Below are 60,747 nucleotides of genomic sequence, written 5' to 3'. Positions count from 1 at the left end.
TCAACACATGCGAAAAAAGATAGACCTACGGGTTGGTTGAGAACAAAAATAGATGTAATTATGATGATCAAAAGAAAGGAGATAACTAATACACCAAAGTATTGTAAAATACCACGATGAAATGCACAGTATCAATCAGTGGTTGTCCATTTAACGTATGAATTGTACAAGTTTCTCGTCCGCATATCAATAATGAAAAATAAGAAGCCACTTGCGTGGTAGTATGCGAGAACATCGTACTAGGCGGAGTTGCTACACTTGAGGTCACGCCTCTCGATACAACAGAGGGAACCAGATCCGGGCAAGTAGAAGTGTCCCTGTTTAGAAGCTGCACACCAACACGACGCTTATTTTCACTTCTGAGAATCCTGTTGTGTTGCGAATGGAACCGTTAACGATGCAGTCCATACGGACAGTCTCAATGTTTGAAAGCACTGGCTAGTAGGCCTGCGAAGCAACCAACATTTTTGTTTGGGTTGTTGAAACCCATCAGCTGAGGAACTACGGAATAAGCTTTTCGAACAGGAGACAAGTTTATTAATTAACTCCTGCTGATATTGAATCCCATCTTTTTGCTCTGTTATGCACCAATTTCTTGATTTCTTGAACTACTGACAAGTGCTGCTATCGCACGTTTGTTCGCGTCATGCCTAGTTTCGTGTTCTAAAGTCTTCACATTCGGAGAGTCAGACTGATCATTTTTGTAGGCCGCTTGTAACATTTTGGAGCCGTTTGTGGGACATAATTTTCTGTAGCTTGTAAGATTGTGCTTGATAAGAAATTGTGACGTCATAGTTTTGCTAGTCTGTTATTAAACACTGTCAATCGATTCAATCATAACTTGCAACCCGAAAACAACACAGCCTGATTCCAGGTACCAAAAGTGTATTGACAGTCTACAGACAATCAGCCCAAATATGTTGTTTTCATAATAATTATGACATTTGCACAACAGGCGTTCAATTTTCAGGTTTTCAATGCAAAATTTTCAAAATACCAAACCAATGCAGTATGACACCGAAATGTCCGAGGTCCAAGTTATGAAAAAATAATTCCAAATTTCGGGCAAAACAAGTTTGTACGGAACACACTGAAATTCTTGATATCCGATATAACAACTAGATACTTTCGTTTCCTCCTATAACAGAAATTTCAGTGGGCGTTCACATTAAGTTGTGGTTGGGATTCATTGTCGAGTTGCTTTAAATTATCCTTTCACACCGATCCTTCCAGTCATCACAAATTTCAACTTCTGTTGTCGGAGTGCTGTTTTTGTTTACTTTTCCTGATAACATCAAAGATTATGATAATAAGATAGCTTGTTCCCAGAGGAGCCTTAATTGAGAGTTTGTCAATTACAAATTATTCGTCGGTGAATATTCAATATAAGCGTGATTGTGCTTGACTATATTTTTGCCAAGATGCTAACTTGTAATTATCCTAATTCTTCAATGAGGTTGAAGAACCAAGTTTCAGTAAACTTCTAATTTTTATTGCACTTGTGTCTAGCGAAGTTGATTTTCGGAATTTTGAAGTCTCTCGAGATAACGATGTGAGTGTAGCAAAGATGAACAGAGCGGAATAATTCCTTCATCATACTATTGAGTCAGTCAGTATCTGCACTGGCCCTTCTTTGGATTACTCCAACTTAAGCTGTTTGATAATCCTGCTGAGTATCATAGAGATACATCAAGACTGATAAACTCACGAGTGTAAAGCTTGTGTACTACTAGGTAGGATCGTCGATCCAGAGCAACTCCACCTAACATTCGCCCCTTTCAGTCATTGCGAAACAAAGACATACTGGTTACTGCCAGCTCCTGATCTATGGTTTAAAGTGAATCCTGTCAGATGAATATTATTAGCTTTATTAGTCCCCACGATTCATCCAGTTTGTTCGGTAAACTCACAGCGTTAGTGCATGAGTAATTGATCCTTTGGATTTCAAATGTACTAGCGTCCTCGTCCTGTTTATTTGAATGAGCCTGTAGATCACCAACGTAGATGATCTATGTCGAAATGATTGGAGGCCTACTCGAGTTAGACGTGAATAGTTTGACGAACCAACTAACGTCGAAGTCACACCTCGTGGTCAGCACCTTACGTGGACTACCCCCATTGACGTAACAAGGTACTATAGATGCTTTGAGGACTGTACAACACAAAGGACGTCATTACAGAAATATATTAGTTAAAGTAGATACAAGCGAAAGTAAGACCACTGCCGCATGGGCCAGTCCATGGCATACCATTAACTAATGCGCGTTTGTTGTACATGACCTTGGCAGGGAGCGACGATCTGTTCGACACTCAGTGATCTAACTGCCGGATGATTTGACTAGGGCTCAGTGACATTTCACTGGCCCTACAATACTCCCCCACCAGATTCAGCGGCCGTTTGAATCGGTGCCAAACATGTTGGGAGCAGTCGCGCACCGGAGAGTGCCAAACGAATATTATAAATTCTCCAGGTATTGCTTATCTGTAAAACAAATGGAAAGGAGGCGGCAGAAACTGGTCGGGAAACAGCGAGTCATAATATGTTAGTAGGACGTTGCTTAAACGTAAATTGATTAACCATAGAAATGATGAAAAGAACAAAACGTTTTATTGTTCTATCAAGTCGCGCTGAAATATATAGCCTTGACAAGTAATTCAGTTCCTCCGTTGACAAACGTTAAGTCTGCCGCAAGAGTAATGATGCTATAGCGATAGTAGGATAAGTGTATTATCAATCGATGTCCATATTTGTACTGTCATTAGTTTAAAGTTGTAAGTCGGACAGTGTCGTTGACAGCTATTAATTAGTGTCGAATTCTAGTTATATCTATATCTAACAGACTAACCGTAAGTACAGAAGTATAACAGTGAAGAGTGGTCGTGATTTCGTTGTGCGAAGCTATTGACCAACTTGTAGTCAGAGTTTGAAAAGTCGATGACTGCTGTTACAGTCAGTAAGGGTTGAAGACTACAAATCGACAGCAAAGGTGGCACGATGAAGTCTCTAAAAGATGATAAACGGTGAATGCTGCGTGTTTGTTCGGTTAGTGAACAGAAAAACATCGAAAAGAACATAAGAAACCAAGAGTGTCACTCTGGAATCATGTCAATGATACCCGTGAAAAACGCTGTCAGTGTTGGGATAGAGGCGACAATGTCGTTTTAAGTTTGCAGGAGGTTCGCTCGACTGCATAAACTGATGATTCGCGCGAATGATAATGTCGTCAAACCACCAATTGAACTGGACAGGTTGTAAATCGTCGAGTAGTTGAACAACCGATTGATGTACCGAAATCATCGGTGAGATAACAGCCACGAGGAAACAATACTTCATAAAATAAAGTACGACGTCGAAGTAGAATAACTACAATAGTTCTGATGTATTATAAAGTCAAATTTAAATAACATCGTTCTTACGTATACTAACGATTGCACTGAACGGTCGTTTAGGTATTATTAGCGTAACAGTTGGATGTGTGAATAAAAACATATACGAAAACTATGGTTGGGTTCGTGGAGAATTTTCGAGGACGTTTAGATATTTTCCAAACCCGTATTGTATACAAATATACCGAAAATGGAATTGGAATGACTGTCGTGTAATAAAAAATTGAGCCATGACTTACCGTGTGAAATAATGGCAAATACAAGGGGTATAGTAAACATTAATTAAAATGGTAACCACCAATGTCACTAAGGTTTTGAGGATCCAGGTAACGTGGCCATTCCGTAAAAGGCTGATACAAAGAGCTTATTACCTAGCGTTAAGTGACATATTAAGTACGACAACGTGTGTACTTGGGACATGGACTAAGCGTGCTCGTGTACATGCAATATGTTTTACCACAGTATATCGACTAACGAGTCATAAATGTACATGATTTCGACTAAAACTTGACGGCAGTGACAGAATATATAACTACTTTACGTGAAAGCAACTACGAAATGTTATCACGCATCATAAATATAGTACGAAATAATCTAATGAAATTATGAAACTCGCCTGGGTTACTCTTGCCTCTAAGTAATGAAGATATGAAGTAGGCAGTAGTTTGAATCTGGATTATGTACGAGGTACAGTTGATTAAATTTTTCGATTAACACAGCGTTGTAGACTGAATTTATATAAGTCCAGAATTAATGTAAGCTGAATACATAGCATTACCTAAGAACAGTCTAAACGAGATCTAAGATCGCAGGAAATTTATAGTTCAAACTCACCGTAAATTTCTAGCATTCGTATCCTCTGTTTGGCCATGGAACTCAGCAATTGGAAATTAGACAGGCGGTGGTCAAAAAGAAAGTAAAACAGTCTAGTGGATAGTGGTTAAGCAGAATGATGAATTTATAGTCGACAGTTAATCTTGTCTCGCTTATACCAGTGGATAAGTTACAGAGATATGCGTCCGTGTTGCCTTGTGGCTATACTCACGAGTGGTTGATATTTTAACAGACATATTACACAGGAGCATTTACATGCTCCTAATGCTTGTTAAAGAACCACGATAGCCGATTATAATCGTAGTTGATTGGTTAGTTCTGTCGATTGAACGAATTATCTAGGTTTAAATGCTAATCAACATTGACATGAAGCAACGAAAGTTCACAGTAACAGATTAACATAGACGATGATAAAAATGAAAAAGAATAAGTATAGAATACGATAATAAAGATCATAGTGATAGGTTGCGTTATTCGAAGTCTTGGTCACCAGTGTAAATCACCAACGTAGATGATCTATGTCGAAATGATTGGAGGCCTACTCGAGTTAGACGTGAATAGTTTGACGAACCAACTAACGTCGAAGTCACACCTCGTGGTCAGCACCTTACGTGGACTACCCCCATTGACGTAACAAGGTACTATAGATGCTTTGAGGACTGTACAACACAAAGGACGTCATTACAGAAATATATTAGTTAAAGTAGATACAAGCGAAAGTAAGACCACTGCCGCATGGGCCAGTCCATGGCATACCATTAACTAATGCGCGTTTGTTGTACATGACCTTGGCAGGGAGCGACGACCTGTTCGACATTCAGTGATCTAACTGCCGGATGATTTGACTAGGGCTCAGTGACATTTCACTGGCCCTACAAGCCTTATATGAATGGACATACAACTTGTCTACACAGGGTTATCCAAGCAGGTCGTCGCGTCCCTTTAACACTTTAGTCTTACGCTTGATAGTTCACAGATGGAAAAGTTGGTAACAGTTTGCTTTGTACTTAATTCTTTCATCATTTGGACTGTTTGGATGCAGATAGGATACAGTTAGTAATTAGCGTCTGTTTGGAAGAGACCACTAAAGTATGGCAGCCACATTTGTGAAGAAAAGAAGGCTGACTTTATTAACTGAGTTCTCGAATCCCAGTCTTTCACAACTAATTGTGCCACTTTTTCAGTGAATATATTACGCGATGAATGAAAAAACAAGTCTCTGATGCAGTAAGATTCGAGGGTAGAGCAAGGGTTTGTTCAGAAGCAGTTTGGAGTGATGCGATGAAGATTTCTATTAGCTGCAACGAATAATAATCAAATATTACTTTCTATGGGTAATATATCCGTGATGAAAATTAAATGAATTCGAAAAGTTAATTTATTTAAATGTAATGCAGGACATTTTGTTTTTTAATCCTAAACTTTGAATGTTTAGAAGTAAACGTTTCGTGGATGGAAAAGAGAGAGAAAAGAAAAGGACAACTGATGCACCAAATGACTGACCATAATAACGAGAGTACATTGACTATTGACATCTTGCGTAAAACATCAACTTTAAGTGCACTTGAGTGAAAATAATGTGAATTTATATAATGGGACTTAAAGCAAAACGTGATATTAGTATAAACGTTTGTGCAGTAATGATTAAGAATGGTGTGATCAAACAGTACCCACACGTCTCATTCTGACTTCGTCAGGTGACTGACATGCACAACATCCTCTCTGTCGGCAGCGATAGTAACCGTTACATAGTCTTGAACGATTTGGATGTTTTATGTGCTTCCTCCAGGTATGTCATATGACCGTTAGCGGTTCTGTTTTTGAGAGTTTTAGTTTCCTGTTTAAATCCATAAAGCATCCTGTTGTTTCTGTTTCGTGAAGTGAGATAAAAAATCAGAGCGGTCTTTGAGGCTCTTGATCATTAAGGAATCATCACAAACTTCAATCTGTTCCCCAGGTTTTTGGAAACTCCAAGGTTGGGTATTTTCCGGCGGGTGAATTGTAGTTCGAGTTCCCGTGGTTGCTACTAATTGGTCAAATAATCTTAGGAGTAGATTGTACGCCCGGTGTATTAATGGTTTTATTTTCCAAGACCTAGGCTGTTAAGTATTTTGGAATTTTGATTATTTTTAACCCTTTAAATAACAGTGCTTCTTTGTTTCCCAGTCTGTTTCGGGACCGCTTTTTACAGAGTTTCTGATAATTGTTTGGCAAACCTGTCAGAAGACTGATGATGTTGCTCAAAATACCTTCAATATTGCTCTTCGATGTGACTGATATCCACTTGAGAATTTTCTTACTGAGTCTGTGTCAAGTATTTGCTGTAAGGTCCGTGCATGATTTGTGAAACTACCCTTTACACTTGTCGCACCACATACTAGAGGTGACGGCAAAACAGCAGCCAGGTCACTGATATATGTTACTAGTGAACATAGTGAGAGTTAATTTTTTGAACAAATTAGGACAGACGTTTGAGAACATGAGGAAAGAATTAATGTACTCTTAACGGATAAAAGAAGGGGGAATATGAACACCTGAAATATGGTGAAATTAGCCTCCTAACGTGAAAACCTGTAAGAATTAGAAAGTAAGCTAATGCAATCAATTCGCATTAAACTTAAAAAGAAAATTGATCTACCAAACGTTAACCTCAGGATGGATTCTTTGGATCAAAAATGGTATTTTGTTGGGTATGGACACAGCAGATGTTTGCGAGATACAAATCACGTTAAAATAATGCTTCTCGTTTGTAAACCAGTTTCAAAACTTACGTTGGCTATTCGATTCTTTTAAAAAGATGATTATATTAAGTGGTTTTCAGTACATGAGAACCGTGTTTTATTCAGAAAATAAGCTGAGATCACATGGTTTAAAATGCAGACCTCTTCATACTTTACATAGTGTGTTTATGCTTCCGAGCGATCTCCAACTTGTTACTCTTCATATATGTACAAATTGGCTGTTCTCTCTGGATCGTTGCCTAATTATTATGATACTGGTGGCAGTTATTCTAAGCTTCAAACTTGTTGTTCGAGTAACTGGGTAATAATTTGCAGAAAATGAATGAACCTCGTAGGTTATAAAATAAGTTTGTCTTGTCTGACGATCTTATTATGTCTAACTTTTCCATTCTTAGAATAAAAAAGTAAGTGATATACTGAGTTTCTACAACAAAAGTTTTGTGACCCTTAATTAAACTTACACACAAACTGTTTAGTTCTAGCAACCCAGTGAAACAGACCATGTTTTGCCTCAATCCCAAAGGCTATACCCCCTTCATTCATTAATTCTTGTAATTTTCTTTAAAGTTAAAGAAGTATTAAGCATCGTATTTTCTATTATTTTCCAAAGTTTATTCTTAAATGTTTCTGCAAGATATCAATTATATCTAGTTACTGAAAATTTTCAGCGACCAACTTCCGGCTGCATAGTATTTCAATCGTTACTTCTTATTGGGTTATCTTCATTGAATTCAGTTAGATTTTATAGATCTTTTAATGTGAGAGTTTTTTGAATATTTCGTGTGAATGCCGTAAAAACGTTTCTGCATATTTCCGATCATTTATTAGAGTATTCCGTTAAATTTGGGCGCCGGATAAAATTGTTATGATCAAGTTTGCCAAGGTTTCTTGTTTTCTTAGTGTGTCTTCTTGTCGGTAGTTTGTAGTGGACTGTGTTTACTTTGTTTTGACTGCACTCTAAGTTTTGTGGGTGCCACACTACTTCTTTAGTTTTGAATCGTTGCTGTTTGAATTGATTGAATCAAATTACCTCATAACGGTAATACACTCCTCTTAAAATGCTAAAACTATACTTTTCGGAATGACGAGTAACTTATTCGTACTCAATAATAGATAATTAGATAATTAGCACTAGCTGCTAAAATGTTGAACAAGTTTTAGATACTGTGAAGTCTGTACATAAGGCCATTGCTGTAAATGGAGAGGAGTAACAGAACTTGATCACTATAGTTAGTATTACCATAACGTTAATAATTCACGACTAAATGAATTCTAACAGGAATCAAATCTATTTGTCTAACAACAGCATGTAACGTTAAAGATATCCGGAAAACAGATCGTCCTGCAAGTGGTCGACACTGACGCTGACCTCATTAATTTTGATGGACACACCCTAACTTGATGCTCTCGGTTAAGCATCTGCTCCAGATCACCTTTAGGTGCTACACGTCCCTCGCAACAACTAGTTGTCTTAACTCATATATTACACGACGGATCGATTATCTTCCAAATATACCTGCAAACTTCTTCATTTCTGACATTTGATTTGACTGCGTTTGGGATCGTCCGTTTCAGAGGCGTTGTGAATAAAAATGCTTTCAAGTTTTGAATACACGTAATATCTTTGGCTCCGAAAACAGCGTTATATCTAGAATTAGATGGGTAAGGTTTGAAATACAATACAGAAAGGTTTATATTACATCTAAAAATTGTGTTTGTTGCGTACTCTGCACGAATATCCACATCGATCATTGCAGATTAATATCTTTGCAGAGGATGAGCAATCGCTGCTACATAAACGGAATCAAGTGCAATTAAACTGATGATGTCACAGGTATTCAGTGTTTGACAACGCTTCTACCAGTAACACCTTCTAATATATTTCGTTCCCACCCAGAGAAATCAAAAGACAGAGTCGAGGAGATCGGAAGAGTGTATTTGGCGATAACCAATATATCGGAATTCTCTGATCTAATCTGGCTAGCGATTGCGGTTGATGTTGAGCACGGCGTTACCACACGTGATCTGGTGCGGATGCCTGACCGAGCGCCTTCAGCTAGATGAGTCCACTAAAACATATGGTCAGCATCCAATGTCGAAAACTTACAGAGCTATTTATTTTGGGGATTTATTTACCGCTACAAAACATTCAAATTCATTTGCGGTACCAACAAAGGATGAAGGTCAACAATGTTTATCTGTATTCCACTGTTATGTGGACAGTGTATCATCAATAATGTTGGTCGTATGACTAGTTTTTTTACAAAGCATAAAGTGTTCTACTTTGTTTTCCATTCTGAGTTCATTATCATATGTGGTTTAAGTTTAGTGACTGATAAGGAGTCAAGCTCTAATTTCCAAAGTTAGTTTTGCTTGTCTTGGTAACAAACGGTGTTTTCATCCCAAATTTCCGTTTAGTTCTTTCTCTCAACTGATGACATTCTGAATTATTTTCTGGACTCGCTCTTCAATCAGTGGTTTTGTTTTAACTGATCTATACCCATTCTATGCTTACGTATTATTAGCGTTTATTTCCTACCTCACAATTGATTTCTAACTAGTTATTCTTTTATGACTATCAACATTATTATGCAGTCTCTTAAATTTATTTAAATCTTGGCTACGCTATGCTATATTGATATGTGTTCAAAACAGACTAGAAATAAACTCATTCATATGACCATTTCCAATCTGTTTTGTAATTGTTGTTTTTAAGTATTATGAGTTGTGAGTAGCTGGTGAGACCTCAGCGAATTTCTGTTATTCTGTTCAGATTTCTGTTCTCGCTCTCTACAAGATGATAAAGGGAAATACGTTGATGAGGCTCTTGTTTTTAGTTAGTCTCAGATATCCTGAGAGACCGTATTTGACTTTTGATTGCTAAGACATAGTATTTAACAAAATGACAACTATTAAACTATATGATTCGTAAACTTTAAACGACATTAGGAAAATGATCAAATACATTGTACCGATTGGGTGGGCAGAAAAGAAAAGTATCAAGTAGATTTATTAAAAAAATATATGGTGAATCGATTATCTTAAGACTGCAGTTAGGTTCTTACGAAAATCGCCAACTTAGAATGAATTCAAGTTAAGTGCTTTCTGGTGATTTCCTAGAATACAGTAACCATGACAGCTAATTAATAAATGACGTTGTCATTTCCTAATAGATGGCTAGTACCCATGGTTTACTAATCAGGATAATTTACTCCTAAGTATAGTTCTCTTGTGTTATATAATCGAGTGAAACCCTAATGAGTAACACTATCTTCTTATTAAAATTAGTAGTGGCATTGATGCATCTTGAATATAACAATTATCATCATAGACCTAATCAAAACTAAAGGAAATTCATAAAAATATGTAAATTTGAGCCAGAATATCAGGACAAATTTTACTTATAAAGTTGTTCTAAGCATTTACACAAGAATTAATCTCAAATGTGTTTATTCACATGAAGTAAAACTGTGCATCTATTGGTAGGTATTCATTCATTCTGATTATATTTTTTTATTGTAAAGTTCTTTCAAATGACCGTTGATATTACTAATTGAGTGCACTCCATGTTAATCACATAATGATCTTATACTAACAACAAAGTAACCCGACCGTTTTTGCTACCTTGACGTGGTGGTCAAGCTTGCATATCGTGATAAAGCAACCGATCTATACTGTCTGGAACAACCGTTCTTCAAGGACCTACCATGCCAGACAGGTTGGTTCAAGAGCGGTAAGAATAAAAGCAACAAACCCAAGGTCCGAATGTGAAGTCGTACTGCTGACTGTTCAGAGGTGTGACGGAAGTGAGTTGTTTCCCTCAAACAACAAGCATGACAGCGACGCTGCCTTCCCACAAGGAGGGGTGGGGTAAGAAAAGGTCTACCCTAAAAATGCACACCTCGCCTTATCCCACGGATATCCGTCTCCGGCGGTAAGGTCTCAACAAGTATGGAGCTAACAAGAAAATTACTCATAAAAAGGTCGTGTGTGACCGACCTCAAGCAGTTGTCCCTTGGGCACTGCGATCAGGCTCTCAGGTCACTAAGACCACCTTTAATTCAATTTCCTTTTCAGGTAACTCCAGAACAACCCTTCCACGGTGTGGGCAACCGGGAAGTGATAACCGCCCTCATACCTCTAACAGCATACAAGACCACTGAACAACGAAATAAAAGAAAACAACATAAAATCAAAATTTATTCAATTATCATAAAGACTTCCAACTACTCATATTTCTTGATAAATTCAATATGGAAGTATGAAATTTAAATGAAGATCAAACTAATGATAAAAATATTTTTCACATAGTCTCATTGTTATTATTACGACGGTACAGTCCAATCAGTTCGATTATTCCATGAAACGTAATCTTTATACATCAACTACGTTTTCCTCTTCATAGAAAAAAAACAAAACAAAAACAAGCAACAACCGAATACTCACTCAGTTTTATTATACAAGACGATTTTTGACGATGAGACCATAATTCGATTTATCGAATATTTCAGATACAGTTGACTCAAATAGAAATTAACTATGTGAACGAAAATCAATAAAGTTAGTATAAATCAATGCACAATCTACAAATATAGAGAATGTATTTTATCGAAAAATATGTTTGTAGGTAGTTTTCGTCATTGATTCGTATCAGTAATATTGTAGTGAACAGAACACGGGTGTGAACAATCGAATGTATTTAACACAAAATTACAGGACTTGTTAATAAAATCTAACAATCATAAAGTAAATGCTTAATTTGTAAAATGTCCATCAATTGTCTCAAAATGACACACTTCATTGTTCTTGCATTTTTATACGAACTGCATCCTGTTTCCATTCTTTACTGTTCGATTCGCTTGTCTCCCTGCTGCCAGACCTTCTGTTCACGACTAACATCATATACTACTTGTGTCAGTATACGTAGCACACACCACAACATCACTATTAAAAACTTAACATTACTAGAAAGCTGTTTTTCTCAAGTTTAGACAGTGTATATCTGCTACTTTTTAATGTACCGAACTCTGAATATTTAAATCTGTTTGCTAGTGAATAACCGTTTTAGTTAGAATTCAGTAGTCTGCATATATACACCATGAAATAACGTATTATACCATCTCTGACAACTTTTTTCAACTATCACTACTTCTCAATAGAACTTCTAAAATTCATAAACAAACAAATCGATACAAAGACGGAAAATGACTTTTCTTAAAGCGTATGTTATGAAACTACTTAATTTTAATATATGATAATTCATTCCAGTAAAATAACAAAAGTAACTTTATTGATGTTGCCTTTGAGAAAACAATGTAGTCATAGTTGTTCTAACAACTACTGAATAACGAAAACGTTTGACAACAATTTTTTAAAGTCTAATTCAGTCTTTCCCTTATTGCTTTTACATTTCTTAATCATTTAAGAGATTAAAACTTACCATAATAATACAAAGGATTTACGGATGATCTTAAGAATGATTGACTTGTATTTCAATATGAGTTTAATTACAAATGGTCAGTGGTCAAATTCTAATTTTGTAGCATATTAGTTATATGTCCGTAATAAAACACAATTTTTTAAAATTCTGACCAGAAAATTGATCAGTGATGGTACTCGTTGAAGTCAGTGAAATAAAGATGAAACTACGATTCATTATAAATGAAAAAATATTTACGAAATTTCTATTAGTTTCTTCTTATTGGTTTTAAGTGAGAAACAGTGACCGGTGGAATTCAGTTGAGTCTGATGTGAGATAGTACCTCACTGATGACAATGGTGGAAGGCGGGTCGACTTCGTGGGTTGATTGAAGTTAGACATTAACACTGTTGGATGCCGTTTCAGTAGTCTAGAGGTTAAGCGTTCGCGCGCGAGGCTGATAGGTCATGGGTTCAAATCTCGTGAGGCGGAATCGTTGGTGCGAACTGCTTAGGAGTCCCACAAGAGAATGAAATGGCCGTTCAGTGCTTCCAGGTTTTCCATGGTGGCATAGCTTCAATTAACTTATGAAATCAACGATAAAATTACTAAAATCTCCACAAAATAAATTAAAAGTTATAAATCATTAAAAATAATATTTTATTCCCGCTTAAAATGAAAATAATTCAACAAGAAAACCATAAAATGTTCCTTTTTCTGATGATAGGAGAGTGACAATGAAATTAATGATTGTTTTTGTAGCAGACTGACATTAATTAAACGTTGAATAATAAGAAAATGTAATTGACTTATGGACTCATGACTGTGATCTATTCTCGCTTGATTAAAATCTTTTCTTCTTATTTAGTCGGATTCTTTTTTCATTCACTTGTATAGAGGATATTTTACTTCTCTAATATTAAGTAATAAGTTAAAATTTAATGAAAGATTTTCGTTTGAGTATAAAGAGTGACTGGCGATCGAATTGCAAGTCATATGGTTAATTTGTTTCTTTGTTTTGTGTATAAACTAAAAGAATTCTCAAGAAAAATCGAGGTATTCGAATTTCAACACATATGACTGACAACGTTCGTTGTCAAACTTGGCTATACTAAGTTGTTATTGACCGTTAAGGTGTCTTTGTCAGAAAATCTATTGTGATTATCTTTCTTCTTGACCTGATTGGTGATCCTACATTTGTCTATGATTTTTCTTATTGATCGATAAATTGGATAGATTTCTGAGTCTCGATGATTGCTGATTGCCCCACTTCCCGGACTTAGAAGATTTTTTTGGTCGTCTTTGTATTACCTTTATCCAAGATTTCAATATTTTCTTAGTCGAACGTGTGTCCACGTGCATTTCTATAAGCCTAGGTACATCATGGTGTTTTATAGCCAGTTGGTTTTCACAATGATGAAAATGACGAGAGTCTTCAAGTTGTCCAGTGTAGTGTTTTTCGCACTCGGAAAAGTTTATTTTGTTGATAATGTTTGACTTTTCTTCTTTTGTAATTTTACTCTTCATTTTTCATAAGATTGACTGAAGTAATTTTGCTATCTGAGGCTAACACCCACACAGCATCATCAGAAAATGTAAATTAAAATCATCAACAAAAACGTAATCAAATGTGGAAATCAACAAACGGATTATCCCAATATATATATATATATATATATATACCAGAGATTACAACAAGAATATTGAGACCATATCTAATTTGTGTAGCACATAAATTAGCTTAGTTACTAAGATTAATAATAATTTTATAACCTGCTAAGTTTCACTCTTTACTTTAGAAACGTTTTGACCTGTTATTTGAATAATCTGTATGTAATAAGTCATCAATTCCAGTCAGAGATAATAGAGCAACGATAACTGCAAAAAAGCACTTACTTAGTATACAAACTGTTTGAGACATAGATCTCTAATGGTCAGTGTTACTGTAACCACATTGTAAAACGTCATAAATATTTGGTTCTCTTCATAATCTTTTTGTCGGTCTAATAAACGGTTCTCATTGATGTAAAAACTTGGAGATCTGTTATCGAATTATCTAGAAATAAGTTTTTGTTAACGTTCTCTCTAGCAAGACAGCGACTTTGTTGAACTGCTAAATATTGTGTCAGGTCATGTTATATGTTATTTACAAAACTGATTTCACCCAATTTAAGCTTGATTCAGGACATTCGAAGCTTCATTCTGTAAATTTCAATGTGATTTTATGGTTTATAATACAAAGAACTGGTGTTCGAAGATTTATTTGTACTAACACGTGGTCGAAGAAGCTTAGTTTATTAATTACCGACCTACTCCATATACGTTATAAATAAGGGAGCAGTTCGCTTCAAGGTAATTCAAATCTGATAATATCTTTTAAATGCGTTTAGCTTTTGATGAGACCAACGAATGCGTTGTAATGCAGTTAGAAAGAAAAACTTAATGATTAAAACTTAGTTATTCTATAGAACAGCTAATTTGCAGCATATTAGATGGTAAATCTGTTTTATACACAAGTTTATTTTTATGTACTTTACTATGTGTTATAGTAAGTTGCCGATCACGTTCACCGATTATTTTAAAAAATGTTATTTATATTTGAATTTCATAACATTTTGACCAGTCACTTTACAGAGGTATAACTCGCTGTGGTAATCCTTCTTGAACAATAGTGATTAAACGTTAGATACATTAAATAACACTTACTAAGACCAATAGCTTCTGCACATTCACAATTTCTATTGATTTCAATACTAGACTTCATATTACCGTTCTTCACATCTATGTAATGCTTTTGTAAACGTAGTACCGTTTTTAACTATTTTTGTTACTTTACAGTTCATTCATTTGTATTTAAGTATTTTTTTTTGACTTTTCATACCTTATTTCTTTCCTACTTACTAAAATTTGATCGGAATAAGATTCAAGATAAGTACTTTGTTACAAATAAAAGTATGATCAGCTGTTATTGCAATTTTATATAGTCTAACCATGCCGAAAATAACAATAAACTACAGCCGATGCTCAATAGTATATGATTTGGAGTTGCTTAACTTGTATGTTAAACTTTTAGGACTATACATGACATAATCTACAGACAAGGCATATTTCATATTAACTTCTATTAACAAATCTTTTTCAGGAATATTAGATACGCCAAATAAAAATGAAAGTAAATTAATTTGATACTGAATTCGAATTCATTCTTCTAATCTTATTGTGTTGCCAACTTGAAAAAAAGAAGAAAAAAGTTAGAGGATTATTGAATGTTCACATTGTACACTAATGAACATAAAATTGTTGTCATTAGTCCATGTACTTGGATTTATAAAATCATCAATTTTTGAACAAAAACCAGGTGAAGTGATTTGTTAAGATTCATAACTTCAAATAAATCGTGACTTTTGGATAGAGAAAATAAAAAAAATCTTCCTTTTATTTTTAGTCACGTTCAAATATGTATATCAATATGTTTGATTAAATGATGTATAATAAAACACACTCAGTATTATTAACGATGATATTACTAGTCTGAAGTGATCCTTGAAACAGTAAACAAAATGTTTGTATATTTTCTTTTATCCTAAGATTTAAATGAAGAGATCTGAGAGATTCATAAAGATGAAATTTTTTAAGAGGTAAACAGTAAACTTGATTTCTTGTAAACCAAGAAGTTTTACTGATTTCTCTTAGGAACCTAATATTTATTTCAAATATTTTTTAACGATGAATAGTTTCGATACCAATCGATAAATTTCATCCATTACTGGTTACTGGAATGGAACTCAATAATCATTGACTTTTCACTTACTGGTTTCGTATGCTTACCCTATGATGTTGTTACTTTCAGACCTAATAAAGACGAAAATAAAAAAGTACACGTCTCATGTATATGATGTTCAGTAGTATTTTTTTATTAGAAAAGTATAAGTCACAATTAGTTCAGAAAGTGAAATATTGACACAGATTTTGTCTTGTCTTCTTAATAAAACTCTTTTATTCTTTTAATAGAAAAAAGAAACAAAAACGCATTAATTATTAATTCTATTGTCTTTCTTTTAAGAGATCATATATAGAGTAGGTTTTATGCCGTGTTAATGCTGGAATACCACCGTAACTAATAACATCATCAGCTCCACGTTTTCCAAATCTAATATAACGTTTGTTTGGAATTATTGCCCGATTGATGTAGTCACTGTATTCATAAAGTGGATCATAGAGCTGTTTATGAGGATCTGAAAGGTAATTAAAAACAGTATTGAAAATGAAACTTTGCTAAACAGTGTTATATTTACAGTATTACTAAATATAATATTAAATTTTTATATGAGAAAAATGATAAGATATTTACAGCAATCAATGAAGGCTTAATGTAACTTACTATTCATATTTAGCAATAAATATATTTTTGTTATATCCAAATGAGTAGAAAAATTGTATTTCTGACGTTTCATGACTTAATGTAAGCCACGTCTTCAGAGTAAACAAATAGCCGACATTACATTAACAAAAGTTTAATGCTGTGTAAGAGATCGTGGATGCGCACTGTTGAGGAGTCCCATAATAGGACGAAACGGCCGTCTACCGCTTCCAGGCTTTTAGTGGTGGTCTAATATCAATCGATTCATGATCTCAATCGAAAAACTTAACAATATTCACAACCTCATAGTGATAATATATTTATTATTTACTCTCTATAAAGATTCTCGATTTATTTTAAACTATCATGTCCAACCTTGGTATTAATATGTATATTCATGTTTAGGTGCGAAATCAGATATATGCGGTTATTTTGAATAAATATGATTGGCATAATAATTGCAACTAGTTAATGATAATCTGATTGGTAGTCTCATAAGAAATGTATTTCGGATAAAAGCTAATAGTTGAGCATAAAAGTCAGAATATTTCATAGTTATGCGACCAATATTTCATGATTGTGAAAATTGTAAGTGATATGGTTTTCTAAAAGTCATAAAATATACTAAAATGTCATTTTAGTAAAAATGAACAAGCCTTCATTCCCATAACATTCTTTGTGTGACAGTACACAAAGATCACCATTGCGGATCAAATTTGATTTAGGCTGAACAGTCGCAGACTAAAGTTAAAAGTCAATAAATTACAGTTTTCTATTTATTAAAATAACTATTGAGCCTCTCATCAATGTAAATCAACTACAGAATGTACGTCTCTAAATCAGATCAAAACTCTTAGACTAACGTTTTCAACAAATACTCAAAAGTAAAACATTTACTGGTAAATCAAACATTATCAAGTTGACTATTTAGGGAATAATATAAAAATTCATTTGTAAATTACTTGGATATAATTAGTTTTTATAAATGTTGTAATCAATAATATATAACATCCATAATATAAATAGATGATGTATCAACATTTCATATATGGGAACTAAACACTGTACACATGTCTATACACCTGTTATGTATATTTTATACAAATAAAAACAATTAAACTAACAAGGTTATTTATATTTTATTGTTGTATAGATTGTTAATAAGAATCTGTTATATAAAACAGTGAAGTTTAGAGAGAAATACTCATTTTATTTACTTTTTTGTTCATTTTTATCTCATTTCTTTGACCCTATACATTAAGGTGAATTATATAATGAAGAAAAGGAATCCGTAATTACTATCACGTTTCTGTTTACAGTCCTACTAATGATTTATTTTAGCTAAGATAAAACTGAATATTGTTAACGATTATTGTTATTATTGATATTACTAACAATGTATAATCATTATCATTAAAAGGTAGATTTATATAATTAGATATGAATTTCATAAGAAGCTTGTGACTTAAGGCTATATTAAGGCAATCCGCACAGGATGCACGTATGCCAACAAGAGAGTGATCAATTGTAGTTCTAAATAACAATGAGAAGATGCAAGTAAACAACACCAAGTGAATTTAGACTCCACCCCATTGCGAAAGCGAGTGATTCAGTAGCTAAATTGATAACGCGATGGTGTTTGAAGCGAAGGGTACTAGGTTTGAGTCCTAGAAAGAACAACAACTCTGGGATGCAGGCGCATCCAGCGAACGAGTCATAAATAGGACAAAACGCGCTTTCTCAATTCCACTGCTAGGCACTATGCATCTTTGCTTCATAAGATAGTTGCTTGAAAATTAGCTTGGTAACTGAATAATTAAAGTGATTGTTTTAGTGAATTCAATTTTTTTCTTTGATAGAGTGATATCTTTTACTTCCCCAGGGAAATTAGATCATTTTAATAGTGAACTTTTCTATTGATTACCTTCAATTATAGAATATAAGAAATACACTTTGCATAATTTGATCTCACATGTATATAAAAACAAAAAAAATCGTAAATTATTTTTTTATATGAACCAATTGAATGTTTCATCAGAACACTTAAATGATAAGAGACAAAATGATATCAAAAGTTCAGTTCTACTTTAAATTCATGTCATTCGATGTAAGTGTACCGTATTATAAATTTGACATTTGGCCAGTACTTGAAAAACCATAGAAACTAATTAGTAATAAACTCTTAACCTAGAAAAAAAAAGATTATAATTGACATAGGATTATTTACAATCCGCACAACAAATTGATTAATTAATACATATGAAGTTTCATTAGAATCAAATACATCCAATTTAACATCTTCAGTATTGATATTTGCCTAAATGACAATTCAAAATAACATGTTTTTCTTCTTTCTTTCTTTCTTTCAATATTATATATTTAGCTTATCTGACATGAAGTTGAGATGTTAGAGAAGATTTGTAGCTCAGGTGGATGATTTTGATGGTGTTTTAAGCTTTTATACATATGAAGATATAACGGAATTTCTTATTTGTATCCATAGAATTATTGTCTATAGTAAATATTTGAAAGAAATAATTACTGAATCATGTGAAAAATATATCTTACGGTTCGTTTAAGTTATTAGATTTACAAACTATAGAATGAAAGAATCTGGTTCATAATGTAATTATTAGATTGAAGTTTCAATAGATGTATCTTTATCTTACAACTAATATTGAATTAGAAAATACTTTTGTTTTGTTAATGAAGTTTATTCTAGAAAAAAACTTTCATTATAGACAACTATCTACTCTTCTTTAGTATGGATGGAATTACCATGTATTAGAAATAATGTTTTATATATTTGTATCAAAAACCTTTATTCTTAAGATCTTAAGACTAGTAACTATACATTTCATGTATATATATATATATATATATATATATCCCTATACAATAAAATGAATCAGACTTCATTTAAAGTGGGGAAAAAAACGCATCATTTTACTGCTAATTACATTAGCCTAAATGTTGTAGATCTTTCAAATAAATTTAATAAATAATGTATCTATATTTTCATTAGTTTTATCTTCTTTTACTGTATAAACGATATATTTGCTAAACTATATAGATTTCATTTTATAAAAGGTATATGTTCAGTTTTTTTGAATGGAATAATGAGGAATAAAACATTATTTTACTCCCTATGTCATCACTACGGAAGGTAGAAGTGAATTTATGCTTACTGAAAAGTGATAGAGTATTGTGATATCAGTTTCCTTTAATTTATACGGAAAATTTACATTGATGTGTAACTAATGTAAAATATTGATAAGAATTGAACTCAGTCAAATAGGTAGATTATTGGAGAAAATACAGTAATTTTGGATTAAGGTAGTACACCATCATTTAAATCGAAAATATTCTGATTATATCAGTTTTGGGTGAAAAGTTATTGCTCATCATTTTTTGATTAGTGTGATTATGAATGGTGAAAAAATCCCAAATTTTTCGTCATTTTATTAAACTTTAAAGCCAGTGTAACTATTAAATACCTACAGCGGTATCCAGACCAAGATAAAGGAAATTCTGTTGTTTAGAATACCGATATAGCAAAACGATAGTTAGTCAATAGAACTCTAAAGCTAAATCTTTCATAATGTTGCAAACGTAAATTAAGTTAAAAATCTTCATTTATGACACTCATACCAGGAAATCAGCTGAGCGAAATGTTGAAGGATAATCCAGAAATTAAGGATAAGGTTGATGAACAGCCAAATCAAACAAACCAAGACAAATTATGCAGCAAGAGTAACAGCTCCATAGATTTAGAACGTTAAAACCTCAACCATGATGTTTAAGTCATTCACGAGAAATAAAAAGTTCCTGATCATATGAAGTTAAATACAACAGAAAGTTAAATTTTAAGATAATGACGATGACTTATGAAACAATTGAGATCAATCAGTCACAAGAGGGAAAGAGGTAAGTGACAAAGAAATTAAAAAAACATTAACTGCGAAATGCAATATATATATATATATATATATATATATATATATACGGATTAGAAAGCACGGCAAATCCAGTAGCATTGTGATATGTGAAACTGACGTCGACATATATAAGTAGTATGAATGAACAATCGAAATTGGAATGCCTGGCTGAGGAAAGTTGAGAAAATCTAAGAGAAGAGAACAGAGAGTGATTAATGTGAAAACGAAGGAACAAACGATGGAATACAATTGATGGATATTTTGTAAATCAAGTGTTTATTGTATGGTTCTCAAATTTCAGCAAGATATTCTGTCATGTTTTATTAACATGAATTTCGTTGTCTCCACTAGTGTTCTCGTGTTCACTACAATGCTATTTATGTTCATCATATTGTAATCAAATAGTTGCTTGAATATTCATTGAATAAAAATTTAGAATAATGTAAAAAAATTAAAAAAAACTTTGTATAAAATAAGGACTGTAACGGATGTGCTACATATCGAAATAACCTATTGATTATTTATTATCACATTCATGAATCATGAAATCAATGCATGTTATTTAATGATCATTTTAATTTAAGTTATATGTTAACAAAGTCAACCATTAAAGAGGAACAATGAATTTGTATAATCTCAGAGAATGAATTTTGAAGTCGATTCAACGTTTCGCCTGGTAATCTGGTTCAAGCTTTTTTCAATATTTTACAAATACATTCTTCCGCTTTAATGTCTCACAATAATCCGGTGCCCAAATACTGTGAAACTATTCGATCAAGTTTAGTCGAAATTGAAGCATTGTTTTCAAAATTCTTATTGATAGGTTATTTTGTTGTGTTCAAAATACAATTCATTCAAAAAGAACATTATTACTATTTTCAATATTTGATACAACGTAAATACATAATATACTTGTATTATCCCAATGAGTAGAAAAAGTAAATTTTCTGACGTTTCGTGACTTACTAACGACCGCTTCTTCAGAGAATAAATAACCGAATTAAAATTAATCCAAGTTTAAATAGTACAACGGAACAGCAAGAATATTCTATACTAGGTCACGAAATGTCAGAAAATCTAATTTTTCCACTCATTGGTATATTACAAATATATTATTTTTATTTATAACAATCTACTCAATCCTCAATTTATTGGAAATTATCAAGACGAACCATGATAGTGATTTAATACAACAGTTTTCATTCACTGTAAATGACCATACAAAATGTTATTTAATTTCAGTTCTCATTCAATGTAATGATAGATTTTATTTAATCAAAGTATTTGCCCTACTTTGTGATCGAGAATCCTAGAACTTACCTAAAATTGATCACATAAGCTAAATGTGTGTTATGCCCCGATAAGAATAATGAGTGGTAATTTTTGGGATCCATTTGTGAACCAATACTATACGTATATTTTACCGTATGATTGTTAATTAACTAAATTATTCTTATCGATTAAATGTTTAAAAAACCTCCATGGCAATATCGATTATATATATACGTTATGAATTGTGTTTGTGGGTCACTCGTTTCTGGCTGTTTGCAAAATATACTTTCCCATTCTAAGCTTAGATTTCTCCCTCTAGTTAGCGGGGTTGGGACGCATCAAATAGCTAGCTTACTGGTCTTTGGTCACTGAGTCTTTTTCCTCGTTCGTAGATTAAGTGAGATCGTGATAGCTTCAAACCTAGCAATGTGAACTACCGTAATTAACAATATGTGAAAATAATTAATATTCAACCTTATCAAAATACATGCAAAAATCAATTTTAATGATATAAATAAATGAATAACTTGCTTTGTTCTTCAGATAAACTATATACGTTAACCAATGATAAGATCAAAATAGTTAACACCATTATAATGAATAATTCAGATAATTGTGTTTTCATTTTTATTTGCGTACTTTGTCTAGAAAAGAAAATATTGACAAAAAGAAAGAACAAATACACAGAATAGTGAGATGTTATTTCATTCAAAAAGGAACTTGTTATGAATTAGTCTCTATGGGGTTTATTCTATATTATATAAACCATTTTAATGATCATAAGTTAACCAAAGAAAAAAATGTATTCATATATTAAATGCTTGTAAAACGTTTGTGAAATGTTAGGTCTTTATTTACAGAATGTAAAATAAAATAAATTTACTCTTAAACATGTATCTAATACAGACAGTTTAATTTATTATCATAATCTTTCAATGATTGTTCTGTTTTAAAAGTTCTTTTGTAATAAGTAAGCATTTTATATTGTTTACTTTTTAATCAAGATACCGTTAAACTCTTCAGTACATAATACTTATTAAAATTGAAAAGAACAATATTCACAATTGAATTCAAATTTTCTTTGAAACATTGCATCATAGTGATTGTTGTCTATTAGAAGTTTTGGGGAAAATCAGCATTATTTGAACTGAATTATTTACTAAATTGTCTATTGAATAATTAATCAATAAACATTTTTCACCTTATTTTATTTTATTCTTATCATTCTTTTAATTAAACCATTAAATATATGCATCATAAAAGAATTTGATTGAGATCTTGAACCGATTGATGTTCGATCATCATTGAAAACTTGGAGGCACTGGACGGCCGTTTCATTCAACTGTGGGACTCCTCAGCAGCGCGCATTCATTGGATTGATTGAGGTTAGACATTAACAACATTAGATACTGGCTCAGTAGTCAAGTAGGTTAAGCGTTAGTGCGCAAGTCTGAGGGCCCCGGATTCGAATTCCTTGAGCAGGACCGTAGATGCTCACTGTTGAGGAGTCTCACAATAGAACGAAACGGCCGTCCAGTGCTTCTAGGTTTTCAATGGTGATCTAACATCAATCGGTTAAAGATCTCCTTGTTAATCTCCACAACCTCATGCTGATAAAAGAATTTGTTTGATCATCATCTCTTTTATTAAGATTGTTCTTTATCCTTAATCAACATGTAATTCATTATTACTATTGACTTCATACAAAGTCACATTGTTTAAAAACAAAATTTTCTATAAAAGTGTTTAATGATTAAGGAACATTGTCAAAGAAATATTCATGAATCAATTTATTTATTAGAAAAAGAAAGAAATATAAGCTTTTGAATAGTTTTATGGTTTTTCATGGATTTTAATCTGCCAATCTTGAGGTGTGTGCTACTTATATTGACGTAGGTAGTATAGAGTGTCTGGCAGCAGAAGGTCGAGGAAAGAACGGGAATAGAAAGCAATTGGTATAAGAATGTAAGAACAATAAAGTATGAGACAATTGATTGACAATTTTCAAGTGAAGTATTTTCTGTATGATTCTCAGATTTTACTAAGATATTCCATAATTTTGTGTTCCAATACATTCGATTGTCCTCAGTTGTGTTGTCATTCACTACAATCCTATGGCCATATTTACTTTGTAAATGGTAATTATTTTTAATATTTTACAAACTTGCAAAAATGTGGTACGTGTTCAAATTAAAATTAGATAATGAATTACATTTTATCATAAAACATAAATGTTTATCTACATGGGTAAATTCATTGATTCATTTATTATTGTTATACAGCTAAGTATTCACTTCCATTTATTCATTGTTGAGAATGTGCTCTAAAATGATGATCCATGTTTTAAATTATAAATGGAGAAATTTATTTAAATTAATAGTAGGATGTATGTACTGCATGAATTAACTTACATATTGAGTTTTATATGATTACGTTTAGATGGGTTTTCGTATAAAATTACCAAGTATTCTTTAGAGTTTTAACAAATCTAGACAAAAATCTAAGCTAAAAGGGTTTAAGTACTTCACTGTCTAGTACAAATAGAGTTCGGTAGGTATTGAACTGTCACTAAAGACAGAACAGTAGATTGAGGAAAGTTATAATAATTTTATTTATGGTCGTTGGTAGAATCCAGTCTATATGTTTATAAAGTGTTAAATAATACCATATGGTTATAACGATCAGAAATATATTGTAATAGATCAAATTTTAAAAAGTCTAGACCGCACAAGTATTTACGAAGTTTAGAATGTTTGTGTATTTTACAAAAATGACCTCAGCTAGCTAGAAAATATACGTATAGTAAATAAAAATATCAGTATAGGATTGTGGAGATCATTGAATTCCAATTGCCGTCATGAACCGATCAATGTTAGACCACAACATCATGGATTAATTGAAGTTGGATTCCAGATGATTTATTAAGAGGTTAAGCATTTGAACTCAACCGAAGGTCTTGAGTTCAAGTCTCGTGTATGCACTTGTGGATGCGCGCTAATGAAAAGTCCCGTATTAAAATGAAATGGCCATATAGTGCTTCCAGGTTTTCAATGGTGGTCTAACATTGATCTGTTCATGATCTCGATAGATTAGAATATTAAAAATAAAGACAAAAAACAGATTACATGTTTTGTAATATAATAACGTTATCATGACACAATGAAGTATAAAAAATGAAAGAAATACGTCATGGAAATAATAATTTAATACTGATTATACAAATTCGTTGAATTAAATCCTTCCTCAAAACAATTTACTCACTGAATACCGATTGCGCCCACTTCTGAATACCTGTTTTTATAGATAAACATAATAATACATTTTATAACTAATCATAATAGTCACAGAAAACCGTTTTGTGAAAATGAATAGTTTGTGTACTTTTCTATTTATTTTCACTTCTAGTTATCGACCCTATACGACCCAGTAAATAAATAATAAACATAGAAATTAATGATTAATTTCATGTTTTTTGTTTTTATTTACAAACCAACTGATTATCATAACTGTTTGAGTAGTTATTTTGATTGTCTACGAAAAATACACATGAATTGTAAACATTAAATAAATAAACAATAATTATGCTCGGATGACTTCACCTTTCAATAAGAAAACTATCAAGAGAACAATAGTGACATTATATTGTTTTCATTTTGTATCAAGTCACTATTTCATATTTATTTGGCAATGGTTTTCTTCAATTAATCTATTAAATAGACTGAAATGGAGAGGCGTAAAGTTTTTCCAACGATTCTTGAAATAATAACAAATTTATATCCTTGCAGAATTGTTTATTACATAATCTTTGTTTTAACTTATGAGAACTACAGTCAATTCACTAAAAGGTGAATTAAAAATATCTTTGTAATTTTATTAATTCTTTCTTGAATAAATAAAAAAGAAAGAACGACTATAGGAATTTTGACAAGTTTTCTTATCTTCTTATATTCTTTTTACCTTAAGTTGATAAATGGAAAACTTCCTTATCCATTGAAATTGTAAGTATACAGTGAAATAATTTTCATTCATCAAAATGTGAAATCGAAATAATAATGAATATCTTTCTCTTTTTTTTCCGTAAATATTAGATAATGTAATAAAACAGTACGTTATATTTTAACGTAGTATTTGTAACCAAGTAGTGGTTTTATGAAGAAAATAAACAGTATTTTCACAAGTAAAGATAGATAGAGGCTAGTAGTGGAATTCAGAAAGCGCGTTTCGTCATATTTGAGACTCGTCCGCTGGATGTACCTGTATCGCAGAGTTGATGTTCAATCTAGGACTCGAACCTAGTACTGGTCGTTTCAAACGTCATTGCGTTATCTACTTGACTACTGAGTCCTGATTGCCACCTGCCTGTTCAATGGTGTGGAGTTTACTTGGTGTTATTTATTTGTATCTTCCCGTTGCTATTTAGAAATTAAATTTACAAATCTATTGTTGGCATGTGTGCATCTTGTTCAGTCCGTTCTTTATAATTTACGAAGAAAAACTACAAATTATAACAATTTAGCGTTATTTATGAAAGTAAAATTCATTTCAGTCTTATTCAGTCTTGGACAGCAATAAAAACATTTAAATAAATTGGCTGGAGAATGAATATTTTGTGCTTAATAAAGTCTTTTTCGACAATACAGTACACATGAATCAATATAGATGATAACATGTTTATAAACAAGACTGATATTATGACTTAACTTATTATTATTATTATTTTACTTTAAAATGTTTAACGCCTACAGAAAGTATTCTAAACTCTCTTTATTTACTTATATATATGGCAAACCTATGGAGGGGGAATAATTGTTAAGCTCTCTTTCCATGTATCAAGATTTAAAATGAATTAAATAGTTTGTTACTTAATAAACATAATATATTCTGTTAAAAAAGTAGATTCATAAAAACAGTAAATAGATTTGGAAAGAAATGAATAACAGTATCCGAGAATTCAAAATACGCATTTAGTATAGCTTTGTAAATAAAACTGATACATTTAGATAATAAGGAAGTCTGCTGAATAGTTGCTTAATCCTAGTCACCTTGGACTGTTGTGAGATAGTAACTCACTGAAGACAGTGGTGGATGAGTCGGTCACTTTCGGCGATTAGTTAAAGTTGGAAATTAACACCGTTGAATGCCAGCTTCGTGATCTAATGGTTAAGCGTTCTCGCGCGAGACTGATAAGTCTTGGGTTCGAATCTCGAGAGACAGGATCGTGGATGCACGCTACTGAGGAGTCCTTCACTGGAACGAAACGGTCGCCTAGTTCTTTCAGGGTTCCCATGGTGGTCTAGCTTCAATTGACTCATGATCTCAAGTATTGATATAATCCTGTATATGTTAGATAAACACATTTGTTTTATACAAGACATCATTGTAATTTCGCTCGAATAAATTAGCTCCATACTTTATTTTATATGTTTTCATTTATTAATGAGTAATTTAATTAGTATTTTTATAATAAAAATGTTTCTTTTCATAAACGTTTCAGAAGTAAATAAAGTAAACATTACACGAAGCGTTTAGATAAAACAAATTGATGCATAAATCACAATTCTAGTTTTCAATAGATTAATTATGTATTTTCTAGTAAAATAGAATTTATCGAGAGGATTTCCACAAACTGAGTTATTGTCAAAATTATGTCTCATCGATATTCCTCAAATAAAGTTGCATTTACTATGCATTCACAGTGAATAAAACCAGTTGATAAGATGCCATAAAGCTGTGTTTCGTGCTAATATGCATTTATCAGCAATGACGTCTTGTATTATCGACAGAAATAATTCTTTCCATTTTATTTACTGTTAATTTATTCAGACTAATTTACTATAGAACTCAGATTGTTAAGTTTATATGTCATTGTACAACATCTGATTTCATATTGTCTTGACATCTGTAGCAGTTGAATCCTGTAGATCAAAATGTCTAATATTATCAGAAGAAAATCAGGTCTTGGGTATTTCTGAGCTTAAATCACTCTGCCGAATATCAAATCATAGTATATCATGTTGTGTCACTTAAGTCAATGACATCGTCGTCGATAGAATCCGATCAATAGTAAGAACTGAATAAATATGATACTGATCACCGCTCATTGGTTAGTCAACTTGATTATTCACTTACCAACAAAGTAGTTTTATGTTGATAAGTAATAGCGAAATCATCTCATATCACAAATCAGCCACTTCCCCAATTTCGTCCATTTATAAAATTAATTAAATTCAACACGACATTTCACCTTATACTCCTTTATTATCGCAAGTATGAATGTAGTAATTAACTAAATGCTTTTCATTATCACTTTACAAGAGAACAAAATTGGTATAGAACACTTATAAATCCTTTTCATGAAACAAAATCAACACATAATAAATGACTATAGTTTAACAGTTTAATATAGATCATGAAATTTTAGACCAGTAACTTAGGTAATAAAATTGTCTTAAATTCAGTTGAAAATTTACGTGCCAGTTCTAAATATCTTAATACTATTTAACGGTGTTTCGCAAGTTTTTTTTTAAAGTTTAAGTTCAATAAGAAATACACCCATGAATCTGTCTACTTAACAACAGCATTTCTCATAAACAAACTATACTAAATAGTACACCCGGTTTATGTTTACTATTTCCTGTGTTTGTTTTTTTCTAATCAAGGCAAAATATTTTGAATTCGGCAGTTGTTGTAATCTATAGTTACTGTTATAGAAAAAAACCCTTCAAGACTTTATGTCTACCATATAATTTTAAGAATCTTTTCTTTCCAATGTTACGCCTTTGATATCCAATATTTCTAATTTGTAATTATAATATAAAGACTATTAATTCAAACATGAAATATTTAAAACTTAAATAGCATTAAATAAGAACAAAATATCTTTCTATAAGTTTCACATAGAATGTACAAGAAAGTTTTGTATTATTCACTTATTTATTGGTGACATGATATACCGGTAAGGGTAATCATTCTCAATAATCTTTTCTATATAATAATGAATGTTTGTATGTTTAGTATGAAAATTTCTCTTTCTGATTTATATTCTTGTAATTAAATTTAATCTAAAATACCGTGATATTGAACTAAAGTATCATTGAATATTTGATGTTGAGCTGAAATAAATCAAAAAGAATTTCGGAATTCAAAGTGATTTATCTAGGATTAAAACAAATCGAAAATATCAGGAAGTTATTCACTGTTTATATTCTATCAGAAAAATTTACCAGTATAATTATGATTCAGTAACTGTGACGGATACCACACCGCTATTTCAAATGAAATAAATTGAATCGAAATTGTAATGTGATTAACAGTGGCACATAGCAACTACCATCTGACTCGTCTCAAATATATTGAAAGCCACGGTATAATTAGTGTGATTTTATGTTCTGATTGCTTACATTTCTATCTTTGAGAGTAGCAACCGTGATGAGTATTTAACGACTTTGTTTCTCAAAATATGTGAATTCGGTTCTAAGAAGTCCTATATGTACATTAACTATACGATATATTAGTCAATTTATACAACAGAATATCATCCAGCAGCAAACTTTTAATTTATGTTTTTCCTTTAAAAGTAAGCGACCTTGTAAACATTTGCGTTTAAAATTAATAGCTTTACAATATAGGTTACAATGTTGGACATATATAATAAGTTTGTTGTATACATAGGACATAGTATCTGATAAAACACAGAAACGAAATGCAAATAACAATATAGTATTTTCTGGTTGCTTTCACTGTTATACGACACTGTAATCACACAAGCTTGTTTAAAATATTTTGTAATAGTTAATCATAATTTTCACTAAAATCACGAACCGAAAAATGTTAGATCACTACTCCAAACCTGGAGGCATTAGACGGTCGGTTCGTCCTTATATGAGGATCCTTGGCAGTGCTCATCCATGATTCCACATGCGGCTACGCGGTTACGCGTGCAAATGAGTGAGCCGGAATCCATTAGTGTTAACATAAACTTCAATCAACCCACGATATTGCACGACTATATTTCATTGTCTCTGGCTTGTAACTGAATCACACCCGAAACGGTTGAAGTCCACTAGTGAGCAATTAAATTCAACAGTCTTCACAGCCCAATACTGTTAATAACAAGTACTTTCAATTATCAATTCTGCTGAGGAGCAAAATTATCAGTTTTGTAAAGAAGCATTTTTTCATGAAATATCATTGACCCTCTAATATATATTACATTTATTAAGTCAGATGATAATAAATTCATAAGTATAAGTTTATCACGTGCTTTTACCTAGAAATCTAATCACCAGTGTGGAAAAAGATCAAATCACTTTTATAGATGCTTATCTAGTAGTTTTGCATAGATTTATAAGTTAATATGTGGCCGATAAACTTTGTAGAAATATCTTGTACGAACAACAAACAAACAATTTCCTGATGGAGTTTTGTTCTCTGAGCTGAATGGTTTGGTCGTGGAGCTTTCATCATTCTTCTGAACGGCATCGTCAACACAACTAAATGCTAATTTACTTCCTATGTATTTCATCAATCATTTCAAATTTGTGCTAGACTGATGCTTCTAACTTCCAAATGTTAAACCGACCACTATAAACTGCTGAATCAAATTGAACTTTACATATATATATATATATATATATATATATATATATATATATATATATAACAAATCAATCAATTAGATTTTAAATTATCGTGTCAACTATTTGGTGAATTCTAAAGCATGTTTATTGTACTTGACGGCAGATATTGGTAAAAGTAAGGCAGTCATTTTTAGTTATGTATAAAATTCAACACTTTTATTCAGAAACATCTATTATGAGATTTCATAATGATAATGACGAATTTCGATTATTATTTGGCTATAAACTGTGATACAGCTAATCGATTGTCAAGTAGTAATGACATTATATACATAACATATTCAACACGAGGTATACCTCCCGCAGTTTTAATGTGAAACTAATTTCAGTGTTACTATACCTTTAGTTATATGCTCAAAGAATACATTTTTCTCTTATATGGTAATAGTTAATAAATTAAAGTTTGCGAACTTCAAACAATCGGCGCATTCAAACAGAACATCGATAAAATTCTTTAAACTGGTTTGATGAAGTTTGCTATCGAAATTTAAATAAAAGTTAAAGTCAGGCAGAACGTCAGGATACATGATTTTTTCAAGAGTAAAGAGGAAAATACTCTTGTTTTGTTCTTTGACTGCCAACGTCTGACAATGTAACACAGATTTTAATTATCAGAGCGTCATTATTTTTGCAAGTTTGTCTAACATGATAGATGAATGACAGTTTAATGAAGTTCATGTCTACTGGACAATAGGACTTTTAAATTGATTCCAAATTATGTTTTTAAAATATCATTAATTATGATTCAACATATTTATATGGAGTGAAAACTTTAAAGAAACTTTTTACGTAACGCTATTACCCAATATTTAGAACATGTAGACAGATTTACATTTTTTCAGCAAATATATAAGTAGATTGGATTTTTTGTGTTCAATTTGTATTGAGACATATATGGTTTGCTGTAGATATACAGGGAGTATGATTCGAATGATCAGTTGGATCGTTCATGCTAATCTTCTATGAACTAGTATATGACATAAATTTAAAACCTCCTGACCAACATAACACTGAGAATTAAGAAAATTGATGAGGTGTCGTATGTGTTGTTAAGTACTTTGAAATGAATTAATTGACCATAATTTATGAAAAATAGTTGATTTCTTTAATAAAACAGTTTAAATAGTCGCTCATAGGAGTGAAGTCCCTTTATCAAAAAAGTTTACAAATTGAGGTTTTTTCATTGACTTTAGTAGCTTAAACATATATTCCAACTCAAGTACCTAAAGGTATACATTTAACAAATGAGAGACATTTTCATTAGTTAGTGATGTTTACGAGAACATCATTGATATCTACGAACTGCCAGACGGTTATCCCATCCTATTTCGATACTCCTCAATGGTAGGTAAGTAATTATGACAATAAAAATCAATTTCGAAATAAATCTGTCTTGTTCACTTGGTAATCTTTTGCTTAAGACTACGATTGATCAGTCTGTTATTGGCATGTGCATATTGTGCGTATATCAAGTGAATTTAAATTCACCCCATTGCACAAGCAAGTGGCTATCAGGACTCAGTAGCTAAGTGGATAACAGGATGGCGTTTGAAGCGAATGATACTGGGTTCGAGTCCCAGAGTGAACATCAACTCTGAAATGTAGGTGCATCCAGCTGACGAGTCCCAAATATGACGAAACGCGGTTCCTGGATTCCACCGCTAGCCACTATTCATCTTTGCTTAAAGATCTCTTTTGTGTTACTGCATGAATTATGAAGTTAAGTTTTTCCTAACCTGTACACAATGTACTGACGACTCAAGTCCACTTTTATCTTAATACAAACAATACTGTGAGAGGAATACGAAAGTTATTCGTTGTTTTTTACATACACACGAAATAACACTAAAAAATTTCAATTTTCTTGTCGAAGAGTAATCGAAATTATCGGAATGAAATAATGTTTATCAATAGAAGACTTAGTCAAATTTGATATTCAATGGAAAGTAAATTACTATAATTATATTCAATGTTTCTTTGATCCATTCGAATAAACAGTTATTGTCCAAATATTAGAAAATCTATTACAAAAATTGTTTTAATGTAGGAACACAAACAATATTTATCAATATTTATAGAAAAGATCGGTCAAGAAATAAGGGACGGCAACTTGTTGAAACACTTTGTGCTGAGAATTCCATATTTTACCAAAACTGTTATACTGGATAAAGCCACTAATAATAATAATAATAATAAAGAATTACAATAAGTCAAAATATGAAAACTTCTAGTGAAAATAAAACTCAACTATTTCGTACTAAATATTTACCCACTCCAAAATGACTAATCACAGATTTCCAACATATTTCATCAAATATAATAAGTATCTTTCTTTAAAACATCAATGTAGTTGAGCCTAAAGCCCCCCCCCCAGAAAAACTCAAATATACATCCGACTTCAATGGTTAGGGAAAAAAACAGTTGTAAAACATTTGCATAGACTATTATGATTTATCAAGTAAACGTATTTCCTGAGATAAAAAAATGTATTCAAGTGAGTAATGTACGTGGGAAAATGACTGAAGTGTAATCATACAGTTATAAAAAAATAATACAACACTATTCTATATGAAATAAATGTTTTGGCACTTCATTACAAGTGGTAAATAAGTATAGATTTCCTACTTGAAGAATATGTTCTAAACAGATAAACGTTTCTTTTTTTTCCGTTTTTAAAATCATCTTAATGGTTACTTTCATTTGTTGAATATAACACTCTTAACTAGTAGACGATAAATTAAGTAATCTGATTTTCTTTTACATAATTATTATTGTTTACTCACTTAAAAGATGTTTTATTTATTCGCTTATCAACTAGCCTGTAAAATAATGTAAGTATTTGTACAAAAGAAAAATAATACAAAAAGATTTTCCCTTTAAGATAAAGATATTATCAATATAAAGTAGTAATATTGAACAACAAACAAAGTGTATCAAGTAATGATCAAACACTTTAGTCGAAATAATTGTGTATACATGATTTCGGTGAGTTAAGTGCTTTTGCAAAAACAAAAAAATAAGACGAACAAACAAAAAACTGACAGAATAGTAAAACGTTCTAATAATTGGTTAAGTTTGTTTTGCCTACATTATTTACTTTAGTATTCTTTATTTTCCTTCTTTGGATACGGTAAATTTCTTCAGCTTATAAGTTTTTTTTTATCTTCAGATTCAACACTTCAACTTTCTTTCTAAAGACAACTTTTTCTTTTAATTTACTAAGATAAACAATTCTGTTTTGGAAATTCTTAAAATATAAGTTTAAATGCTTATTTTCTCCCTATATGCCTTAAACGTTTTTAATTTACTGTATACAAATTACATATTCAGACTTTAATTAAACATTCACAAGTGTATATAATTGTTAATTATTTCGTTTTAATTTATAATTTGATATTGTTATTATAATGATAATAGAAGGTAATTCATTCATTAAATAATAATGGTATTCAATGATGTTTTAGTTTTCATACAATCTGATATCTCCATTACATTTATATGCTTTTAATGAAGGATAAACTATGGAATATTGGAATAAAGCAAACATTTTCAAAAAAAAAAAAACAAGAGAATAGTTGATTCAAAGCTTAATGCTAAGTAATTTAGATGTTTAACTTTTATTTAAAAGCAATTCATCCAGCAAAAAATAAAGAATAAAATAATCAACAGTTTATCTATTCCATTAAGTGAGTTTTTCAAATGAAAAATGTAGTTTAAATTGTATGGAATTGTATTTATATTTACTATGGGATTTGTTTTTCTCTCTCAATGTTACTTTGTATACTAATGAAATAAAAGAGAAATAAGAACGTTGTAAACGACTCAATAAAGTGTTGTTGTTTTTTTTGTCCTAATGCATCTGGAGTCTAACCGATTTGCGAAAATCTCATTCTAGTTTATGGTTTTATATGAAAATTTACTTATAACGCTATATGTGATCAAACTCATTATATCTTAGTCTCCTGAACAGCGATTTAGCATTCAATTCGATATTCAGTTCAAAACCTTTATAAGTTGTGCCTGATATTAAACAAGATAACATAAATGAATCGTTTGATTGAACAAAGTGTAGATTAATCTTTTGTAATGAAATTGTTCCTTTATAAAAAAATCTAAGTCGATTGATAAGTATAGTTATGGTATTTTTTGAGGCGTTCTGTAAAAAATTATTCTATTCACTACAAACTTTATAACACAAAATAATTACATCAAAGAATGAAAACAATGAATGACTTCAATTTGAAGGTATTCATTTCGCTTAAAAATATGTATAGTTATCATAGAGCTTTGGAATTAGTTTTCAACCCTTAATCAATGACCTAAATAATTAAACAATGAAATTGAAATAATTAATTTACACAAATGATAATTAATTTTCAATTATAAATTTAACTACTTATTGTTTATTAATAATGAAAATGTGGATGTGGACGCACACTGTTGAAGAGTCCTATACTAGGACGAAATGGCCATTCAATGCTTCCAACATTTTCAGTGTTTGTGTAACATCAGTTGATTCATGATGTCAATCAAAAACATAATAATCTCTACAACCCCATATTGATCATTACTAATCATTTATAATTGACTATGAAACTATTAGGAAAATATTTCTAATCTGTATACAAGTGATCAAAAACTTATGTAATGATTTATTACCAGGAAACAGATCTTTATAATGAAGTCTCTTATTCATTTTTGTCATTAAATGTAGCTGTTAAAAAAATCTCATATGTACAGATTTCACTTTCTGATTCGACGTTGAAATAATGTTGAATCTAATTCTTTTTAATAGTAGTCCGATGAATTTTTATCTTGTCACATTAATATGTCCCTGAATTAGGGTTGATATCCGGAAACGCTTAAAGGAATATATTATTTGAATGCTGTCTTCCTAGCTTAAATCTTCATGTCAGAGTAAATGCACCACCTACATTTTTTTCACACACTCATAATTCAAATGGTAATGTTATGGTCATTTAAGTCACATCACTTTGAATATGAAGCTTAAACATTCACACGAGGAAACGATGTATATCGAGCTTTCATTACATAATCCATTAAATGAAAGGTGAACTTTCGCTCTGTTTTATGTTTTTTTTGTTGTTGTATACGTTTATTACAGATTAGAAGTTAATCATAAAAAACCATCTCAAGTATTGTTAAATAACAAATTACAAAATGTTATATGCTTTTACATGGGTGTATCATGATAATTAGCTTATTATATAATTCATTAAAGTGCTCATTTGTCAAAAGATTATTGAATTTCACTTAGCCCATTGTAATAATGTCTCAAATGATTTACAACAAATTTCCTATCTGTTAATATTTTAAACTAGTTTATTAAAAGACGTCAGAATATCAAGATTTCTAATGTTTTGATAGCTATATTTCTTCTGTTTTCTTTTTCTTTTAAAGCGAAGGTTTTTTGTCGTTCTTGTGATTTAAGTTAAAATACCGACTATACTTTATTACATATACAGGTTAACATTGAAAAAACTAGTAGACTATTGGAAATAATGACGAAAACGCCTAAAGATTTCTAATGTGATATTAATCTCTTTTTAACGCTTATTAATTATTCATAAGCATAATTAAAAGTATCCAGGTCTTTTTATAGTGCTAGTCACTTTATAGATACTTTCTGTTATTATTTTAATATAGTCAAGTCTATAATACCTGTGAAATTCTAACTACGTTCTTTTTTTAATATGATTTGGACATTTTTCGTAATAACAGTGACATTAGCCGATTGTTATTGAACCTCTAAAATTTGAAATCTACGCAGTTAGAATTCTCATTAAATTATACTTCTAATCACATATTGTCGTTTTAGCTTCTATATACAGAACCGTATGTTCTGTCTAATCAGTCAGGCATAATCATCTTGAATTTTGATTTAAATATACTAACGGAAGTAACTCGGTAAATAGTCAGTAACTTCTTGAACAGATCCCAAGATTTGATTTGGTCATGTTTAGTACTCTTTCAGTCTGTCTTTGCTCCAGCCTATATTTCTCGTCATGACAGCATTTGTAGTATGTGTCCCAACCACCTGAACTGATAAAGATGAACAACTCCACCCACGGATTTGATATTTTTGCTTAATGCCATATACCTAATCTCAATATTGTTTCACACTATGCATGAACTGTTTTTAAGGCACCAATTACCATCTAGTCAGTTATCAATTATCTGTACCAGTTGTCTGAATAAACTATTTAAACTTTTATAATTCTATGTTATGTTCAGAGTGCATGTACAAATAAATATCTATTGTAATAAAAGTACTTAGGTTAATTTCAATCATAATCTGACAAGTTCCTTTGATATTGTAAGGTTAATATTCCAATTAAAATCTCAACAACACTAGAATATACTTTTTGTTCAGGGTTCACAAAGTCTAAACGTTTTTATATCAGATAGAAATATTACAAAAGAGGAAGCAACAGATCAAAGTTTCGCTACAATGCAACATACCTTAACAATATAAACTAGCTATTTTATTAAGAATTCGACGAAGAACTTTAAGATCTCGCAGCTATCATGAAATCATCAATGTACTAAGTGGATGTTCAATAGACTACGTATATGCTCCGTTCTAATAAACTTAATAACAAATCCATTTTAGTAAGTGGCAGACATATTTTCACTATCAACTAGCTTTCAAATGAGATCCATGTAATTTAAGCACGAAACTTTAACTGAATTGTCAATTCAGGTTATGCTACTACACCAACAACAGTCCATAGAAATTCAGCAATTTTTTTTCATTCAAATAATAGACAGTAAGTCAGTAATGAACATCCTGTATACTTATTTCTTCTTTAAGTGCATGTGGATAAATTGTCAAGGTGTGTCTTACATATATATGTATGATGAATTTAGAAAACTTGTAAACTGATTTAAACATAATATTGACAATGGAACTATTGAAACGGTCTCACGTAAAAAATGTGTAATGATAAAACCATAACTTTATAATAGAGTAAACAAATAGTTGTATATGTGAAAATTATATTTGAAATAATCTCAGCGATTGAAATTTAAATTTTTTTCTTTGGTGGTTTTGATTTTAAATATTACGCTGAAGAAGTCCAGACAAGTTAGATGGACGAAACGTTGGAATTATTTAAACTTCAATCGCTGAGATTATTTCAAATATAATTTTCATATATAATGACTTCTCTATACTCGGGGCCCAATTTCTGTCAAACTATTAGTTCAAATCTTGACGAATATTCGTATAAAGTAGTTGTATAATTAGTTTCTATTACGTCACATTTCGATAGTTGGATATAATTCAAATGAAATTTAAAAACACCAAAGCTTAATGTATCATAAAGGCACATATACATATATAATGTAAATTTATCAATCATAACTTACTAATTATCTGAACCAAGACTGTTTCAAGTTCTATTGTGTATTTTCCTATTTATTATATTTCACAATAATCTTCTTTTGTTCAACTCAAAATTATCTTTTAATTACTTTCTATTTATATTCTCTTCTATTTGTTTGTTCTTTTTTTTAACAAATAAACATAAAAACATTCCCTATCTAACCGAAATTAATATGTTATTTTATGTGAAATTTTCTTATTGGTCAGTTTACAATAGTATAATCTTTTGTTTGTTTAGTTGTTTATTTGTTTGTTCGTTTTTTGTTTTTCCATATTTTGCTTTTTATTATTATGAATCAATTGAAGCTAGACTACCATAAAAAACCTGAAAGCACTAGATCAGTGGAGTTCAGTTGGGTCAGTTGTGAAATAGACAATGGTGGATGTATTATACATTAACATGATCGATAGCATTCGATCTGCACTAATAAGGACTAGACAAGCATGAGATTGATCACCACCCAGTGATCAATCAATTGTGATTACATCTCAGTCCTACAGGAGGTCAGTCGCGGCTCAGATAGCTCAGTGGTAACGTCTCTGACTGTGAAGCTGGGTGACACGAGATCGAATCCGCCAGGGAGCACCAGTTCCCTCAAGATTACAGGTACACCTTGCTGACGAGTGCCAAGTAGCACGAAACCCGGGTTAAGGGTTTCCTGTTGACTACCTCCAACCACCATATAATACATTAACACCGTTGGATGCCGGCTCAGTGATCTAGTGGTTAAGTGCTCACGCGCAAGACTGATAAGTCTTAGGTTCGAATCCTGCTAGCGGGATCGTGGACGCTCACTGCTGAGGAGTTCCACAATAGAACAAAGTGACCGTTCAGTGCTTTCAGGTTGTCCATGGTGGTCTAGCTTCAAATGACTCATGATCTCAACTACTGAAATAACTACAATCTCCACAAAAACCCCTTCCGATATTTTTTAGTATTAACTTGATATTTATTTCAACTTGAAAAATATTTTTAAAAAAAGAAAAAGAAAACGAAGGTAGAAGAAATGTATAAATGTTGAATATGAATAATTGTACGTTTGATTCAAATAAAAACTAATAGTTAAAGTTAAGAATTTAATAGACTTGTTTCTTTGATGTTGATTACTTCAATGTTACATAATAATAATAATAATAATAATAATATGGGTGTACATTAAATATTATTGTCTAAATATTTAAAAAGTATTCTCTTTGAAAGAAATGAATATTATTCTATATTTACATGTTAACATTTCAAAGATGTCTGCTATATAAATGTTTTAGTCAGTAAATATCATGTATCCAAAGCATCTGATTCTCCCTTATTATTATTATTATTATTAATATTTGTACAAAATTACTTTGATTTGTTATTCTTATTGTAGGCAGAAAATATATTACAACAGTAATCTTTATACTTTATTATGCTTTTTTCTATTCATCAAATTATCATTTTTTTTCCTGTGAGTAGACATATTTTGATGCTTACTGAGTCCTATCAGTGAACATATGATAGATAATTTAAAAAGATTCATGCTTTTATCATTTATTGATTTGTTCAGAATGAATTAATATGAAAATTTGAATCAATAATTGATTTTTGTAAAATTGGTTTCTTCCCACTGATCATTCATCGTCGAATCACATATAAATTTATTAAATGAATGTTGATAAGAAATTTACCAAAATAATATTTTTTTTATAATTGAATTCATGAGTTGATTAAAGCTAGGCCATCATGAAAAACCTGGAAGTACTGAGCGCCCATTCCGTTCTAGTATGAAATTCTTCAGCAGTACACATTCATGATCCTGCCTCAAGAGATCCGAATTCAATTGTGATATACAATACATTATGAAACAGTAAGCTTATCTAGTAAGTTGAAGTTTTGATAAAAAAAAATTGAATAACCGATGTAGATTCAACAAAACACATATTGATAACTTATTTACCCATATATGATTTAAACTAAATTGATTCTTTTCACTATGAGAACAATAATTTAACAAAGGTCATTTGAAAACGACAATTAAAAGTTGAACAAATAAATACGTCTAGATAACGAAAAAAATAAAATAAAAGTTGACTTAATCACACAATCTGATAAAAGTCATTTAAAGAACTTCTACTTGAGTTTAATTTTAGACAATTTCTAATAATCACTTTAGATAATAAATAACATTTCCTTTGATAATATCAGAACATTAAAGTTAAATTGACCGTAAAATCATTATTATTTGCTTAATATTTAGATTCAATTATGATTGATTTCCAATAAAATATAAAATTCAAAAAGTTTGTTTGTTTGTTGTTCAAATTTTATTTTTCTGATTCTAGGAACATTATAGGGATGTATAACGATTTACATAAGTAAGTTTTTATTACAAAAAATATTAACTTATAGTTATAAACAGTTACACTGAAGGTTAATTCATGAAGATTTAGGTTTAGTAACAAACGATGAAAAGTTCATTCTATAAACACCTAATATAACTATTCATTTTTTAAGAGTTTTTCAATTGGATACCGGCTCAGTAGTCTAGTTGGTTAAGCGCCTGGCGTGAAACTGATAGATCCTGGGTTCGAATCTCGCGGGGTGCGGGATCGTGGATGCGCAGTACTGAGGGGTCCCATACTAGGACGAAACGGCTGTCCAGTGCTCCCAGGTTTTCCATGGTGGTCTAGCTTCAATCGACTCATGATTTCAATCAGTGAAATTTCTAAAACCTCCAAAAAACGCCTTCTGACAGTTTTTCAGTTCGTTATATAATATAATTGTCATCAATTGGTCACTTTTTCATTTTTGGTTTAATTGATTTCATTGAACATAGTACATTTATAACAAAGACAAACTAAATTCTAAATTGTTAATTAGTCGATTTCAATACCCTACTCTTAGATTGTCGTGTCAACTGTGAGATCTCAAAGGTAATTTTTCATTCTTGTATTGATTAATGATTATTATCTTTGAGAAAATATTCCAAAATACTAAACTCTGTTGATCAATTCTCTTCTAGACAAGTTCAGTTTATGACAATGATCATTTTTTAAAAAAAGCGAAATTATCAACTCTTTGAAAGAACTACTCTTTGCAAAATATTTCGAACACAATTTAGATTAAATTTAGTTTTTTGTTCTGTGGAGATGATTACTGAAATAGTTGATATTAAATGCAAGTCATAATTATTCAGATATTGTAATGATGAGTTTAACTTATAATGTCCACTTAAAACACACAGAATATAAATTATCATACAAAATTTACATATACTTAACCCAATAAATATTTTCAAAAGACCCAATAGGAGTCTACATATGTGTTTTGTCTGTCACAAAACTCCACTGAAAAGATGGTAGTAGACATTCATTAATTTCATCAGGAATGATAAATATTAGGCTTGTTGAGTTAATTGCTGGCCGCTATAACTCAATGACTGCGTAGATATTGAATTGGAATTCTAAATAACAGATATGGAATTGAAAAATTAAAACTAAGATCTAGTTTCATCTAACTGACAAATAGTAAACAGAACCAAACACTTATTATGGCTTCAAGTTTTAACGATTATCAAGATAATATTTTGAAAACTTTAATTACTGTAGTATAGAATTTAAATTTAGTAACTATACATCACTTTCAAAAGTTGTGAACTCAAGTCATAATACTTAAATTACAGAAACAGAAATGATTAATAACGACTTATCCCTACAATAGAATATATTTATATAATTTGTTTATTTGTCTTCATAGCCTAGAGTTTATCATAGAACCCATGAATTTGTACTCAACCATGTGAGTATTTATATTGCATTAATTCACAATCTGAACTGAAACTCAATAAACATTTTCAAAGCAATTGAAATAATTGAAAAATACAGTGTTTATCTTTCAAACAAACACAATTCTATTGGTCTGAGTTTATTTATTTTACTTAGCACAACTAATAGGCATGTTATTTTAAACGCACATTTCAAACTAGTGTTATGTAAGCAATGATGGATAGTGGCTAGCAGTGGAATCCAGGATGCGCATTTCGTTATGTAACATTTTTTTTCAAATATAATAAAAGATAATTCACTGAAGTTACTTAAATTACACTGAAATTTGAACATATGTTGTTTATAAATAAATTAATATATATGTATTATTCCAATAAGTAGATAAACATAAATTTTCTGACGTTTCGTGACTCAATGTAAGTCACTTCTTCAGGGAATTTATTTACGTTGGGATATAAATATATCAATTTATTCATAACAATCTACTCAGTGCTCAATTTATCCGAAATTATCAAGTAAGACCTTGGCAATGTTACCTACAAACTCATATTTTGTTTAGTTGCATGTCAAATTTAATCGGAATTCAATAAAAGGTAGTGAGGTCAACTTTATAAAAATTGATAAATCACGTTACATAAGTATTCGCTGCGGAATGGGTAACATTGTGTCGTTTTATTGTTAAATATTAAAATATCTCAAATTTAACCGTTACTCAGAGTTTGTGATCCAAGTGTGTAAGAGTTATAACAGGTCAGTAGGATCCTAGGTCTATTCCACAAACAATTGTTTTCTGACATCTTTTTTGTGTTAACAGAAATATTATACAAAACATTTTATTGTTAATTTACACTTTAAAGTAACTAGTGTTTAATTTCATGTAGGCTGTAATTATCATGAATGTGTTAATGGGATTCTTTAAATAAACACTCATTATAAATAATGTGATAACCAATTATATGAAAAATAATCTGTTGTTTTCAGTTTCTTTTCTCAGTCCACTCAACAACAAAAAATAACATTTTGGTTATATGCACCATACTCATACATAAATAAAATTTGTTTTCATTGTTCTACTCCAATAACTATTTACTTTATTTATTTAGTTGGTTATTAGCTTTATTCAATTTTATATTTTTGGTAAAATATAGAATTCTCAGCACAGAGTATTTCAGTAAGTTTCCGTTTCTTAATTCTTGATCGATATTGACGATAAATATAGAGTGATCGCCAACTAGATATTACTATTTCAAAAGTCGACATCTGAATAATATTCATTCTTTACAATGCATATTGCCAGAATTCACAATGTTTCGTATCATACATTTTCATAACTTGTAAAGCGAAGGTCGTAAACATTTCATAAACACACTTGAATAGGTTATGCAATGAATTGAAATAATGATGTGTTAAAACAAATAAGGAAACGGATAACTTGTTGAAATATCTAGATGGCAGGAACAGGTAGCTTAGATATTCAGGCATGTCACCTTCTAAGTAATACAACTTATTCTATAGAGTTTCAGAACTTTTATGGTATGTAACTTTTAATTGATTCCATAGATAAATCATAATCCGAAGATTGAATTATCTACTACAGATTAATTCTTTTAATATTTACTCTACAAACTGTTGTTTGAAAAAAAAGCAATTTAAAAACATGAAACATGAAAGATACTTTTAAAATAATCTATTTTCATAATAAATACATTATCTTCACTATAGATTTTAAAAAATGTCTTCTTGAATCAAAATTCATTGTCTAAATCACAGTCTGTAGATAGTCATATGGTTACAAAATAAGTAAGTATCATTCATAATTCAGTGAATAAATGTATTTTGTTTACATTTTAGAGTAATGAAGATTTAAATGTGTCTTTATATTTAGTAAACGGTATCAACTAAACGAAACGTTGACAGGTTATACCATTGAAGAATAACCAATTGTAAATTGGTCCATAAATATTGAACAAGTTAAATGAAGAAGAAATTTTTTATTAAGGTTTAATTTTAGAAAAAAATATTTTAGTAAATCAATCACTCGAACTGGAAACATTGTAAATGGTTGAAATGTAATTGATTTCACGTGTTCAACCATCACTTATTTGTTGTTAAATGTTTACATACGCGAATATTTTGTTTTTTATATTTTCATTTTACTATGAATTAGTAGAGAAGATTTATAACTCATGTGAATGATTTTAATAGAGTTTTTTTCTCTGATCTGAATAGTTTAGTGGTGAAGCATTTATCGTTATTCTGAACGATATCATCAGTACAAACTTCATATAGATATGATATTCAAACTTCTCCACATATGACTTACAATTTGTCTTGTAGACTTCAATATTAGTTGATTATTGTTGACCTTTAATCTGTTAAGTTAAACAATGTTCAAAATAATAATGAAAGCTCTACGACAAAATCATTCATCTCAACAACAACAACATAAAACTCTATCAAAATCATTTTCCTATTTTTATTTTTCTAGTTTAGTCATTCCTCGACGTGCCATGTTCAATGGTATAGGAGTAAATTGGAAGAAAGCTAGGGGTGGCCAAACCAAAACATGGCACAAGTCCATGAAGTCACTGACAAGTAGACTGAGTCATGTTGGTAGGTGTAGACTACCTGGTTGGGGACCACGAGATGATAGCAACCGATGGTTAGAAACCCTGAATGACATGGCTCAAAATCGTTTGCAATGGCGCAAGTGCATCCACTCTTTGTGTTCTCCCAAATTCTAATCTCTTGAATTCTTCATGTCCCTTTCTTTTTTCTCTTTCCAAATTTATTTCACTGGATTATACTCCTTGAATAACATCTTGAAACCATAATGTTTCCGACTACTGCTTATACTCTTACTACATCTACCACTACGGGATTTGAGTCGACAACTGCATCTGTGTGCTAATGTGGTGTGGCAACTCGAACTGATGTACGTACGTACGAAGTTCTACGTTGTTACTGACTGACTGGCTGGCTGACTAAGTCTAGTCATTAGTAGAATAATATAAGTTATCTCTTACATTTCAGTAATAACTTGTTTGAGAAAATTCTTATCTTTTTTGTTTTATTTTAATAAATGAACATTTAATTAGGAAATAATATCGTCATCAGGATTAATTCTCCTCATTCATTAAGAAATAAAAAAGTAAGAAAAGAGAGTAGATAAGTAAGTAAAAAAAACGCCTTCAAATCTTTAAATTATTATATGAAATAATGTTTGTTTATTCGTTTTTTCTCTCTGAATTCTTAAATGATCAGTAGATAAATTAAAGGGACATAGCAACAACTAGATGAATATTTTTTTATTTATATTAATTTATTTAATTGGAATATACACTGTGCGTGTGTGTTTACTTTTCTTTCTTCAAATAAATTTTAATGAGAAGAGTAATGTTTCTTATCAGACAGACAAATGAATATGGTTACATAATCTATTGTATGTAACAATCGTCTTTCTTTAAAAAAGAAAGAAAAAAAGAATTGAAATGACTATTCGTAGATGTTCTCATATATTACATCATATACACTTTTATTTGTTTATTGTCCTTTTTTTAAAAAAAATGATTTATTGTTACAAAAAAAAGAAAAAAGTAGCTATTTGTTCCAATTTTATTTTCTTGTTCATTTAATCTATTTTGTTTTACAAAAAAAAGAAGAAGAAAAAACATTTTTGTTCAGTGAAATATATAGAAAAGAAAATGAAATCTCATTATGAAGTATACATATCGTACTTACTTGTGAATGATCATAAGGAAGAAAGAAAAAACTAAACGTGTGTTGTCGGTTAAATGAATTTTTGTTTTTTTTCTAGAAATTTTTTATAAAATATTTTAAACACAGTTTTTATTTGTTGTTGAGACGGTGGAGAAGATTTGTAACTAAAGTAAATGATTTTGATGAAGTTTTTTTTGTTTTTGAGTTTACTTCTTACTTATAAAGAAGTAAACTATGACAGATTTAAGATCAACAGGAACCAATCAACATCAAAGTGTACAGGATAAGCTATAAACCATATATGGAAAAATTTGAACATTTCACTTCTACCTGAAATTTATGCTAATGATATCGTTTAGAAGAACAATAAAAACTGCACTACCAAACTATCCAGCTCAGAGAACAAATCTCTATTAAATACAGTTCTTAATGCTGAAATCATATTGGCTGGAGAAAACTTAGAGAAAAACTTATTACAATTGAACAATTGTTTGGGTGATAATTCAGGTCTATAAAGTGATTTGTGTTGTTTATTTGTTTAAATCTGAAATTTTGTTGTTGTACAAATTCTATTCAATAAATAGAAAGTAAATTAAAACTATGATTGTTTAAGATTTTTGTTTTAAATGTTCATAGTATTAAACAGTGTTAATCACATTTGTATTCTATTTAACTGTATTTAGAAGAAACGTTCGTAAATCATAATTATAGTTTTGATTGGAAGTTTCATGTTTGAAACATTATATTTTGTTATAATCCTTTAAATTTATCCTAAATATAATTCTGTCTGACGTTTAGTTTGGTTTTCTTTATTATGATTTTATGTTGTTTAGTGATCCAACGTTCAATGAGATAAAACAAATTTTGCATGATAGTCAGAAAAGCATTTTCATTGATAACACATGAATCAATAACAAATATTACTGTTACCTTCCCTTCTTGAATATCAGTTAAAGCAGAAATACAGAACTCTTCATGTACTGTTAAGTGAATAAAAATTATAATGAAAGGTAGATGATCATGTAGGTTTTTATGGATCCGTTCTGCAGAAGAATAATTTAAGTAATATTATTGTTCCAACAGTGTAGAAGCTTCGATCTAAAATCTATAGTTGAAACATTTACTTATCATTGACCTATAACTTAAAATACTGATTTCTTTCCCATTTATCTTGTAGCGGCTAGTATCCTCTATATCTGACTCCGATAAATAGTATCCCGTTAATTGAGTATTTAATGCAGGCTAAATCTACTAGTAGAATTATCGATTTACTCGACATTATTCAAAAGCCCGAACATCAGTTATAGAGATAGTTTATTGTCAAAGATTGGTAAAATCCGCAAGCGTACAGGAAGCAAGCACACAGGGAAACCAAGAGTGTGTTGTGTGTGTGCGTGTGTGTTAAAAATCCATACAAATTTGAGTGATAATGAAGTATGGATAAATTATTGATTGTCTGTGTATTACAACTAATGGGAGAATAGATTAAAAATTGACATGTGCTCAATCAGACACACAGAAATTTACATAGTGGATCAAGTGTCTAAATTACAGTGCGCGGATAAATAATACAGTAATGGAATGGGCTTACTACGATCTATGTCCATAATGGTGGTTTCTACTTCAACCGCTTCCTGTTTTATTATGAATCACTGATGAATGTATCCATCCGACAAAAATCTCTATTTTTATTACACCTGACATCATTTTTTAAGGAAATTTCTCCGCGATATATAAAAACTTATGAATTTTAGTGTTTTTATACTTTTCTGTTGGCAGTTAAACTTCTGAGAAGTATCAATAATTTTCCAACTGCCACTTCTACATGTTTAAAGCGATTGTTAATCCACAATTTGTAACAAACTGGTCACAACCTTTCATTGCCTTTATCCAAGTAGTGGTTCTAATCAGATTTCTTTTGGGATGTTTCAAAATAGTTTCAATGAACTGAAGTATATGTTTTGGATAAGTTAATTGATGCTATGTGAATCTTTGTTAACATATGTTTATTTAAAAAATTATATGGACTTGTATACTTTCAGGTAAACCAAGAGGATATTGCAAATAAAACTACGTCGACGATCTTTATTGTTTTAGAAAAGTCATATAAAACTTACGTCTAACGATTACTTGAATAGATGAAAACAAACATATCAGATAATAATTTTCCGACACACAAGTTTGATGAGCATGTTTAAAGACAACGATTCAAATAGCATAATTTATTAATATCTGAAAATAATCATTCAATTGAAGGTTTTATGAACATGTAATTACTTGTCAAGCTGAAAACGGAATTATCTACAGTTCATCTACTGATTTAAAGAAATTTTGAGACTTACATTGAAAGGAAAAACTGAATCCATTAAATTTAGACTGCTCGAAAAATAATCTTCTTGGAATTTTTTAAGTAAACGACTTCTCAGTATTATACTTTTACTCCCCAACGGCTAGTATGTTGGTGTAATATTTCCGCTGAATATATACGGTTCTAAAGAGAACCTACTAAATAGCTATTAATTTGCGTAAGATCGTTGCCTTTTACTAGTGTAAACACAGGGGAGGGGAAGTTCATCCAAAACGTATTTCAAAATGCTGTCATTATTTGCCACTTTCGAAAGTTGTGATTTTATAAAATCTGCCTATGGATCAGTAAAGCAAAGATTTTCCGCAACACCTGGTAAATATCGAAATGGTTGTATACATGCTACCTGAGAAATTCGATGATATTTATGGGAAATTCATGTTAAATATCTAAATGTGAATTTCACTGGAGTTACGCTCATAATAGACAACTACGCTAAAATAAATGTATTACCAACATGCAATGTACTAAAATTTGTGAATGAAAAGTTTAATTCTGCTTTAATCTATCACACCTATGAACAAAGACATTTAAGTCCATATCAAGTTCGTTTCTTAGTGATATGAGTCTTATAAATAATATCAACACTTTTAATGATTAAAATCATAGAAAAGAAATCAACTTGGATTTGGTTGAACAAAAATAAAATGATAAAGTCTAATTCTATTATCCTGCAGAATAATACTTGAAAAGTTTCTAAAAAGGATGGAGTATTAGTTATCAGTATGCATTCACATGACATCATCCTAAAGCATTTCATCAATCACAAATGAGTGAAATCTATTAAAGTATTTCACATTACAATATTCCTTTTTGTTTAATTTTACATCACAATGTCACAAAGATTGTTATGAAGTTATTTTAGATATCATTATGTCATTTTATACTTATGATTTATGAAATCTATGGTATTTCATCTAGAAGGTGTCTACAGACAACTACTTACATGAACAATAGTCATTATCATATGAGTAACTTTTAAAGTATATACTACTAGATCTTACCTTGTTATATTTAGGATTATGCACTTCTATTATACAGTCTAAATTTAAAAATATATATATTCTAATACATAAGTACTTTACTTATGTTACGCTTTCATTATTCATTTTTTTCCTATTCTTTTCACAAAACATCTAGCACAGTTTATATAACTAAATAGAATCATTATAGTTATTCATTTGATTGGTCAATGAACTTTAAATTTTCTTCTAAATTTCAAAAGGGATATTAATTATGAATTCGTTGAAAGGTAACACTATTGTTTACGTCTTTTACTTGAATGAATCCTTTTTTAAAAAATTCATAGATTTCTTATTCATTTAATTATTTTGACCATATACCAAATGTAGATTATTTTAGTAACTTTGTTTATTTGTTTTGTTTTCTGGTTACAGGTTAAAGTCTTATTCTTAACAATATATATAGGTCAGCTGTAAAATGAATGAGAAATGATATAATTATGCATGGATTTCCGGTTTATAAGACAGATTTCCTTAACGTTAAATAATAAGATCATTAGTGGATACTACTAATGAGCTATATACTAAACATTATTTTGAGATCCCATAATGTTTGTGCCATTGGAGGCTCTTTGATAAACACAGTGTCGAAGGTCAATTATCTTGGTGTTACCTTTTCCTCTGATCTAACTTGGTCGTCTCATGTTTTATTGTTATCGAAGAAGGCTTTCCGTCTGACTTACTACATAAAGAGTTTGCATGCTCTCGGGATTACTCGTCATTAACTCTTACAATTTGTCAATTCTTGTATATTACCTATTATTCTTTACTGTTCTCCATTATTCTTTCCTGGAATTTTGAGAAAAGACTTTGCTGTATTGCGGAGAGTGCTGAAGGCAGTTAGCAAGATGTGTGGTGAATCTTTTGAGGTCATAGTTAATATGGTTGTGGATCGACATCTAAAGTCATGCAAACTCCTGGCAGGTGTTATTTTATCAGATACTAACCATCCCCTTCACTCTTATCTTTCTCCTTGTATATCTTCTGGTAGAACGAGACGTAATTACATTAAAATCCATGCACACACGCAAAAGTATAAGAGTTCTATAATACCTTACCTAGCAAATATATTGTGTGATGAACAGGTTGTTAGAGTTAACCTAATCAATAACCTGCATTCTTAACATGTCTCTAATTTGAAAAGTTGTACAGTTTTTCGGGTTTTTTAATCTTTTTTTTCCTTTTTTGTATTTGTTACTGTTTTTTGCGTAAGTAACTTGTTGAAATACCCTGTGCTGAGAATGCTATATTGTACTAAAATATAATATTGAATAAAGCCATTAAATAAATAAATAAATAACATTTCCTTACTATTTTCACCTAATACTTCATTTAAGTAAATGAAAAACTATACAATGTAGTTACAGTGTTAAATAATATTCTTTATACTTTTTCATTAATTTGTGAATTCAACTTCATTGCATTAATTTCACTCATTAAGAATAATGGTTTTTAATTTACAGGTAAATATTTTACCATATTGTACCATTCAATATATTTATGATTGTATGAATTTGAAAATGAAATCGTGGGAGATAGAATCTTTCCTTACTGAAATATTTGATTCAAATTTAGTTTTCTAAGAGGCTTATTTGTTAGTAGTTGAAATATCAACATTTTAAAACATTGCTTTATTTATTCAAAAGCTTATTTGTTAAAGAAAATCATGTTTTTGAGTTGGTAGTTTTGTTTTTCGCCTGTAAACATTTACGTATGAACAAAAACTTAACTTGCTTTACTAAGTTTGCTTTACAATCTGATTATTTTAGTTTCACATGATATAAGAAAATACTATGAATCATGAGGACCTTACATTCTTCGCCCGCCTAATAGGCAGTATACATTTTTCTATTTGTGGAATTAGTTAGGTCTGAAATACAACTTCTGTATAATTTAGTTACTTTGGCTACTTAGGTTGTGTGTTTGTTTCATTTTCTTTTTTTATAATAGTTTCTAAACGCTATTATAACCTAGTTCTTCAAAAATTCCTCTGTTATATAACACCCAAAATAATATTTATTCATTTTAATGTAAACATAGATAAATTCATTTGATATTGTTTGTTTGAATTTTCCCATTGATGTTTCCGACGAAACGCGCGTCCTGGATTCCAGTGCTAGCCAACATCCATCTTTGCTTATCATACACACATACTTCACATCCCACGGAAATATTTTTTGTGACCCATAGTTTTTTAAACAATGTTCTCCTTTCTCCCTGTTCAAGTTTTTACTATCTTATGGTGAATAACAAGTTTAACCACTGTAAGGCTTATTTACTTTACTTTTAATAATAGATACGTCATGATCACATAAAATTTATCTACTTTTGAATTTCCTACTTCATTATTGTTATTGGTTAAATACGATTTGTTTTCTGGTTGTTCATCTGAATTTTGACTCCCAATCACGTGCAAGAATACACTAGAGAAACAATATGATATTTTTCTAAAAGTACTTATATACTAAAAAATATGGCCACTTATGTTCATTCACAACAATCTACCCAATGCTCGATTTATTCGAAATTATCAAGTCAAACCTTGGTAATCATACCTGTAAGACATAGCTAAAAATTGGAGTAAAATGACGATATACAGAAGATGCACATGACGCAATTTGTCTTAATCAATTACCTGAAATACGGAATACGGATATTAGCTTAACAAGTGCATTTAAAAATACCATTATGTCTATTTGGAAAGAACAAGTGGACTTAATGTATGAGAATGTCATACCGGTGCTATGAATGTTATCAAAATCGAGTTTTCCAGGGCGCTCGAAGCACTCAAACTGGAAGACAAATGTCCAAAAATAATTCGAATAGGAAGGCGGAAATTTGCAAGTACTTTCATCTCAAGGATAGTTGTGAGTCATTTTAGATGAAGCCATTATGTACTAGTTGACATCATATCACAAAGGAAACATGGCTTTGTAACCGGTGAACTTTGATCTGTAAAAAGTGGACATAATAACAGTTATTTGCCATTTTGCTCCATGATCATGGCTCTCCGAGTGTCTTTTATGGCCAAAACAAAAAACCCAACATACTGGCAGCAGATTTCCGGCTTTTCAATGTTAAGCTTGCCTTCACACAAAGCGTCCAGTTTATCTATTACTGTTATATAGTATATTTTTAATTAAAAAATTTCTGCAGTTGATCGATAGCATCTCTGACTTGGTCCCAGGTTGTCAGGTGCCTCGGTCTGATGATCCTTTTGAAAACATCACTGGTATCCACAACTACTGGACATCCAGTATTGGTTTGACTCGTTTGTGGGATAGAGTTATCCATAATACCAAAGGGAATAACAAACCGGTGATCGTTTTATTTCGTTGTTCCTGATAACATCATAAATGACAGTTAGGAACGTACACGCTGACAGTTAGAGAGTCCCAGGTGGCAGAAACATTTATTTTAGCCAAAAAAACTTCCATTTTTGATAACTACAAAATGGCACTCAAAAGAAAACGGACTAACATTTTCCAAAATAAAACAAGCGAGCTTGCCTGAAGGAGTACACTGACTTGAGTAGCAGTAGCAGCAGCAAAAAACCGTGTAAACAAAACGGACTCAAAAAACTAACACCAACACTTAAAACATAACATTAACTGCGGAGTTTTGGCATACTAAAACATTAAATTATGCAGCCACACAAAAACACACAGAACGAGATAAACCGACCGTCACTGATAATTCCCACTGCATTCTGTTTGGTCGCTAAAAAATGCGAAACGGAGTTGAGTCTAACCGCAGCCTGTTTAACTGGCTCTGCAGTCTTGTTGTTACCTGTTCCAGAGGCTAGTATAACGTGTAACAAAGAATGACGAGTTTTATCAATTTAATGCTTTCTAAACTGCTATTGTAAACTCTTGATTTTGGAAAATCTTATTACATAACAATTCATAATGGTCTCATTACGCAAAATTTTGCAAAGAAAAGTAGAACTAGGTTTGGCCTATCTACGCCACGAGAGATAATATTTCCACATTTATGATCTACATTTGTAACGTCGATCTGCATTGAGGAGTCTCACAGATTATCACTTCTATCGATCTCCAGTAGGCCTGGCGCACATATGAATCTAGTCATGACAAGCCACTATTGTTTCAGCAGTTAATTGCAGATATTGTTAACCTTGGCGCTATACGTATTATACCGTCTTTTGTTAGAATTGTTGTTTTAATGCGTTTGTGCCATAAGCATTCCTTCCGGTTTACTTCAATCCTCGCGCTGATCTTGAGCTCTGTTTGCTTTAATTTGACACTTTTTCTGAAATGTTTGTCAACAGTATAATTCTGATTGGCTCACTCATGTCTGTCAAATTTTTGTCACTCTTCTCAGAAGATTCGCCTTGTTACTGGTACATCCTCACAACTGATTTGTTGGTCATTATGCATTATAGCGAGGAAACTTATTTTCAAGGAGTTGTGAATGAATTAAACCTCTCTGAATCGTTTGAATCTCGAAATACAATGTTGCTTTGTATGTCTTACAATAGTTATCCGCTTACGGTGAGGAGTGCCTGAACACTCGCAGCTCGAGTTTTACTATTCCAGAGATGTCTCTTACTTCTTAAAAGGATTTTTTAAACTTCTGTGCTACCAGAAATTTTCACACACTGAAATCCAAGAAAACGTAGTGCCAAGTGTGTCAAGTGACGGTAGTGCTTGCAATGCATTCCAGTTAGTTTCAGTTTTTCAAATGACCTGAGGCGTCACTTTGGTTATCTGTCTTCATTGAGTTCCTGCAGACACCAAGCATATATTGTCACTGAGTTTTTCCTCTTTCCTGACATCATAATTACTGGAAACTGTTCTAAGTACCTAATAAAAACGTTATTTCCAATGATTTTCTATGTGAAATTCTCTTGAAGAAAGTTATAGTTTTGCTATGACGACTCCGTAGGAGAATGACTAAAAATAAGTCAGTTAAGCAATTAATAATATACAGATTATCGCTACTATTTAAATATTAGATTGTAAGGTATGGAATGTTAAAGATATATGTGATCACGATATTCCTCGCAAACATCTTCATAGACTTCCGATGGAATTAACGTTATTGACCGCCAACTTAGGGGATTTTTGACAGTGCTCGGATTCTTCTAATTTGGACATGAATAATGTAACCTCCTAGCTTCCCTTAAAGTCATACCACACGGTTAATATCTAACATGAGTTACCCTTTCGTCTTATCCAGGTACAGTAGCTATTCTAATTACTGCATGTGGCAAAAATGACGTCATTGCATGGATGTGATAGTAACCACAGGTTGAAGTATAGAATATACACTACCGCATAGGCAACTCCATGGTGTACAGTCGATGAATGCGCACTGTTTATCCTTCATCTTGACGAGACTTGAGGGCTTGTTTTACATTTTACTAACTGCTTGCTGGGCAGTTTGGCTATAACTCTGTGATATTTTAGTGGTCCCACGACAATAAACTACAACTAATAAGACATCTTTTTAGTGTACAGTATTAATGAATACAGTAAAAAATACGCTATATCTCTTATATGCTTAGAAACTGCGACGTTCCAGAAAGCGAATGATAGCGGCTGCACATTGTTTTGAGTCTTTATTCTGTCCGACTGACTTTTAACTACAAGTGTGGTGCAACAAAAATAACTTCTAAGATCATTCCTTTTCTCACAGTTTATTAACAGCATACCTCTAGAATCTCAAACGTTCCTATACGTAAAAGTTAAGGAAAAACAATATGTTGTACTCGCTTCTCAGACATCAGACATAACTAATAATTACTTCTCTTATTGTGCTCAGCAAATTCCAGTTTGAATGCTTTGAAAGCCTTCCTTTCGAAGTAAAGGTTACTATAACAAGAAGTTGTTATTGATGTGCCAAGGATTAATTTTTGATAATCATGATGTTGATTTCGACGTAAAAATAATTTTCCAACGCTTATGAACTTTGTTGAAATTCATTGATTACTTCACAACAGTCTAAAACACAAGGGCACACCAAAAGGCATCATCAAAAAGCAAAGTATATGATAAATGTTTTTAGGAAGTGCTTTTCGAATAGTCAGGTCTTGGAAGCAAACGCCACCAAGGCCTGTTTGGATAGGCCGTTCTCCCTATAAGTTTTATATGCCAATGCTCGTGGTCTAAGAAATAAATTCCATGAACCAGAAGCATTAGTGGACAAGCCAAAGCCACTCATTGTAGCTACGACGGAAACTTGGTCAGTCCATGACCTCGACAATACTCCAAAATTATCCGGATATCACTATCTAAGAAGCAGTAGACACAGATAAAGGGAAATAGGTGGCGTCCTTTAATACATAGCCAATAATAAACATATCCGCTCTTTTGCTTGCGAATCCCATGATAGTGAAGCTTGTGAAGTCATTAGCTACGAGCTGGCTATTGGATGTTGTACATTTATACTCGGTGTCATCTATCTCAGCCCAATCTGCTTAGTTGGTGACTTTATTTTAGAGCACATTCAGCTATGGAGTGTAACTAGCAAATGCTTTATATTAGGAGGCTTTAATGCACTTGATATTAGTTGGACTAAGATGGCCGTGGTAGGTTCTACAAACGTCTTTGATAAAGGTTCCCGATAACGGTAATGATGTATGCATTAGTGCAGCATGTATCCAAACCCACAAGTTTTAGTGCAAGCCAAGGTTCTTCCTTGTAAGACTTGGTAACCACTCATGTGACTGAGGACATTATCAAACTAAATATTCTTTCACCGTTAGTGAATAGCGACCACGCTGTTTTTCCTTTCACGTTTAGAGCCAGTGACATGATATACGATCACCTTATGCCTCACCCAAAATTATGGCGAGTTAACATATCATCCATTCAGGAGTGCGCTGCTAAGGCAGATTGGTTAGTAGATAATAGCTCATTAGTTGAAGAAGCATGGTCAATTTTTAAAGACAAGGTCAGTTCAGGTAAGTCATCGTTTATACCATGCCTGGTACCACATAGACCGAATAACTGGCTGCGGCAAAAGATCGAAATATTACTTTAGATGTAGTTTTTATATATCTAAGTAAAGCCCTCGATAAGGTCTTCCATTCGGGTCTTGAATTAAAACTGGAAAATTTTGGAATCCATTATAAGGTCATAGACTGGATAAGCGTCTTTCTCGATGACAGGAGACGTATGGTAAGTGTAAATGAAGCTCTCTCATCATGGGAATCTGTATAAAGTGTAGTTCCTCAAGGTAAAATCCCCGGTCCTCTTCTCTTTTTACTTTATGTAAATGAATCATCAACTGTAGCAAAGTCATCCGTTCTACTCATCGTCAATGACAGAGATTTGGAGACCCATACACAGTATGTCATATAGGATAGTATTACAGGAAGATCTCAACTCACTGGCGGTATGAATGGACAGATGGTCACTAAAAGTGAATTCTAACAAGAATATGGTGATGCAATTAGATAAATGTGACGATTCATATCACCACACAATGCACGGATTCAGGTTACCCAAAGAAATGTAACACAAAGATTTAAGAGTCATAATAAGCAAAGATCTCGAAAAACGATTAACTGTAAGGCTGCTGCCACAAAAGACTATAGGGCTATTCGTAGGTATTTTCAGTATTTGGATGAATAAATTTTTAGATTATCGTACCCGACTTTCGTGAGACCTCATTTGGAATACGAAACTCAAGCAGCAAGTGCTTGTTTCACCTATGACATGGGTACGTTGGAATGAGTCCAATGACAGTGGACTAAATTGGTGAAAGGCTTCTCTTGCCTATCTTAGAAAACAGACGAAGACATCAACTTATCTTACCGTAGAATACAGGGTGATCTAATATTGGCTTGGAGGTGATACAGGTATTCGGAGTTTGACAACGATTTAACCAGCAACACCTTTTAATATGAAGCGTACACAACAAGCGAAACCAAAAGACAGAAGCGAGGAAGTTCGAAGATATTTTTGATGGGCTATGAATACATCGAGGATCGTCTGATCTAATCTGGCTAGCGATTGCAGGGGTTGTTGAGCACGGCTTTCCCACTCGTGATCTGGTGCGGATGCATGACCGAGCGCCTTCAGTTAGGTGTGTCCATTAAAACTGATGTGGTCAACATCCAATGTCAAAAGCCTACAGAGCTATTTATTTTGGGGATTTATATACCGCTACAGGCTCATCGTATACTGGATGATGACCTTTGCGTTAATACCTTATTTTTCCCTTCCGCTTAGGACTGATCAATTGCGAGGACATTCAAAGAAAGTTCAGAAACTGAGATCAAATTGTCTGAGTCTGAAGTTTCCTCTTCGTACCGAGTACTGAATTACTGAAATTCTCTACCAGAAAACGCATTATCAGCACCTTCTGTTGATATATCCTAAACGAGATTGAACTTCCGCAGCAATAAAAACCACAAGGATGGATATAGGTCGATATACCTATCCTTATTACTGAAGACTGAAAATTGAGGATTGCCCGCCTTGAACAAAGACTCAAGGTTGGGGAGGCAGATTTGACCTGTGCACACATCCATACTAATACCTTGATTTCCACAATAATGTCATTAGTCCGTCTTACCTCCTGTCCAGCTTCCACTTTTAACCGGTTTTTTTCGCTCATATATCGAAGTCCCAAAAACTATACTTTGTGTTCTCACAGGGTTTTGTATGACAGAGTTTTAGTTTCCAGAAAACTTTCTCAGAAAGCCGAGGTTATTGGTCCTGAAGTCACAATAAAAACCCATATAGATGGGTCTCGTCCAAAATTTATAGTCACGTATGACGAGTTAAGCTCGCAGCTTTCCAAAGGAACTGTCCAGCTGTTTGATGTAAGAAGTGGAGATGATGTGGAGTCCACTGGCAGGATCCCGGGTTCCGTTAATATACCCCGTAAGTATTTTGGTTACATTTTAACTTCTCAGTCACCGATTTAAAGAAAGCTCTTATTCTCAGTGACTGTGAGTTTCTTCAGAAATATGGTGTATCAAAGCCGAAGACGAGCGACAATAACATAATATTTTATGGATTGTCGGATGTGTCATCAGCAAGTGCCTGCGAAATAGCCCACAGTATGGGCTATAAAAGGTTTGCTATGTATATAGTTTTGTAATTTGTATAGGGCGAAGTATTATTTGAATGGATGGACGGAGTGGTCTGCGATGCATAAAAAGTAAACAGCAACAAATTTAGTGCTTCTATATACGATGGTGTAAATAATCCACAATAAACTTAAAAAGTTCGAGCCATAGACTGATTTTGCAAAATGGTTCTCATTCGCTGAGTTTATTGAAATTTACTTATTTCACTTTGCATTTTCACATTGTACTTAGTTTTGCTGTAAAACGCATACATTTATGTTGTGTAACGTCAATCTCATCTTTATTACAAATAGTTTGTCCACGGCGAGTGGTGTTTTTTAGTTGGCCTGAAATAAATGTTGGTGTGGTTAGATAAATTAGTTCCATTATAACAACAGTGCCGTTTTTCTTGTGGATGTGTACTGTTGTCTGGTGCTATTCCTAATTAGAAGAGCAGAAGATTAGAAATAGCTACGTAAGTGATGTTCATTTTCTGACTTTTGAACGTGTAGATATCGCGCTTCATCATATGTGAAACATCACATCCGTTGTATTATTTTGTCACCAGAATTTATCAACTAGCCAACCACATCTCTTAGGTTCGAAAGCTGCATACATAGACTAATTAACCGTTGTGTATAGGAACACCACCAACATGTGCTTTTGTATATCCTACCAAAAATGTTGTTGAATAATTACTGTCCAGTAAGCTTGTTCCCAATGTGAGAATTAATTATTAGTCCCATCTGAAATATCAACAGCATATCGGTCTAGCAACATCTGCTATTTGAGTGTCTCAACTTATGTTCTTAGGTAAGCCTCAGGTCATTGGTTTTTACTTTTTCTGATAACAGCAGTTCATAGTCTTCCGCACTATAACAATGCACTTGTTTTCAATTAGATCGATTAGTTTCATTAGTGATAGTACTTTAATAAAACGCAAGTTTCTGCTATTGGTTAATAAGTAGACCACCCAGTACATTCGTAGGTACTGATAAATATGTATTTTATTTATATATTTGAACACATAAATATTGGTACAAGGGGGCACCAAATATATATGCGCCACACAAAACAATCAGAATGAGAAGAGAAAAAAAGAAGGTAGGGAGCGTAAAATAAAAAAAACAAGAGAACAATAACGACCACACATTAGTGCACGGAAGTGAAACAACAATAGTAATAATAATAATCGGGGGACCGGAAAGGTACAACCAGAAGAATTCTTTCAGTTAAAGAAGATACAACCACTTTGTATGAAGAAAATAAAGGAAGGTTACATCAGGATCGCCACTGGCTTCTATTCTGAGCCATATCTGATAACGTCTCTAGCCACTGTGTTGCACCATCGCTCAGACCCCAACCAGGGAGTCGTGAAGGACCAACAGAAGCCAGCCCTTCGCAGCTTTCTTTTATACCCGACACCATGTCATACACTGACCACCTCTCCGCTTTTTCCAACCAGTCCCAGCGTCTGCAAATAATGCACGACATTCGTAGAACATGTCCAAGCCACCGAAGTCGATGTTTCGAGATAGTGACACCAGTTGTATTATCGTCTCTGCGCGCGAACACACGATGCCGAACCTGTACATTACTAACACAAACAGAATGAAAAAAATATGTATTATTGCGAAATCTCTATGCGTAGGAACTTGGGTAGAAGTATAATATGCTGTCGGACTCGTATTAAACAATCAAAATTAAAATGAAACCTCGTGTATTTTAAGCGAATTTAAAGTGCAGTGGTAGCTAACGTGTATTTCATCAGTAACTAGATGAAAGTTGTCAATATTCGGCCTTTACAATGTTTGAAACCAATAAGACATCTATTATGAAATCAAAAAGGGAATTTTAGATGGTGCTTAAGCTTTATTTATTTAAAAATAAATATTGGTACAAGGAGGCACCGAATATATATGCACTACACTTCATCATTCGATTTGTGTCAAGGCTGGAATACTTCTTGGTGGCGCAAACGGAAGCACGTGGTTTTCTTGAGAAGCCACTTCTTGAACTTTTGACCTCGAAGCCTAATTCACAAGGCAGTGGAGCAACGTGCAGTCCCATGGCAGCTGGTGACCAACAATAGGCTCATAGTCCATTTGTTACCTCGGGATCCTGGAGTCCATGTGCACTTTTGGTTTGGAATCAGGGTTTTCCAATCTCCACAGGTGGGTCGTCCATATCCATACATAACATTACCAGGTCCTAGGGTAAATTGTATGTTATGGTACATGCTGTTGTCCAGTGCGTTATCAAGATTGTTTGGTGGAACTGCGTGGTGTTCTTTCCTTATTCACTCTAAATCTCAACCCTAAGTTCCTCAAGTTTGTAAACAGGAAAGTTCCAAAACATTGCATTTTATCTTATGTCAGTTTGTGATGAAAACCCTGACTCAAGTTTTTAAACCTAACTCAAAAGTACAGTTTAATCCTTAGCACCTAACCCTTTCACATTGTAATTAATGTCAGTTGGCGTCAAAAACTCTGTGGTGATAGCCTCAACTCGCAACACTAGTCTGACTCTTAATATGTGTACACATTTGTAAGTTTGGCATTTTCTTCTTCACTACTAGTGGTAGTTTGACTTGTGAGGGTTAATCTATACGACCAAAGCTATTAGCCCATTGTTGTCTCATTACTTTGTATTGTTAGTTGTTTTATAACTAGGCATTGTTTCCTGTTTGGTTGCCAAGAACGTAATTATATTTTACTTTTACCGGAATTTGTATTCCTGACATTTCGTGACTTGATGTAAGTCGCTTCAGAGTAGATAAATAAATAGCTTCCTACGTAATCCTCAATCTTTTCGCAGGTAAGTTATGACTTATG

General features: G+C 31.9%; 1 protein-coding gene across 1 annotated transcript; it reads right to left on the bottom strand.

The window, feature by feature from the left end:
* Positions 1–16,265: 16,265 nt before the first annotated feature.
* Positions 16,266–38,056, bottom strand: MS3_00010114 (uncharacterized protein). Its single transcript, XM_012944838.3, has 3 exons — positions 37,983–38,056; positions 22,483–22,595; positions 16,266–16,616 (listed from the first exon to the last, which is right to left on the bottom strand). The coding sequence occupies exons 2-3, from the start codon at positions 22,574–22,576 to the stop codon at positions 16,426–16,428; spliced, it is 285 nt and encodes a 94-aa protein (XP_012800292.3). The 5' UTR covers positions 22,577–22,595; positions 37,983–38,056; the 3' UTR covers positions 16,266–16,425.
* Between the last annotated feature and the right edge of the window lie 22,691 nt (positions 38,057–60,747).

The sequence above is a fragment of the Schistosoma haematobium genome, chromosome 1, assembly GCF_000699445.3.
Source record: "Schistosoma haematobium chromosome 1, whole genome shotgun sequence".
NCBI classification, from domain to species: Eukaryota; Metazoa; Platyhelminthes; class Trematoda; order Strigeidida; family Schistosomatidae; genus Schistosoma; species Schistosoma haematobium.
Note: the sequence above shows the minus strand (reverse complement) of the source record. Positions and strands in the feature narration are given on the sequence as shown.

What these genes read in the sequence shown, in the direction of transcription:
- MS3_00010114 (XM_012944838.3), bottom strand. Translation starts at nt 22,576, where the DNA reads ATGAAAACACAATTATCTGAATTATTCATTATAATGGTGTTAACTATT. An exon ending in TAGTTTATCTGAAGAACAAA is followed by an intron (nt 16,617 to 22,482) that starts GCAAGTTATTCA and finishes ATTACCTTTCAG; the next exon opens with ATCCTCATAAACAGCTCTAT.